Raw genomic sequence first — 72089 nt, forward strand, 5'->3', positions numbered from 1 at the left:
ATAGATTCAATGCAATCCCCATCAAGGTCCCAACAAAATTATTCACAGACCTTGAGAGGACAATATTCAACTTTATATGGAAAAACAAGAAACCCAGGATAGCCAAAGCAATCTTATACAATAAAGGAACTTCTGGAGGCATTACCATCCCTGACTTCAAACTCTATTACAGAGCTACAGTATTGAAAACAGCATGGTACTGGCATAAAAATAGAGAAGTCGACCAATGGAATCGAATAGAAGACCCAGATCTTAACCCACAAACCTATGAACACCTGATTTTTGATAAAGGAGCTAAAAGCACACAATGAAAGAAAGAAAGCATCTTCAACAGATGGTGCTGGCATAACTGGATGTCAACCTGTAGAAGAATGAAAGTAGATCCATATCTATCACCATGCACAAAACTCAAGTCCAAATGGATTAAAGACCTCAATATCAATCTGAACACACTGAACCTGTTAGAGGAGAAAGTGGGAAGTACTCTACAACATTTGAACACGGGAGACCGCTTCCTACGTATAGCCCCAGCAGCACAGACATTAAGGGCAACATTGAATAAATGGGACCTCCTGAAGCTGAGCAGCTTCTGTAAAGCAAAGGACACTGTCACTAAGACAAAAAGGCAGCCTACTGACTGGGAAAAGATCTTCACCAACCCCGTAACAGACAAAGGTCTGATCTCCAAAATATATAAAGAACTCAAGAGACTAGACTTTAAAATGCTAATGAACCCAATTAAAAAATGGGGCACTGAACTGAACAGAGAATTCTCAACAGAAGTTCGAATGGCCAAAAGACACTTAAGGGCATGTTCAACCTCCTTAGCAATCAGGGAAATGCAAATCAAAACAACATTGAGATACCATCTTACACCTGTCAGATTGGCTAAAATCAAAAACACCAATGATAGCCTTTGCTGGAGAGGATGTGGAGTCAGGGGTACATTCATCCATTGCTGGTGGGAATGCAAACTTGTGCAACCGCTTTGGAATGCAGTGTGGAGATTTCTCAGGAAATTTGGGATCAACCTACCCCAGGACCCAACAATCCCACTGTTGGGAGTTTACCCAAGAGATGCCCAATCATATTACAAAAACATTTGTTCAACTATTTTTATAGCAGCATTATTTGTAATAGCCAGAACCTGGAAACAACCTAGATGCCCTTCAGTGGAAGAATGGATGAAGAAAGTGTGGAATATATACATATTAGAGTACTACTTGGCGGTAAAAAAAAATGACATCTTGAATTTTGCATGCAAATGGATGGAAATAGAAAACACCATCCTGAGTGAGGTAACCCAGGCCCAAAAAGATGAACATGGGATGTACTCACTCATAATTGGTTTCTAGCCATAATTAAAGGACATCGAGCCTATAATTTGTAAAAAAAAAAAAAAAATCCTAGAGAAGATATATAAGAAGGTGAATCCAAAGAAAAACATATAATTATCCTCCTGGATATTGGAAGTAGACAAGATTGCCAGACAAAAAATGGGAACTTGGGGGTCGGGTGGGATGGGGGATGGGGGGATAGGGAGAGAAAAGTGTGAAGTGGAGGATGGGAAGAGCTTGGGGGAATAGGATGGTTGGGATATAGGAAGGGTGGATATGGGAACAAGGAAATATATATCTTAATTAAGGGAGCCATTCTAAGGTTGGCAGAGACTTGACTCTAGAGGGGTTCCCAGGTGTCCAGGAAGACGCCCCCAGCTAGTTCCTTGGGCAGCTGAGGAGAGGGTGCCAGAAATGTCCAGATCCTATTGCCATACTCATGAATATCTTACATATCACCATAGAACCTTCACCTGGCATTGGATGGAGAAAATGACAGAGCCCCACACAGAAGCACTGGATTGAGCTCCCAAGGTCCTGATGAGGAGCAAAAGGAGGGAGATCATGAGCAAGGAAGTCACGACCGTGAAGAGTGCGTTTACCCATTGAGACGGTGGGACAGATCTAACGGGAGACCACCAAGTCCAGTTGGAATGGGGCTGATGGAACAGGGGACCAAACCGGACTCTCTGAATGTGGCTGATGGTGGAGGAGGACTGAGAAACCAAGGACAACAGCGATAAGCATGAACTCTACAGCATGGACGGGCTCACAGTGAGCCTTGTCAGTTTGGTTGCTCACCTTCCTGGACTTAGGGGGAGCTGGGAGGACCTTGGACTTAACATAGTGAAGGGAACCCTGATGGCTCTTTGGCTTGGAGAGGGGCGGATTGGATGTATGGGTGGAAGGGAGGGGAGGGTAGGGGGAGGAGGAGGGGAGGAGATGGAAATTTTTAAAAAAAAATGAGGAAAAAAAAGAATAAATAAGCCAATTTTTTAAAACTATGGTACAGACCTAAATAGAGAACTCTCCACAGAGGAATCTCAAGTGGTGAAAAGACACTTAAGGAAATGCTCAACAATCTTAGCTATAAGAGAAAAGTAAATCAAATCAACTCTGAGATACCATGTTAAACCTGTCAGAATGACCAAGATCAAACACACTTATGACAACTGATGCTGGAAAGGATGTGGAGTAAGGGAAGACTCCCCCATTATTGGTGGAAATGCCAACTTGTATAGCCACTTTGGAACTCAGTATGACTATTTCTCAAAAAAATAGGAATCAATCTACCTCAAAACCCAGCAATACCACTCTAAGGCATATACCCAAAAGATGCTCAATCATACCACAAGGACATTTGCTCTACTATGTTCATAGCAGCATTTGTATTTGTAGTAGCCAGAACCTGGAACCAACTCCTCAACTGAAGAATGGATAAGAAAAATATGGTACATTTACACAATGGTGCACTACTCAGTGGTTAAAAAAAAAATGACATCTTAAAATTTGCAGATAAATGGATAGAATTAGGAAAAAACATGCTGAGTGAGATAACCCAGACTCATAAAAACAAATATAATATGTATTCACTCATATTTGGCTTTTAGACATAAAGCAAAGAATAACCAGCCTACAGTCCAAAAACCCAGAGAACCTAGACAACAAAGAAGACCCTAGGAGAAAAATACATAGATCCACCAAAGAAGAATAAAAATACAAGATCTCCTGAGTAAATTGGGAGTATGGAGGTAGGGGGAGGGTGTAATGGGAGAGGGAAGAAAGGAAGGAGAATGGGGGAAAATGTATAGCTTAATTAAAAACAGTAAGTTATTTTTAAAAAGAAAGAAAAACAATTTAGTTCCAGAAGCCCAGCTATCTTAAATTTTTTTAATCTTAGTGTTGGGAGATGTATTCATAGGTTTTGGTGTCCATTGTAGCTAAAACAAAGCTTTGAAAATAACTTAAGGATAGATTAAAATGTTTTTGTTAATAGTTTTGAGGTGTAAAAAAAAAACTCTAAAGTTTAGAAAAGCACTTAGATGGGTGAGGGACTCGTTGAGACCGGGAACAAGAACAAAGCAGCCCAATTATTACTAACTGATGTGCCTTTCTTGCTAGGATTGTTTGAGGAGCAAAGATGATGGCTAATTCCTTTCATCCATTTCTGCCCTCAACTTCCTGATATTAAAAAACTGTTAATGAGTGAGTATGCACCCTAAAGATTTAAGTAGAGCTGACTGACTCTTTTTCATATATAAAAGTTTAGGTTTGTGATTCTTTAAGACTCCCAGTGAGGCTACTTTTTGAGACAAGCAATGAAGTGAGTGGACATTTCTTTGTAACTGCAGAATGCAGCCTGCCCTGCCGGCAAAAGACCTGGCTGAGAAAAACAGCTTGCTTGCTGATACGCTGTTAATCTATAACAAGTTACCAGGGTATGAATGTATACAGGTTCTTGAAACAACTTGTTTTTTGCCTGGAGTATGTAAAATGTTTAATCCTGTAAGGGATATGGAAAACATGCTGCTTTTTAATTCTATCCATTGTAAACATTCACTTGAAAAATAGAATATAACCACAAGGTAATTTTTATACTGCTTGAAAGATTTTGCTGGGGTTATATAAGCTGTAAGGGAAAGAATAGTTAGAGGGAAGGTTCTGTCTGGTGTCCGGCATCTATCTCCTGTGGTGGCTACATGGCTTCTCCTTGACTCTGCCTACTCTTTCTTTTCCAGTCTGGCTTTACTCTGTTAAGCCATTGGACAAAAGCAACTTCTTTATTTAACCAATGGCAATAAAATATGTTCACAGCCTATGTAGAGGAATCCCACATCAGGAAGTCAACCATAAATAGATGATAGATAGATAGATAGATAGATAGATAGATAGATAGATAGATAGATAGATAGATAGATAGATAGATGATAGATAGATAGATAGATAGATGATAGATAGATAGATAGATAGATAGATAGACAGACAGCTAGATAGATGATAGATAGATAGATGATAGATAGATAGATGATAGATAGATAGATAGATAGATAGATAGATAGATAGATAGATAGACAGGCAGCTAGATAGATGATAGATAGATAGATAGATATATTAGATAGATAGATGATAGATAGATAGATAGATAGATGATAAATAGATAGATAGATGATAGATAGATAGATAGATAGATAGATAGATAGATAGGCAGCTAGATAGATGATAGATAGATAGATAGATAATGATAGATAGATAGATAGATGATAAATAGATAGATAGATAGATAGATAGATAGATAGATAGATAGATAGATAGATAGATAGACAGGCAGCTAGATAGATGATAGATAGATAGATAGATAGATGATAGATAGATAGATGATAGATAGATAGATAGATAGATAGATAGATAGATAGATAGATAGATAGATAGATAGATAGACAGGCAGCTAGATAGATGATAGATAGATGATAGATAGATAGATATATTAGATAGATAGATGATAAATAGATAGATAGATGATAGATAGATAGAGCTTTTGGATAGAGGTAAGAAAAGAAATCAAGACAAAAGTAAACCTCCTAAGTGAGCCCTGTTGTATACCAAGACTCTCTCGTAGCCAATTTTTAAATCATAACAGCACACACAAACCCACAGAAGCACAGAGAAAGAAAGATAAAGAGAGATAAAACAAACCCCCAAAACATAGAAAATATCAAAACAAAAACAGAAAAAAAAAAACCAAACCCAAATAAATGGACTGTCAGGTCCAGAAGAAACCAAGGATAAATGACAGACTTTCCTGCTACTACCATCCCACAATGCAAGCTGGCCTCCAGGCTCACTCAGGACCTGTGACTCTTCTCAGCTCCTCTTGCTGGCCCTTACTCTAAATGCAGCTCATTGGCTTCCCTTCCCCAGCCTCTCATTCCTACATAACCCTGCCATTTGCCTTGCTGTCTCTTTTATCTTCTTCTCTTGGTCTTCTTCTCTCATGTTCCTCCACTCTGTCTTCTCTCATGGTCAAGTTGAATCTGCTGGTCTTGTTTAGTCTACTACTTTCTCTCCCCACTCTGGACTCTTCCAATAAAACCTTCCCCTCAGATCTACCTGGAAATGGTCAAGTCCTCTCTTTATTCACAGATCCAACACAGGTCTTCTAATTAATTCATTGTTCATTTCTCTTGCCTGATTATATTTAAGTATGATATACTCCAATAGAAACTCCTCTCTGCCCTTTTAGTTTGATTCAGATTGCATTAAATACATACCTATTTATCCGTCCTGCAAGAAGTCTGGTGTAATGGTTCTCTCTTTAGAGACTTGGCAGTCTCTGAATCACTCTTTGCTGAGCTGAGTCTCAGCTACAGAAAGACAGAAATTGAAACTAAAGAGGAAAAATTTCAGTTCTCTATCCTATTACCACCTATTACCACCTTTTGACTCCCTGTTACCAGTGACTACCTCCTTATGCCTCCTTTACAGCCATGTCTTTCTTTCAGGAGCCTGTGTTGGACTATTGTGTAATTTATGTTCTGCTCCTGTAACCCTACCTCTTTCACCTGTCATGTTCACCATTTAGAAACTCCCTACCCTGAGCTTTATAAAAACCTTGTCTCCCTCACCTCCAATGCTGACCTCTCAAACTCCACCTTAGGGAGAGGCAGTTCATGTACATGAATAAAAAGGCATGTTTTAATTAATTTGATCATGAAGATTTGGGTCAGTGATCTTTCTCCTTCAGTCTTTGGGATTAACATGTGTTGTAAATAAAATAATTTAACTGATAAATGAAAATTAATTTCAATATGAGGAAAAATTTATCTATTTTAGAAATGACATTCAGTTTATCTGAAATAAAGTGGATTGGGAAAGGGGGGCACTAAATGAACTAAGAATAGAACACTGGAAATGTTATTTTTCTGAATGAGATAAGCTTGCATTTATCTAATATTAAAAACAGACTCAAGACAAACACAGTCTATTAGAACTTTACATTTTTATTTCACTTTATTATTTATTTATTTTGCCTGCATGCATTTCACAAGTTTGAAAATTAAAGGACAGCTTTTTGGGGCTACTTTTCTTCTTCTACCATGTGAATCCAGGGGTCAAACTCAGTTTATAGAGCTTAGGGGCAGGTGCTACCTTTACCTTCTGAGCCATGTCACTGGCCCTGAACATATATTTACTAAAGAGTAGCCATGTCCTCTGTGGTGATACATAGCTCTACCTCCAGCTATCAGGGGATTGCATGGAGACCTTGTTGTGAAACAAAATGTACAAAATGGAATGGGGTACAGATTAGTATGTGTGAGGTCCAGATGCTTCCAGGCATGTGTAAGGTTTAATCTATATATCAGTGTAGTAAGATGACAGAGTCAAGAAAAGAGATGCATGTGACCTGTTATTTTCTCCTTTGGGGGATTTGTCAGTACAGTGTAGTGAATAGTCAAACAAAAACAAAATTATTTTGTTCTTATAATTCAAAAATGTGTGAACTATTACAAGATTAAGCATCAAATGCTTAAAAAGGCTCAGTAATTAGTTCTATCCTGATCTTAAATAAATCTAATAAATATTAAAATTAACATAGCAAGATTACTCATGAAATTCTTAAAAAAATAAGTCAAGAAAGTAAAATGGCATTGCTTGTAACATGTTCTTAGTCCAGTTATGAAAAAAATGGAAACTGAGCTATAAATGGAGGCTGTCCCACCCCATCCCACAGCCATTTCCAAATAATCACTCAGAAGCTTATATTAATTATTAAAGTTTGACCAATGGCTCAGGCTTATTACTAGCTAGGTCTCACATTTAAATTAACCCATTTTTATTAATCTGTGTGTTTCCATATGGCCATGGAATTACCAATCTGCTGGCATCTTGCTTCTTGGACGACTGGTTGATGTCTTCCCTTGACTCCACCCTTCTTCACCTGTATCTCTGCTTGGATTTCCTGCCTGGCTGTATCCAGCCTTGACATAAGCCAAAGCAGCTTTATTTATCAACCAATTAAAGCAACACATATTTACAGCACACAGAAAGATCATCCCATAGCACTGAGAGGTAAATTAAGAATCATTTTGACGAACATTCCTTATGAAATACAAAGTGTGTAATATTGAACTTAATCCTGTCTATATCTCTCTTCAGGTTGGCCATTGAATTTTGTGAAATAATGTTGACTGTTTCTAAAAATATGTGGAAGCCACAGACACAGCAACCATCTTTTTTGTGGTTATTGGATTATTTCAAGGTTTCGTTTGTCCTTTGTTTCCTTTCCAACACATTTTTATGGAATTATTTGGAAATTTCATACAATGCATCCCAATTACACTTGCTTCCCATTCCTCCTAAGTCTACCCTCCTACCCTTCTACCCCCCACACACACAAACACTCCAAGGACTATTTGTGTTGCCCATATACTACTCATTGGAGAATGGTCAAAGTCTTAAAGATAACTGAGTCCTTTCCCATCCCTCACCTCGGCCAAAAGCTAACAGCTGTGAAAAGCTACACTTCAGCATTTTTATCATAATTTTTAAAGACTCTCCTCCACGGCTTCCTGTCTAGACATTTTTTTTCTTTTGTAGGGGAGGTTGTTACAGAAGACTTCAATGTTTCTCGTTCTGAATTATGAGTCTGGAGTCATTGATACCGCTTCAACAGATGATTCTTTGCCTATAACAGCCAGCAGCCACATGGACATTAATATGGTCCCAGCATGGATCATTGACATCAACATGGTTTACAGTGGCAGCATGGACCACAGAGATCCACATGGCCTCTGACTACATCATGGAAGATGGGCATTAACATGATCCCTGGGGGCAGCATAGACAATAGACTTCATCATACCTTCCTGGAGCAGTACAATGGACATCAACATACACCCCCTTGGCAGGGAAGACCACAGACATTGACATGGCCTTAACATTGCCTCAGACTACAATACAGGCCACACATAACGTGGCCTCTGGCAGCAGCAAGAACCACAGACACATACATGGTGCCCAGTGGCAAACTATACCACAGACAACAACATGGCCTCAGGCTGCAGCACAGACCACAGATGTCCACATAGCCTCTTGATGTAACATGGATCACAGGCATCAGCATGGCCTTCAACAGCAGCACGGACAACAAATAACATGACGTCAGGCAGCAGCCAAGGCTATGGAAAGCCACTTGTCTTCTGGAGGTAGTATGGACCAAGACCATCAACATGATCTAAGGCTGCAGCAATGATCAGGGAAGGGACACCAGCACGGCCTCTGGTGGCAACATGGGTCATGAACAACAATGTTTTTGCTGATAGTTCAGAGCAGGGCACCAACATGGGCTCCAATGGCAACATGGACCATGGACATCAACAAAGACAGTTGATATCAGCATGGCCCTATGGCACAGTGGACAAAGGATGTCAAAGTTTTCTTGAAGTGGCAACTGAGACCATGGCCCAAGCCATGAATATCAATCAACATGAAATCTAGAGGTAGCATAGACCACAAAGGCTAACAGGGCCCCTGGTGGTAGCAGGAACCATGGTATCAATTTGGTCCTGTAGCGGCAGGAGAGACCACTAACTTCAATGTAGCCCCAGAAGGGAACACGGACCAGAGACATCCATTTGGTTGCCAGTAACAACTTGGTCCACAGGTATCAATATAGCTTGTAGCAGTCACAAAAGGAGAAAACATGAGCTGCCAGCTGGAAACTTGCTAATACTGGACAAATGTCTAAGCATGTTTTCCCATACTTCAAAATTCCTGATTGCTTTCTTCAATACAGCTGCTTTCTAATCACCACTGCTACATAGACTGGACCACTAGCTACCACTGTTTTCCAACTAATGAGTTCATGACTAGTAGCTGGTCCGAACAAGGATACAGCGAAGGAAACTGCTCTTATCCCCTTTGAGGGAATTTGGGATAACCTAAGTCTGTATTCCCAGGCCATGATCACCCATACTTGGCTGGTGTAGGAGGCCCTTCTGTTTATGTGTTGCTTTCATTGGTTAATAAATAAAGAAACTGCTTGACCTGATAGGGCAGAACTTAGGTAAGCAGAGAAGACAGAACTGAATTCTGGGAAGAAGGGAGCAGAGTCAAAGAGCCACTATAGAGACACCAGATCAGACATGCTAAATCTTTCCTGGTAAGCCATGACCTCATGGTGAACACAGATTAATAGAAAAGGATTAAATCAAGATGTGAGAGTTAGCCAACAGGAGGCTAGAGCTAATGGCCAAGCAGTGCTTTAATTAATACAGTTTCTGTGTGATTGTTTCAGGTGTAAGCTAGCTGGGCAGCTGGGACTAACAAAAGACCCTCCCTCTCTCCATCAACACTTGGCTACAAAACAAACCATTTGTTATCACTCTTGAGATTTAATTGTCCAGTTGGTACAGTTCACATCACCTAGAAGAGCATGCCTGAGGCAGCGACTTCCATAGGAGTGGGTACAATGGAGCAACCACTGAGGGAGCAGGCCTGAACCAGAGACCTCTACAGGACCAGGTGTGAATCAGCGACCTCAGAGGGAGCAGGCTGTAGCCAGTGACCTCTGCCAGAGCAGGCTATAGCCAGCAATCTCTGCCCCAACCTCAGCAGGAGTAGCCCCAAGTCAGCAACCTCTGTGGGAGTGGGGCCGAATGACCCCCAGGTTTGCAGACCAACACCCAAGAGCACTGAGCAGCACCCAGGAACAACAAGTGATCTCTAGAACACCAAGTGACTTTCAGGGTGACTGGAACTGTGGCTCTGACTGCACCACAAGGAGCAACCAACTGAGCCTTGGATCCACTGGCACCTGGAAGATTGATCACCAGAGACACAGCCCCAACTATACCAGTAAGAGGAAAAGATGGTTAGACACAAAAAAAAGGAAATCTGGACATTGAAATACAAAGGAAGAATTCAAAGGATGACTGAAGTTGATATTGGAAGAATGGATTTATAAAACAAGGCAAAGCAAGGATAACTGGGAAGACTGGAACACCCTCTTCCACTGGTGATCTTGTACTCTGTAAAGATTTGTCACTTTTACACATCTAATAAAATGCTGATTGGCCAGTAGCCGGGCAGGAAATATAGGAGGGGTGACCAGACAGGAAATATATGCAATCAGAACAGGAGAACTCTTGAAAGAGGAAAGGCTGAGTCTGCAGTCATCACCCTGAAACAGAGGATACAAGATGAGATTGCCTCACTGGGAAAAGGTACCAAGCCACATTGTTAACACAGACAGGAATTATGAGTTACTATAAGATGTAAGAATTAGTTAATAAGAAAGCCTGAGCTAATAGGACAACCAGTTTATAGTTAATGTAGACCTCTGTGTGTTTATTTGGGAATGAATGGCTGAAAAACCTCTGGTAAGACAGAAACCTCTGTCAACAAATTGCTGTGCCAATGTGTTGGACTAAATTCATGTAAAACCTGAGAAAGCTTGAAAAGTAATTCTAGACACAAAATGACAGAGTTTAACACAGCTTCTTGCTATTTGCTGGTGGTGTGCCACAGCTCCCTTAAGAGAGGTTTTCCTGATTCAGCCACGGATGTTTTGAAATGCCAACTTTCTGGGCCATGCTGCCAGTGCCATCTCTGGATCTTTCAGGAGACCAAGCATTTGAATGGGGTTTGTGAGCAGACTGATACAGCTTGCTTAATGGTGACAAGAATTGGCTGTGTGCCTGAGAATTGGGCTGTGTCCATGGTTCTCAGGTGCCAGTGGCTCTACCATGCTGGACTGGGCAGGCAAGCAGAAAGTACCATGTGTAAGAAGCACTTAGCATTTTCAAAAGTGCTCCTGGACAGTAAAGAATTACAGATATGCAATAAAGACAAATCCAGATGAATCACAGTATTGGATAAATGTACATAAGATAGGAAGAGAGAAGAAAAAGAGTAAAAATAAGCCATGTAAAAAATGGAAAATTCACAGAGAGTCTGGATTATGCTTATTATTGTGATATATTTGAATTTTTTTGACTGTGAATGAGCTAAGTACAGAGAGACATTTCACTGTATGAGCTGCTAAGCTAAACCAGCATTTCTATTATAAAGGTATCATGACTTCCAAATTTGGGACTAAGGATATGTTGCTTTGGAAAAGAGGTTCTTCTCTTGTTTCCACAGTAGATGAGAACCTGTAGATTGCTTCCAGACCAATATGGTTTGATGGAACAAGACCCCCTGAAAGGGTGCTGTGAATGACCCCAAAGAGAAAGTACTTCACCCAATAAACAACAGGAAGGAGTTGGAGAAACTATGCCCACATTCCCAAACATTGTTTATAAATGTCTCTTTACATTTAAAGGGGGATATGCTATAGAAATGGGTACTTGGCATTGGTATGGATATTGGTTTATTAATATAAGTTTTAGATTAATTTTGTTACATGTATATTTCTGTTTTTGATTAAGGTATTGTGTTTTGCAGTTCACTTAAAAATGTAATGTATAATTAAGAAAAATAGTTTAATAGATAATCGTCTATAATAGTCAAGATTGTAGTAATGTTAGTTAGGTTTTCTAGATAGAGATATATTTCAGTTAGTTTGATATTCTTCAAATCTTTCTGAGACCTTCAGAATATGGCATTTAAATGTTTTAAGAACTTAAGACTTTTCATGACAAGACACATCTGCTCCTGGCAGACACCAGCATGGCTCCAGTTGCAGCACAGACCATATACAGCAATATGGCACCTGATGGCAGCATATACTATAGAGCTTTTTTGAGAAGGTTCAATCCAGAAAGTGAACCATTCTAAATCTTGGACATCCCACCCATTCTTCAAAATCAGGGTAGTCATGGAGCTTAGTGCATTAGGGGGCAGAGCCTGTGAGAGATCCAGGCTGCTGCTTACCACCCTGCCAGTACAATATATTTAAGGAGGTCCAATCCAGTAAATGAATTTTCTCCATCACAGACATCCTGTTATTGCTCAGAAACAAAGTGATCTTTTGGCTGGGCCGGGAATCTAGGGGCAGGATCCACTAGAGCTCCAGGCCTCTACACATCTGTGCCATCAGTGCCATCCTGCTGGTTCATTAGGTATTACCATCATACCTGTGTCTTGAGGGCAGCTGCACAGCTTGGTGTCTCCAGTTGAGACAAAATACCCACACTGATGGAGGAGAGTTATCTGTCTATGTTTCTTTCATTGGTTAATTAATAAAGAAAACTGCCTTGGCCCTTTAAGAACAGAAAATTAGGTAGGTGGAGTAGACAGAACAGAATTGTGGGAACAAGGAAGTAGAGTTGGGGAGACGCTTCAGGCAGTGACCATAGTGAGTCTCCACGCTGCTCCTCTCCGAGATGGACGCAGGTTAAGATCTCTCCTGGTAAGCCACACCTCGTGGTGCTACCCAGATTACTAAATATGGGTTAAAGGAAGATGTGAGAATTAGCCAATAAGAGGCTGAAACTATGGGCCAGGCAGTATTTAAAAGAATACAGTTTCCGTGTAATTATTTCGGGTGTAAAGCTAGCCGGGGGCCGGGTGGCGGGACACAGCCCCGCCGCTTCACACTACACCACACTGCAAGGAACCATCTTGAATCAATCTTCAAATATTTTTTTAAAGTCCTGACAACAGAAGTTACAGCTGTGCCAGGACACATTTACTTGAGATAGAGCCATTCTCTCTACCACTCTCTACTGATTTCTAACATCAGGGCCTCACTCCAGCTCTGGCTTGGGTTGCAGCAGCTGTGTCATCCATGTCTGAGACTCCTCCTTGGTGATTGCAGATCTGTAATGCAACCTGCTGCAAGATACCCAGGGCAGTGGGGAGAGAGTGTGGGAGAGACTTGACTCCTCTGCCTCCCCTTCTAGCCCTCTACAGAAGGCATGTGATTCACCCATCTTGGCTCAATCCAATCTTCCCTGGATTTTTTTTTTGAATGTATCAGTCATTCGAAAGAAATGAAAAAAAAAACTTTCATATCTGGTCATAAAATGAAGGTCACTAATACGGATATGATTGTAATTCAGGTTTATGGTATGAGTACAAACTCATACCAAACACTTATTTAATTTAGAATCACCCATAGTCTCCCAAGAACCCATAAGTATAGTCATCTATGATAATTTTCATCTTTGATGTGACCACAGATTATGAATTGATTTTGATAATTTTATTAGTGTAGGAGGTCCTTCTGTATTTGTGTTGCTTTCATTGGTTGAATAAAGAAACTACCTTGGCCTTTAGATAGGAAAGAACTTAGATAGGCAGGGGAAAGAGAGTTAATGCTGGGAGAAAGAAGGCAGGCAGAGAGAGCCGCCATGGAGTCACCGGAGTCAGACATGCTGAATCTTTCCCGGTAAGCCAGGGCCTCATGGTGACATACAGATTATTAGAAATGGGTTAAATCAAGGTGTGAGAGTTAGCCAATAAGAGGCTAGAGCTTATGGGCCAAACAGCAATTTAAATAATATAATTTCTGTGTGGTTATTTTGGGAATTAAGCTAGCTGGGTGGCAGGACACAGCCTGCTCCTCTCACAACAGAGTGGCTGCCCAATGTGGCCAACTAATGTCACATAAAACCTGAGAGGACTTGAAAAGAAATTCTAGACACACAGAATAAAAACAGAGTTTAACAGAACTTTTTGCTGTTTACTGGTAGGGTGCCGCAAAGAGAATTTCCTCACATAGTAGCCACAACAGTAAAAAAAAAAACTGCAGCAGTTTTAAATGCCAGATTTCTGGGCTATGCTCTTAACACAACCTCTGTCTCTTGCAGGAGACAGAGAATTTGGATGGGGTTTTGTGAGTAAAGTGTTATGGCTTGCTTGATAGCAATGTGGACTTCTGTGTGCCTGCACCAAATGGCTCTGAGGCAGGAGCTGCTCCGCCATGCTGAACTGTGCTGATCTCAGGAAGGAACTGGCATAATTATCATAATAACAGTGCAGTTAAGGTTTAGACTGGGCAGGAAACAGGTGGTACCTTATTACCACTACATGACGCAACTTAAGTTTTTAAGAAGGGCTTAACATTTTAAGAAGTGCTTCTGGATAGTAAAGAATTACAGATTCACAATAGGACAGATTCAGACATAAAAGACTTCTAAATAGATTATGGTGTTACATAAACCATGTAGGCTTGGGAGAGAAAAGATAAAGAGTATACAGAATCATAATATAAAGTTAATGCTTTAAAAAGGGGGGGGGGAAGTCTTTAAAGAGACAAAATAAAGTGATAGAGTAAAAATAAGCCATGTAAAAATGGAAAATTCAGAGAGTCTGGATTCTTTGTATTATTTTTTTTTAATTTTTTGACTGTGAAGGAGCTAAATGCAGAGAGACATTTCATTGTGTGGTCTGCTAAGCTAAACCAGCATGTATGTTCTAAAGGTATCATGACTTCCAAATTTGGCTCTAAGGATATGGTGCTTTGGAAAAGAGGTTTTTCTTTTGTTTTCACAGAAGATGAGACCCTGTGGATTGCTTCTAGACCAATATTGTATGATAGACCACACCCTCCTGAAAAGTTGCTGTGAACACCCTCAAAAACTTACTTTGCTCTACTGCCAACTGAGATGAACCTAGCACATAGGATACAACATGAAAGACCTGATTAACAGAGCCCCCATACAGCATGAAGCAATTTGGAGAGAAAAAATGCACCCATATTCCCAAATATTGTTTATAAATGTTATTTTACATTTAAAGGGGGATATGATATAGATATGAATAATTTGCACTGGTATGGATTTTGCTTTATTGATATAAATTTAAGGTCTATCTTGTTATATGTATATGAATTTCTGATTTGATTAAGGTATCATGATTGTGTAGTTCATTTAAAAATGTAATGTATAATTAAGAAATATAGGTTAATAAATAATCCTCTATAATAGTCAAGTTTGTAGTCATATTAGTTAGATTTTCTAGATGTGCATAGATAAATTTCAGATGGATAGGCATTCTTAATATCTTTCAAAGACTACAAAATATGGCATTTAAAATGTTTTAATAACTTAGGGATTTTCATGACAATGAGACACGTCTGCTCCTGGAAGCACCAATCTATATCGAAGAGGCTCCTTATGGAGTTTGTTAGCCATCTAGGCAAGAAACTGCTCTTGCCTGGACTGTTGCATAAACTGGACATGAAAAACCCACAGAGAAAGGACTGCTGAACTTGCCTAAAGTTGAGATGTTCCTTCGGGGTTCCTGATTCATAAAAGAGAAGAGTCTGCAAGACATTCTGCAGGACACAGAAGAAAGTAACTGAACTGTCTTTAAAATTTCCTGCTTCATGAAAAAGTCTGCTGGATACTATGGGCCTGTAGGCTAAAGATGGATGCCAATGGTACAAGATAACTTTGAGTGGCTGTCTAGGAATTGAGATGTCTCTGAAACTTCTAGAGTTTTGGAAATTGCTTACAATGTACTTCCTGTTTACTTAGATAATATTACATCTTTCTGGAGTCTTTGATGGAGTTGAAGAATAGATAGATAGTTATAGTTTTCCATAGTTATGATAAAAGATAAAATAGATATAAATATTGTGACTGTAATTCTTGCTTAATACCTGTTTTATTATATATAACTTTACTATGTTAAAGTGAAAGCCTTTTTTGTTTAAACAGAAAAGGGGAAATGGTGTAGGAGGTCCTTTTGTATTTTTGTTGCTTTCATTGGTTGAATAAAGAAACTGCCTTGGCCTTTAGATAGGGAAGAACTTAGATAGGTGGAGAAAAGAGAGTTCAGTGTTGGGAGAAAGAAGGCAGGCAGAGAGAGCTGCCATGGAGTCACCAGAGTGAGATATGCTGAATTTTTCCCAGTAAACCACGACCCCATGGCGACATACAGATTGTTAGAAATGGGTTGAATCAAGGTGTAAGAGTTAGCCAATAAGAAGCTACAGCTTATGAGCCAAGCAGTAATTTAATTAATACAATTTCTGTGTGGTTATTTCAGCGGTTAAGCTCACAGGGCAGCAGGACACAGCCTGTTCCTTTTACAACATTTTAAAAAATAAATAAATGAAGCTGTAACTGTAGATAACATAATACAGATTTCTTGTGATGACTCTGATACATTCTCTACACACGCTGTGAAATTTCTGGACACTGTAAAGTGTAGCTGTTGGGCATGCTACAAATCCACTTCCTATGTATGTTGTTCCTGCCACTGCTGATCCCTCTGTCACTCAGGTAGGCATGCTTTCCTTCTCCTCGGATGGGAATCCTAAAACAAAAAACAAACAAAATTTCTGCAGTTGACTGCATCCCCCCAGCAATGATCTCTCACTCGTGTCCACTGCTTGTTTATAGCACGAATCACAGAAAGGCAGAGGCCATGAGGAATCACCTGCACTAGTGTTACACCCAGTGACTTTTCCATTCTCGGCATTCCATTTGGTGAGCGCCTTGTCACTCATCCATGTTTAACCATGTACTGTGTGTAAAAAGCATTTGACAGGTACTTGCTACCATGTTCACAAGAACTTCAGCCATGAGTAGCATCCCAAGGGTGGTTTTCAATTCTACCTTGAAGTACTTTTCACATGTATGAAAGTGGAAGAAAATGGACTTAGTAAATTCTAAAGGTCTTTAATAATGGACATTTACCGTTGTAGTGAAATGGGTCTGTTCAAAATGGCTATGCTCACATCCAAGTGCTGTCTTGGGTGCTCTTTGATGATGAGACTTTAGAGAAGGTTCCCAATGCTCCTGGAGTCTGTTTCTGTGACAGGTGCAGCTGTGCACACAGCTGTCTGACAAGTCCTGTCCAATAGTTCTGCAGTGGCTTTCTGAGGTTTTAGAACCCTTAGTGGCCATCAGCTGTTTGTCTGCATCTCACAAGGGCTGTTAGCAGTAAGGAAAGATTTTAAAGTAGTGATAGCAGACAGCATCTAGCCTAGATGCCATCATCAGACTAAAGACTTGGAGTAAAGTAACATTAAGTAAAGCTAATAGATTAAAATTCATTGGGATGTGGAGTTTATTGGGGACTCTCTATTGCATGTAACACACAACAAACACCAAGGACACGTCCAACCCAAGGGCTTATTTTTCTTCCATACCAGTACAGTTCCCTTCACATGACTCAACCTTTCACCTTTCACAACCACGACTCACTCAATCACAACACTTGAACACAGTAGGAGAAAATGCATTCTGAAAACATACAAGTTGTTATATTCAGTGTTGTCTGTCCACATCCAAGGGTGATGTGATGACTCTCTGTGCAGGCCGATCCAGTGGTCAAATGGCCCTTTGTATCTCTTCAGGAAATTCTGCCATAAAACACAAAAACTAATATGTGTCTCTCAACTTCAGATACCATTGACTGTCTCCAACCTGCAGCTTCTTTTCAGGATGTCAACAGGTTTGGACTGAGAGTAATTGACTTTGGAGCCTAAATAATCCTCAGTTCTCAGTGAATATATTTTATAGCCATAACCCATAGTACACTGACAACCACCCCTCCTTCTGTGGCTGAGAAAGTCCCTTGTTAAATACATATTTACAGTTATTAACAGCTGTCACCTTAAGTTTGCAACACCTGCCAGTTTGGACAAAGACTTACATGACCATGTATACTTATGTTTGGTATGGGAGGTCCTTCTATCTGTGTGTTGCTTTTATTGATTAATGAATAAAGAAACTGCTTTGGACCTATAGTAAGGCAGAACTTAGGTAGGCAGGGAAAGCTAGGCTGAATGCTGGGAGAAAGAAGGGTGGAATCAAAAAGAAGCAATGGAGCTGCTGCCAGAGTCCGACATGCGGGAATTTTGCCGGTAAGCCACTGCCACGTGGCAATACACAGATTCATAAAAATAGGTAAAATTAATATGTAAGAGTTAGCCAGTAAGAAGTTAAAGCTAATGGGCCAAGCAGTAATTTAAATAATACAATTTCTGCATGATTGTTTTGGGTTTAAGCTGAACTGGCAGCCAGAAAGAATAAGCGCCCTCCTTATAAAAATCATGTTTCTCAGTCAAATGTATGTCTGGCCATGCAGGTTGACTATTAGCATACAGGAGAGAATGTCTTTGGAGTATCTCAGGGTAACAGCCAGATGGGTTACTATCACAAATGGTACATACTAATATGTGTCCCCCTGTCTCCTGTATGCCTGGGGTAGAATCCTTCCTCATGCTGCAGCCTTAAGGTCCCTATCTTAAGGCAGTAAATATTCAACAGAACAAATAACAAACCAATTTCGATCATTTCTTACCAGCTCCCTTTGGTTGTCAAATCGAGCTAGTTGGGCCTTTAGTGCCCTGCAGTAGTTCTGGCTGAATGTCCAGTTTTCCATGTCTTCAGAAAAATAAAAACATTTATTTCCAAATCCAATCCAGTTTCTTGGGCAAACAGCATAGGTATTGTTGCGTGAGATCTGTTCTGTCTTTCCTGCTTTTGTAATGACGAAATAAAGAGAACCCCTTCACTTCTCTGGATTTAACTATGAACAAATACCAGCATGCAAACATGGCATAGTCAAACAGGTTTTTGATACCAAAACTTTGCTTGAAGACTTTCTGTTATCATATACACATACATTAAATCCATATGAATATATGCTAGCTCTCGTTAGAGGCTGTCAGAATGGCATTTATCAAGACATCACACAGCATATATCAGAAGGGACACTTATTTATTGCTGGTGGGAATATAAACTGATGCATCCAGTATGGAGGCTCCTTTAAAAAGTTACAAATAAACTTTTTATGGCTCAGCTCTGCCACTCCTGGTCATATATGAGAGAACACGACATCATAACACAGAGACCTGAACATCCATGTCTACTGCTGCTCCATGTACAATAGGAGCAAAATGGACCTGACCTAGACATCCATCAACTGATGAACAGATAGTGAAATTGTAATATATGAATCAAAAAGAATGTTATTCAGACATAAAGAAAAATGAAGCTTGTAAAAAAGTGGTGGACCTAGAAAGTATAATATTAAACAAGGTCACACTAGCCCAGAAAGAAAGAGACCCCATGTACTTCCTCATATGCTTGTCTCAGCCCATAATGCACAGTGTGGACAGCTGTTGAGTGTGAGCATGGTGTAACATGTAGAAAAGAGAACATGGAAGAGTGTTGTAAGGTGATAAGCAAGAACAGGATTCAGCAAAGGGCCCATAAGCCATGAATAGGGTTATAAAGAGCATGTTTTTTCTAGTTTCAACTTTGCTGTGTTTTTTTTTTAATTTGTGACTAATAAGTATATAAAAATGTAGATACAACAAAAGTCTAAACCTTAACCAAAGCTCCATGGCTTCAGAATGGTTATTCTGTGTTCAATGAGATTCATAGGGTTTGGGACGTGTCAAGTGCTTAAGTGGCTATGCTAATAGAATTATAATATGTTCTTTTGTGAGTCCATCATAATAAAGTAATTGTGTATGTGTGTGTGTGTGTGTGTGTGTGTGTGTGTGTGTGTGTGAAACTCTTAAGGTAGCAAGGTTTCAGAGAACCACTTAGAAAAATAACAGGTATTTTTATTTCATAACTGTTCTTTTTTCTACTTTGACAGGAAAGAATGACTACATGACTCTGTGGAAGGGCTACTGAGGATAGAAATAAATGATTTGATAAAAAAAACATTAAATACTAGAAATGACAATCACACACTTATTTTTAGTGGAGAGCAATTTGTTGTAGCTATTCCCAGTTCTTATACACACTACCATGAGGCTTTAATGAAAGGAAAAAATGCAGCAGGCCCTGAGGGTGACTGTTATGTAGAGCCATGGGAAAGTTTAGATTATACACACTAAGTCTTGTAGGCAAGTGTTTGTCCATGTTTAGACTTGTATATTATTCACTGACATGGTTAAAGTTGATTTTATAAAACAATATCATGAATCTCTACTCCAGATGTGGCAGAAAAGCTGTACAAGATTTTATCATATTATTTAGAATAGTCTAAAACTAGAAGCTCAGCAACAGCATATTTCTGGAACATTCTATTTAATATTTTCAGACTATAGTTGAAGATGTTAACATAAACCATGGGTCATGGTGGTTCTTTACCATCCCCAGCCATATTATTCTTCACTGCCCTCATTGCCCCTAGCTGCAGCAGTTTCCTTGAGGCTGCTACTTGGGTATTTTTTCTCCTTGTCCTCTGCATTGAATAGTTTCCCCAGGTAGATATATGTCTCCCACATCTCTCTAGAGGTTGCTGAATGTCCTCTTCCTAGGGATGCTGAGCCTGGCCGCCTGTGCTGTTCCTTCAGTGCATCTTCCTGCTAGACCCTAAGTTCCCAGAGAACAGGAATTTCCCGTGTGTTTTCTCTCTGCCCTTCACACAGGGCCTGGCTCACAGGGGTCAGTGAGTGTAACTGACAGTGTGGATGTGGACAGAATGCTGCAGGATCTGGAGAATGTCACTCACCTGACAATGACAGAGCCACAGAAAGTGCAATCACAGCTCCAGTGAGGACGATGATCACTGCATAGCAGCAGTAAAGCCTAGCAGGAGACACGGGGGAGACGATTCTGAGACATTTTCCTTGGAGCTTTTTACCTGAAAAATATTAATATAAGAATGCCAACTTGGAGACTTTCTTAAGAAAAATTAAAGAAACTTAGATGAAACATCCACTTTACAATCCCCTACAAGTATCTGAACGAGTGCTGCAAACCCCTTTCAAAGAAGGCCCTGGTCCATAAAGGATGGCCATGGTGAAAAGAGGACTAGAGATGCTAGAAACAGAACTTCCAAGGGGTCTTCTGGTTACTGAACTGAGGGTGAATCATGAAAGGGCAGAAACCTAAATGAGTGAGGATCACAGTGAAATACAACAACAGTTGGCTGGGTTTCTCTTCAGAAAGTGCTCTGGTTAAAAGTAATGAAAACATTAGGGAAAACTCAGTGTAATTAGACCTATTAACACAATAAGGAAAGAGGAAAATAGAAATATCAATACACAGCAAAATTATGCCAAAATAGGAATTTGAGAAACTTCCTCAACCCTACAAAAGTAATCAATTAAAAACAAAACAATAAATCCAACTACACACTGCTTCACTCCCAAGGGTGCAGTTATTAATGCTTTCCCAGCAATCAGGAGCAGGAGTAGGATATCTGATCTCCGTTCCAGGATGACTTCACAGGAGGTCCACCAAGGGTAAAGAAATAGGCTCATGAAGCTGGAAAAATCCTCAGGACTTAAAATCACTCTTCCACAGGACACAGGTTCAATTCCCAGCGCTCACAGGGTAGCTTACAACTGTGCCAACTCCAGTTCCAGGGGACTCATCACCCTCTATAGGCACCAGGCACTCATGTGATGCACAAACGTGCAGGCAAAACAGCCATATACATAAAATTAGATTCTTAAAGAAATAAAAGAAGGTTTACACTTCTTGAAAACAGATGAAGTGTTTCTCATCACAGATGATGCAATTCTATCTGCATAAAAATTATGACAAATCTATAAAAGACTACTGGATATAATTAATGAATTTACAAAGCTGCAAGATACAGTGTCAGCATGGTAAAGTCAGTTGTTTTTTCTTGTCAAATGGAAATTAAAGTCTAAGACAGCACCATTTACAGTAATGACAAAAACCATAAAATTACAAAGCTAAAAAGGTTCACAGTCAGCACAATATTAACTACATTTAAAGTTATGAAGAAATCAGGACAGGGCTAGATTGTTGGGTCAGTTGTTAAGAGCACTTGTTGCTCTTGCAGAGGACCTAGGTTTGATTCCAGCACCTACATATATAATTCCAGTTTCTGGAATCTGACATCCTTTCCTGACCTTGGTGTGCACTGGAATGAATATGATGCACAGATATTTATGCAGGCAAAACACTCATATGCATAAAATTTTTAACATAAAAAGGAAAGAAATCAAGAGATATCTAAACACATAATTGTTCTGAGATATTTGTTCACATTCATACACCAAGACTGGCAATAAGGTTTAACATTGAATCAGGAGCAGAGCTAGTGACTAGCTGACCAGAATTAGCCATAGAGGTTTTGGAGGACCCAGATACAAATAGAGAGACATGGGAAGTGGTAGGAAGTGGTTGAGAAAGGTTTGCAAGCCCTTTTGTATCTGGAAAGGAGAAAACAAGGTCACTGGACACTTATCTACTGCTTCTCTGATCAATCAGGTGTTTGCCCCATTATCTGACTCCCAAGTTTCATTCAATAACAGAACAATATAAGTAAGGATTCACATGATAAACTGGAACTCAATATTGCTCATGTGTAAACAACTCCTGAGCAAGTTTATATATGCAACACAGTATCACTTCCTGGTGGAGGAAGGAGTGATTGCCTTCAGAAAAAAATCATAGCATCAAATTATTAAAAAGTACTAAGAATACTAAAGGAAACTAGAATATTCAAAAATGATTCTGAAGATGTATCAAATTCAGAAAGATCACGCTGCCTCATATCATGACTTATGAGAACAGAAATAAAGACAGCTTGGTGCTAGTAAACAAGTAGACAGAACAATACATCAGAAAAAAAAAGACTCCAGAAATGATATCAAGCACTCATGGTCAACAGATATTTAAAAGAGATGTACAGTTTTTAGACAGGGAGAGTGTGGCACCGCTCCAGTATGTGCTACTGAAACAACCTGGTATCTGTCTGCTAAAAACAAGACTCAAGATGGACTATAGACCCGAGCATGAAGCTCAATATTGTAAAGTCACTGGATTCTTTACAAAGTGGAGAGAATGCTTGTGAACATGTCTCGGGCAAAAAAATCACTAAATAACAGGAGGTTGATGAATTAGATGTTGATGTGAATCTAAAGTCTTTCTTTCAGAAAGGCAAAACTATGCAGCCAGTATGAAGCTGTTTGTCCAGGAAGTCTACAATATGGTGATGTGCCCCCATCCTACCCACATACCCAATGCTGGAAGGAAAGCCTGCATTTAAGGTTTAAGAAAAAGAAAGAGAAACCTTTATGTGCATATTTGTAGCAGCTTTAAGGATCACTGTAAAAAAAAAAAATGGAACATTTGCAATCACTCAAATGTCCCCAAGCGGATGACAAGGTAAACGCACCCTCTCTATACAAGAGACAAGTGGACCACAAGCCTGCACTTGCCTAGTTCTTATACCACTTTACCAGGGCAAATGTCCCCAAGGCTTCTGACTCAAAACATTCCTATACTAATCAGCAAGCTTAAGCAAGCTTAACGGCAGTGAGCCACAGAAAACAGTTTCCTTCTGACTAACTTTAAAAAATACACCAATCACCCCAACTGCTGCAACCCGCTTCCTCCTCTCACTTCTCCACAAGTTTCCTGCCAGCTTTTCGTAACTTCTTTGTATAACATTTGACTATGTGGTGCTTGCAAGCTTCTGAGTTCAGGTTACTGTTTCTGTATCAGCGGTGCTGTGGATACAGTCTCTTAGAATCTCACCAGCAGTGTATCTGACATGCTCTTGTCTGAAGAGCATTGTCTGAAGAGCAGAATGTAATGCTGAGACATGTGAAAGAAGACAAGTGTGAAGTCTCTGCTTCAGGGATCCATTTTATGGCCTTCTGGAAAAGTAAGTATGTAAGGGCTGGGGACAGAGGTACAAAAACTCTGCAACTGGGAATGGGGAAGTTTGGGTAGGGGTGGAGGGGGTCTATATGTCCTTTATAAGCTATTGTTTAAGATTTATTTTATGTGTGTTACTGTTTTGTTTGGACTTATGTATATATGTGTGCTACATGCATGCCTAGTGTTAGGGGGGGCCTCTGAAATATGTGTTGGATCCTGGAATAGGAGTCAGGGGTATGTATGTGAGTCACCATATGGGCTCTCTTAGAGGCAGGGCTGCAGTTGGCGGGCTTTCTGAGGGGACTGAGCCTGGAATTGGAAGTGCAGGATCTGAGTGTGGATGGGGCCCCCACCTGGAGATCCCCAACAGGAGTATGGGTCACAGCTTTCCCCATTTATTCACTGATAAATGTAGGTGGGTTCCAAGTACTGGTTTTTGTGAACGGTGTTTGTAGTCAGAGACTGCTCGTTCATTTCTGGGCCTCCCAGACCCAAAATAATCACACAGAAACTGTATTGATTGTAATACTGTGTTACTGTTGGGATTCAGTCATTATACTGGCCCCTGTCATCTGGCAGGATGAAGCCAGGCAGTACCCTGGCCAGCCCAGATTCCAATGGCTGTTATGTCACTGCATAGTCTATATTCAGTTGCTATTTCTTTAAGAGACAAGCTCTGTCAACTATCGATTTCTTTCCAGCTCGGCCTGCATGGAGTATTTGTCTCCCATGAGGCCTCTGGCTCTCACCTGCCTCCTGCCCCTTGGCCCACCATGGTCTCTCTCCCGCCATTTTACAACACTTACACTAATACACAATCAAGTACAAATATCTCTTGGGGAGGTAGAGAGGAAGTAGACAATATTTTCAATAAAGCGGTGTCAGATCTGGTGTTAAAAGGCTCAGTAGGATGAGTACAGCCCACAATAACACAGTGTTTCAAAAAATAGCTGAGGAGTTTAACATATTCACCTTTAAGAAATTTTCCTAATGTGATCTCTCTGCCAACGCAAAAATCCGAATAAGCCAAATCACAACGTTATTAAATAATATCCAGGTTTAATGGGATTTAATGGGATTCCTGTGCTCTGGGGTGGCCCCGAGGGGGAACCAGGAGGCCACAAATGTCATTACCAAGAGGAAGGAAAAGAGACCATGAGGGAACGTTCTGGAGAAGCAGTTTAAGTAGACTGGGGGAGTGGTCAAGATTTTGGCGGGCTGTCTTGACCCTCATTCGGGGAGGGGTAAAGCTTGGCGGGCACAGGGATGGGGCCTCCAAAGATGGAGACCAGAGACCGGGACTTACATTCACCATAATAAAGCAACATGTATGTCCATTTTAATGGGTCAATCAAAAAACACATCCTGTTCGACATTGAGCTGTGAGCTGCTCGATCCGGTTCACCAGCAGGGGGCCCCACGGGCAGGAGAAAGATCTTCCCAGGACTTTGTTTTAAGCAGCCCTAGGCTTTGTCTCAGGTCTGGAAGGTGAAGAAGAAGCCGCCATCTTGGAAGTTCTCCATCTTTAGTGCTTAGTCATGGGCTCTCTTAAGGCCTTCTCTTAAGGAATTTATCTAGCCCCTAATCCCTCAGAAATGCTTGGTTTACCTGAGAAACAGTAGTATTGTTCATGAGCTTTCTCTTTTAGTATTAGTCAGAGGAGGGGAAAGCGTCAGAGAGCTTGCGGTGAGTTCCAGAGAGCTGGGTCGGCAGACAGCAGATGAGAAAGTGAGACTCAGAGAAGCTGCAGAAAGTTCGAGAGAGCTGGGTCCCCAACTTTCACCTAAGTCAGCTGCTTTACGGACTGGTCACTGCCGTGAGAACTTGGCTGCCATTTCCAGCCCATAGACAATTCGAAAGAAGGAAGGAAAACTTTACTTTTTAATGTTCCCCAGCACATCAGGTGCTCTGGCTAACCATGAGGAATATGTGACTCGGTGGCCCCTAAGTGCCTAGCCGCAACAGAGGACATACCTGCTGCTCTACCACAAGGAGAGGCCTGGGTGGGTGCGGAGGGAGAGTCCTTTAGGTGCACACTGGATGGCACGGGATGGGGCCGAGGGATTCAAGGGAGGCCTAGTTAGAAGGCTTTCCTCTTCAGTTTGTCCCCCACCACCCAGACCAGTAGTTCCACCACCGCAGGGGCCTGTCCACCTAGAGGAACTTAGCCTGATCTCCTGAGGCTGCCACTAGACCTTTAAGCTAACAATAATTGTGAACTCTGTTTTTCAAGAAATATTCTATTCCTAAACAAAAATATTAATGTAGGGGTATAGTCACGTCTCAGCAGTGAAGAGCATTTGCTGCCCTTGTAGAGAGAGGACTTGGTTCATTTCCAGCACCCACAGGGGGGTTCACAATTGCCTAAGTCCAGGTCCCGGGGATTCAACTCCTTTTTCTGATATCTGTGGGCGGCAGGCATGCATGTGGTGCACAGACAAGCAGGGAAAACACACATAAAACACACACGTAAAATGAATTTTAAAAGTTTTAAATTAAAGGGAAAGGGATTTAAAGAATGAAATATAAACATTTTCCAAAATGAGAGGATACGGTTTTAAAATAGCAATCTCCGATGTCCTTTTCCCATCATTTACCATAAACTGAAACTGTAGATGGATTTAGAGGTGGGATCAATCTCCCATCCCTGACCTACTGAAAATCCTGGGATGAAGCACTAGGTAAAGTAGAACAGAGATTGTTCCCTGATGCCACAGAATCCTTTAAGACCTGAAGGAGTACACCTGTGTCCTAAGGAAAGGGGAGAATTTCTGACAGGCTGGAGGTTATGGATGAAAAAACACGCAGGGTGGGGGAGGGGGATCCATTGTGGGAGCCCAGAAAAGAAGGGGGAGGGGAGGTGTGAGCAGGGGCACTTTAGGGGCACTGGATAGCAGCGACTTGCCTGAGCATGCCCAGGTTCCTCCAACCAGTCCTGGAGGAATCCGGACACCTACTTTGCTTTACAAACTCAGAAGAGCTGTTTATCTCTCCCTGCGGCACCAAGTATCTACAATCAAGTATGAGTGGCTAGGCCGGGCGGTTGTAAAAGTCCGTCAGACTATGGGGAAATGTAATCTGATGGGCAGCTTGTTGAACCCCAACACCTACAACACAGGGCTACTGTTCCTTTAATCACAGTGAGTGAGGCAGCCTCATTGGCTACTTTCAGTCAACACAGGTACTCTGTGCCTCACTCAGGCGGGAGTTTAAAGAGCGCAGATTCAACAAGTTCGCTGTTGGTTGTTCTTCCCCAAACATGTTTAAGTAAATTTCGCCATAACAGAATAATACAGAATTGCACCGGTGTGTTCCTACCCACCCGCAGCCTCAATGGATCTGGAGAGACCCCTGTGGCAGGCTAAAGGGAGGAAGATTCCACTCCCCTAGTGAAGCTTCCCTTTCTCCCTTTAATTTAGTTAACGATTCATTAAATACGTACGGTTTTCTCCCACACGATCCAGGGAGGTGGACTCCGCAGTTGACATTTTTATGAAGGCTATGCACCACCTATCGTCTTGATGAAGCAAAGAGACTCGGATGAATGAGATGGACATCTGAAAACAGACCAAGAAAAGCCTGTGGGCGTGGTTTAAATAAGCTCTGCCCAGCTGGTCTGTGATTTGTTGCCTGATGAATCATCCTCAATATTCACCCCTTTGACATAAAAAAAAAAAAAGCATAAAATCTGATTATTGTAGGAACGGAATTACAAATTTGGAGAGGGACACGGCAGGAAATGTGTACCATAAATGAAATGTGTACTGCAAAAGGGAATTTAGATTTGTTGATGTTTTAGATTTTGATGGCACAAAACGCTTTTAAATTAGAGCAACTTCATACACTTTTCTCTCCTGCCAAGGTAGGACAACAGGGGGGGTTTCACTGTCCTGGGGAAATCAAACTAAAAACAAAACAACTGCAAAAGGGTGAGATGTAATTACCAGCCCCTTTTCGAGCCTTGTGAAAAGGGAAGTTTCTGGAAAGCAGCAGCACCTTCCACAGACCCTTCTACAAGGCTGATTGCCCTTCAGTGACCAGAGAGGGTGTGCAAGCCTGTGAGTTCAGAGCCACTTTTTGCCCTCTTTTATAAAAAATGTTTATTGGGGAGGGGAGAGGAGGGAAGAGAAGCAGAGAAAAATGTATAGCTCAATAAAATCAATTTTAAAAAAATTTACTCTATCATATTGGAAAATCTAAACAATAAATGTATATTACCTTATACATATTTGTGCTTTTTGAACATATGTATGTACATCTGTGAATGCCTGGTACTCCCGGAGGCCAAAGAGAGCATCAGGTCTCCTGAAACTGAGCCCTCCTTCCAGCCCTCTCAATACTTACTTATTGCTCTTCTCTGTCTCTCAGGTTTATGACCATCAGTGTACTCAGAAGACTAGCTTTCCTCGCAATATATTAACAGACAGTTCCCACAAAACCAAAGGCTAAGAGCATCATCGGGTACCATCTGACCCCTGTAACAAACGCCACCTCCCCCCAACTTTGCTATAACTGCCTCTCTGGTACTTCCACCAATGTGCTTGAAAAGTGTCTTCACGAGTGGCTTCCACTGTTGTGTGACTGTAAAGACTCCATTGCCACCTCAGAAAATGGAATTTGGAGAAATCTAAATCTGTGTTCACTCATTTTGTCTCCAGAGTAAACCCGTACCTCCTCTGGGGTGAGAGCTGTGTTTCCGCACACAATGGGCAGTGACTCTCTGGGAATCAGCAGGCTGAGAGGGGACCACTCTTTCCATGGTATGAAGGTTAAGCACATTTAGAGGGGCTGGGGTGTGTGTGTGTGTGCGTGTGTGTGTGTGTGTGTGTGTGGCTACCAGAAAGTTACAGCTGTGTTTATGGATTGATCGGGAACAGATGAGTTATTTTCATTGCCAGACATTCTGTTTCTGCAGATGGAACTGAACAGTCACTCTGGGGCTAAGGAATTCTTTATGGATTGGGGCTACACAGCCCACTGCATCCTGACTCAATTGCTCATGACCTGAGGCTCTTACTCAAAATATCCCAACTCTGGAAGGGTAAAAAAGAAAATGGTGGAAAGGAGTTGACATTTGAGGAGGCTGCTGGTGGATCCCAAAGGTGGAATGAGCATGTTGAGATGCTTTCAGGATAGATGAAAGCTGTTAGTCTGGGGCATAGAGAGTCCAGTGTTGCTTTGGGCCAGGAAAGCAAGGAGTCTTTGTTGGAGGAAGTTGATGAGAAGCTAAAAAGTCAAGGACCACACAAGAAAGTTAGTACAATTATAACAATTAGGCCTGCCAAGGGGACTACTGACAGTCCCCAAGCAGAGAGGGGGCCTTCCAGAAAGTATTGCCTATTCTTTCTCTTGTGTTTCTTCCTAGTAATTGTCTAGCATTTCCCCTTACTAGGCCAGATTCATTCACATCAAAACAGCATTCCTTGCCTAGGAAGAACAGATGCCCCCTCTTTCTGCAGTTCTTAAGTCCAACCTCTGTGGTTTTGGAGGACCACCACAGTCAGGGAATCTCTGAGTTTGTAGCATGGCTGTGCTTTGTTGTACCAGGGTCATGACTTCCTTTATATGGTTGCTCAGTTGGCTGTGCTGTACCTCTTAGAGTCCTGTTGCTGCGCCAATGGTAGTTGCCCCTCTATGGCCTTCTCCAGCAGTACGGAAGTAGAATGAGGCTTCTGTTTTCCATGAAATGATGAACAAGATATTAATAGGTTTCCCATGCCCAGAGAACACTGGAGTCTGGAGTAAGGAAGACTGTGACATGTTTCCCCCCACCCCAGGGTACCTAGTGTAAGTGCAATCCTGGCAGGCAAAGTAAGTCCCATTTGATGCCGAGTGGACATAATTTGTTTCTGGTCCTAAACAGTCAGCTTCTCTGATTATCTGAACCAGGGGTCTGGCTAAGTGGCGCAATTTGTTGACTAGTCGGTTTGTGTTAAGTTAGATATGCCTACTCTGTATATTCGTTTGGCTCTGCTAGTCTTTCTAGAAATCGACAGTCAGTGGAGGAGGTGGGGGGGTGGACAACTTCAGAGATAGTAGAGCAAAGCCTGATTAGAATAGGGAATGTAGATAAATTAGGATATCAGCTTGGAGGGCGGTGGTTGTGGGAAGGAGTGTGTTGGCTTACTAAGGGCAGATTAAAGGAGTCAAAAAAGGAAGCAAAAGAGAAGCAAGCCTGACCTTCACAGAGGACCGTGTTTATATTGGTGGAAACGACGTGGGAAAGGAGTCTTCTTATGAAAAGCCAACAGAGTCCTGATCTGCTGACTTCCTCCCAGGGTTCAGTTAGGTTGCCTCAGCATAGGGAAAGGGATCTTTGGTTATCTCTGATCTCAGGGGAAAAAATTCACATGTTTACAGTTCCAGACAGGTCTCTTTATTGTTTTGCTTTAATTTTATTTTCTTGCTCTAATTGTCTATAATTTCTTAGGTCTAATTCTGCCTCAATTCTAATTCCAATTCCAATTCTCTGTTACAAATCTCTGTTCCAATTCATTCTTGTTCTAAATACTCTACCTTCTTCTTCCTTTTCTTTTTCGTCTTCATCTTCATTTTTCCTAAATTCTTTGCTCTTCCAATCTTATTTCTTCCCAATCTTATTTCTTATACTGTTAAAAATTCCCAATCATGTGTGTGTGTGTGTGTGTAAGTATGACCATCCAATAGCAACTTGGTAGAAAAAAAAACAAACTACAAGGAAAATTAACAGGGAAACAGGCATTTTTAGAAAATATACAGCAAATCTTATCAGCCAGTTTGTAGCTAATCACAGCTTCTGTTGTGTGTATGTTTCCACTGTCTCTTAAAGGGCTCCCTAGAGGTTACAGAAGGAGGAAACTAAACCATGGAAAGATCTAAGGAAAAGGCAAAGAATACAAGCATTATTTTACATTTCTTAAGTGTGATTAATAATATCTGGACATGGTTAGTCAGTTAGGTGCTATTGATCTCTTGAAGGGCTTTGACACCTGTAATACCACCCTAATTTGTCATAAATCTTTAAAGCACTTAGATTTAGCAAGGCCAAGACACCTGCAGTTCCGCTCTGTGATAGTCCTCCTGTGATCACTCCCCAAGTTCTTATATCTGGCCAAATCATACTATGAGGGAGTTAGAGAATGGGCTTCTACATTTTATTTTATTGTAGTGTGGGACAAAAGGTTTGACTTAATTTTATTTGTTAGAACACACAGTTTAGAGAAAAAGTCATCGTTGTTGTTAGGCTGCAACTGCTGTTGTGAGAAATAAACCACAGAGCTCAACAACAACCCCCCCCCCCCCGCGCGCACCCCTGTCTAAGTTTATTACTAAAGGGCAGGGGCAAGGGGAAGGAAGTATGGCTACCCAGAAAGAGGACCGAGAGAGGGCAAACAGGCAGGTAGAGCTTGCTTAAAAGGAAAAGCTTGCACGTGCGTACAGGGACTTAATTAAGCAGCAGAACAACGGATAACGTAGCCACGCAATGCATAATGTGGCCATACAATGTATTACATAGCCACGCAACACATGACGTTTCATGCTACCCATGACTTGGTGACCTATGGTCACAGGGCCCCTGGGCTGGCTGAGTGATCCCCTGAATGCCTGTGGGCTGGGAGGAGGGGGTACCGGAGGTGAGAGGGAGTGTCAGTATATGCTGAAATCCTACTAACTGCACACAGGAAAACTGTGCCCAGCATATGAGGAATACACTTCAGGGGAGCATGTTATCACACAAGAGAATCTGCAGTTAGAGACAGCCAGTTATTCAAAAGGCAGTATTTTTAACAAGCCGTGCCTACGTGGGATTAACCTCGATCAACTTAACCTCTTCTTATGGGCTGGACTTCTAAATGTCAGCAGATCCACTGACATGAGGATCCCATGAACCCCACTCACTCACATGGAATCATATCTCACTCGCATGGAAGGATGGACCGTACATCCCATGCCATGTGGGTAGATGAGCTAATGTGGATGAGACAAAATTCCCACTGGAAGAAACTGGCTGCAACCTTTCTAGGGGCAGAAATGACGTCCATAGTCCAGAAGCCGAGACTGACTGTCCAGTGCCTTGTGTGTGGTGACAGCTGTGGGAAGCAGTGTCCTGAGTGAACATGATTGGCTCTGGAGATGGAGTTTTTGTTGTTGGAACAGAGGTAGGATATGACAGGGTAGTCTTTTGGGACATTGATCAGCCTGATTTGGGGGAAAGAATCATTTGTCTTTTTTGCTGTCGCCTGCCGTGGGCAATGGTTGCTTGGGAAGGAGGACTGCTTCGTTTCTGTAGGAAAAGGGAGTTCATTATTGATGTTTCCTTTTGCTTAGGAAACCCCTTTCTCTCCAGAGTAAGGTGTTGCATGTGCTATGCTGCAGATGTATTTGAAACCAGTGTATATGTTGACCCTAGGACTGGAAGCAAGTGTGAGAGCCCAGGTAGGAACAATTAGTTCTGCATTGGGAAGCTGTGTGAAGGGTAGGGATTCGCTTCTACTAAGTGTGGGCTTATGGGATTAGTGGGGTTCTGCCAGTGCCCATGTCAGAGGAGCTACAGTCAGCAAGGGAGCTTAGGGAGTTCAACTGACCGAACAGCAAAGCTAAAGCCAAGAGAGGCTCTGCTCTCATCAACTCGCAGCAGGCATTCCCACACCTAGCCAAAACCCCCAACCAGTGAGTGGCACAGCCTTGGGGTGCAAGACGCCGAGGAGCGCGGGTCAAGCGCGGCCCCAAGGCGCTCATCTCCGGCCGACCTCGCCTCCTGCGGCGTCCAGTAGCCCCTAGCTCAGTCCCACGAACCGGCCTCAGCCTCCTCTGCTACATCCCTTCTTCCCACCGCAAGCACTGCCCAAACTTCCCCTTCTCCCGGCACAAGCGGGCACGCTACGTGCTGACGTCATCACGCCGGGAACGTCTGCCACACCCGCAGCCTCCAGCCCCCATCTTTGGTGTGGCTAGACAAGCGGAAAGCGAGGGAGGAGCAGAAGTGGAAGTCGTTATTCAGAGGTGAGAAATGCTGGGGAAGGAATTCACTGAGGGCGAATGAAAGCCAATAGAGAGCAAACTGCCACAGAATAGGGGTCCACAGTAAGCATAGCGGCTACCGTGTGCCTAGCGGAGGGGGCGGAGCTGCCTGTAGAATCTGCGGAGCTTTCCGGTCGTCACTTCTCATTTATTGGTTGCCTTGAGGGAGCATAAGAGGGGCAATTGGTGGGAGTGGACATCAGTCATACATTAGTCCCACCTCCAGGAGCTTCTCTTGTTCTGTCGCGCTAAAATCTTTTAAGGACGCTTGTCTCTGCGGTGACGTCACAGCGCCACCGTCGCACGCTACAAACGTCTTCACCACTCCAGAGGTGTAGGGAAGCCAAGGGAGAGGATGAGAGTACCGTTGCCAGGGGCTGTGGCGGATCTTCCACCGGAACAACAGCCTTGACTGTTAAGTGAGATTTTTGTCACGCGTTGGGGTCAATTCAAAGGCCCTGTTATTTATCATCCTCACAGTTCAGTTTTCTCGGCCTTAGAAGATCGCTTTTTGGTAAAAATGGGCGGAGAAAAAACATAAAAATATGAACCTGGATAGAGTCACTGCAGTCGAGCTCCTCAGCTGAACACCTCGGTGCAGGCCCTGCCCAGCTCTCCAGAAGGAAGTCCCCTGAGCACACCCGGTTGGTAGGACTTGTAGAACAGTCAGGAAGAGTGGCATGTGGCCAGCCCCGGCACGACTAAGGTGATTTCAACAAACAAAATAGGACGAAAGAATATTCCTGTCCCAACAAATTTGCAAGGTCTGGCTTAGAATTTGTTTCGGCCATTACGGGTGGCACGTTTACTACATGTGATAACTTTTTCTTACTTGGAGAAAAGTGAAAGTACCATAAGGAAGAAGTGGAGAAGATTAGAATTCTCAAGGTCTGTGCCAATAGAAAGATCCGCAAACCAAAAATAATTGTGGGGCCGTGTGGACCACGGACAGACTTTACATCTTTCTTCCATTACCTTGAAATGAAATAGAGTTAATTCAGGGCTGCCTTCTCTTTCTTTTTTCCCTTATACCAAGAAAGGGATCTAACAATCTCGTGGTGAGATTTTAGGATGCTGGCTCTAAATTATCGTCAGATGTCATCGCTGTACATTATTCATGTATTCTTGTTTACCTCATGCATGCGCCTTAGTGGCTTAGTGGAGCCAGAACCTGCTCTATAGATCGGGACATTTATTTCCCCTGCCCCTGGCTTTCTCTCTGTGGCCTGATAGAGGTTACAATACCGTGATTTTAATGAGCAAGGAATTGCATACTTGAGATCTCAAGCCCAAGCTTCAGTCTCTTTTTCAGCTTCTAGAGCATCTTCCATGTGAGTACTGTCATAATTAACAGTGACCAGAGACCATAGTGTGCTTACGTTTTTTGTTTGTTTGTTTGGTATAGTATGAAATTTTTGTAGTGAACAGTAGACAGCTTAAGTGAATTCATAATAAGCAATTATAAATCATAAAGTGTCATAAAGGAAAGGTGGACTGTGATAGCAAATAGGTAGACCAGCTATATAAAGATGGCTTTAAGTAAGGGAGTTTTAAGTGTTTTTGAAACTATTAATAAAATTATGGTTTTATTCCACTAAAAAAAAATAATGGCTTTGGGGTGAAGATGCTATGTAACCCATTCTTGGCTTCTAATAAAAACACATATGTTGTGATCTTTTTTGGTTTAGTTTGTTTGTTTGGTTGGTTTTTCAATATAGGGTTTCTCTGTGTAACAGTTCTAGCTCTTATAGATTGCTGGGCACATGGGCAACAAAGATGGCCCTGAGAGGAAGTTGGACAGGCAGGTCCCAAGCTGTTTACCCTAAGATCCTATTCGACACAGAAGTCAGGCGAGATGACATCAGCACATGAACAGCTCGTGGACAATAGGGTAAATGTAGGACACCTGAGTGCATGATAGGGTGACCATTAAGATGATTGTTTGGCTACTCTTCCACACACACACACACACACACGATTTTGCGGGGTTTTTTGCTTTAAATGATGCTTGTTGCTCGATAATAAATGAGTTCCTGCTTGATTTGACTCTGCTTCATCTGACTGTCTCCAGGATTAAGGGAGGATGGGGAAAGGGCCAGCAAGCAGTGCACTTACCTTTCCTAGGACCCAGTCCATCCTCATTTGGGTGGACTAAGACCCTGCAGTAGATCAGGCTGGTCTCAAACTCAAAGGGATCTGCCTGCTTCTGCTTCCCAAGTGTTGGGATTAACCATGTGCACCACCACCACATGGCTATAACTTGTGATCTTAATGTGATTTCTTCTTATAAAATGATTTAAATTTGTTTTTGGAAAGTATGTAATTTTTGATTATGAGGTAATCTCTTCTTTCATAGAAAGTTTTAGGGGAGCTAGAGGCATGACTCAGAGGTTAAGAGCACAGGCTGTACTTCCAGAAGTCCTGAATTCAATTCCCAGCAACCACATGGTGGCTCACAACCATCTATAATAGGAACTGATGTCCTCTTCTGGCATACATGCAGACAGAGCATGCATCTGAAGTGGAAAAAAAAAGCATGTGTACAGATTATCAACCACAGGGAAGGTGTGAACATTTGCCTGGATATTTTTCTGGAAGTCCTGGACGAGGTGATGAGCACACTTGGGCTTACTAACACCTGGTTGGGTCATTATGGAGAGAGCTAGTGAGAGTGTAAAAGGGCTGCTTGCAGAGACCAGGGAAGCAGTCAAGCTCAGCCATGGAAATCTGCAAGCATGGGGTGGGAAGTCTTCAGGAGATGGAGATTGCTAAGTGAGTCAAAGGAAGCAGGTTTAGGATTTATGTCAGCATCCAAGGAAAGATATAAGAGAGACCCTGTGTTTAAAAAAAATGAAAGAAAATAAGGAAAGGTGAGGCCCCTGCAGGTGTCAAACAGGGAAGGGAATCTCATGAAGAGTCAAGAATGAAAACCCATGCAGATTGTCTTCAACCTGGGTCAGACTTCATTTCCGTGAGTCTAATAACAGGTGGTTTATTCCCAATGCATTTAAGCCCAAAATAGTTTAGAAAAGAGCTTCCTGATGTGATACAATCCCCATTGCACAAGGAAGCATAATTACATTGAGATTCAACTCAGGGTACATGTCATTTTTTCCAAGGAGAAGGGTTCTAGAGATAGGCTACCTGTAGTAGCTTAAGGGCCTAAGGGGCTGCCCTGGTCTAACTTATAAAGGTGGTGTAGAAATCATTTGGGCTATTAGCCACCTATGGTCTTGGTTGTAGGAGCTTGGTGGAGCCTCTGGCTATCAGTGTCATTTAGATTGCTAGCCAACTCCAGTCTTGGTGGTAAGAGCTTATAACACAGATCACCGGGCTGTTAATCACTTCCAATTCTCAGCTTTCTGAATGGAAGAACAAGATTTTCATTTTTCTCATTGGAAAGACAATCCTGTATGCTTAATATTCCTGGTTTCTCTGGAGGTCTGTGGGCTCAAGGACCTTCGTGTTATGCTCCCAAAAGAAAGAGAGAGAGGGGTGGGGGAAGAGAAAGGAAGGGAGGGAGAAAATATATAAGAGGAGGGAGGAAAAAGCTATACTTTCTGACTTAGAAAATTGTTTCTTAGGAGGTAGGATAGAAAAACAGAAACAACTATGGGGACATGTAGTAAGGAGACTGCTTGTTTGTTCCCGGCTACTTAGCCCTGAAATAATCACACAGAAACCATATTATTAGCAATACTGTTTGGTCAATAGCTTAAGCATATTTTTGGCTAACTCATATATTAAATTGACCCATTTCCATTAATCTGTGTATCACCACAGGCTGTGACATACTGGGTACAGTTCCAGCATCTGTCTCTGGCAGGGCTATATGACTTCTTTTTACTAGCCTTGTTTCTCCCAGCATTCAGTTTAGTTTTCCCTGCCTACCTCTATTTTGCCCTGCACAGGTCTAAGACAGTTCTTTGTTAACTAATGCTGTTCATAGCATGCAGAGGGGAATCCCACATTTCCTCCCCTTTTCTGTTTAAATAAAAAGGAAGATTTTAACCTTAACATAGAGAAATTACATATAATAAAGCAGGTATCAAGCAAGAATTACAGTTACAATATTTATATCTACTTTATCTTTTATCATAACTAAAGAAAACTATAACTATTCTTCAACTCCATCAAAGACTCCAAAAGGATAAAATATTACAAATTATAAAATATTAAAAAATAAACAGGAAGTAGATTATAAGAAACTTCCAAAACTCTAGAATTGACAGAGACATTTCACTGCCTGTACAGTTACCCAAAGCTCTTCTGTAAGAGAAGAAAAAGGAACTGCTCGCTCTTTTAGACAAGAGCAACCAGGCCCACTTCAATGCAGCTGCTGACAGACTTCCACTGCCAAGCCAGACTGCTTCCCTGTCAGAAGGGAGGGCCAATATCTCCAGGTACTAACAAGAAGGAAATTCATGGTATACCTGAAAGAGGCAATCCTACATTAACTATGCATTAAAAGTTAAAACTAAAGATATAAAGCCTGGTAACTTCCAATGAAAGTAACTCCAGAGTCGTGTAAAGCAGGTCATACCAGAGTCAGTGCATTTGTGTTTGGGAGAAAAAAAAATGTGTAGTCCAGGCTGACTTCGAACTCAGACACTCCTGCCTCTGCCTCTACAGCATATCCTACCGGACTGGGTCACTAGAACCAGCATGAGCTTTCTTAGCGAGTTTAGTAGTTGAAGCTTCCTCTTTATGAAGTAGACTGCTCAAGAATTTCCCACTGTTCTTGCTGAGGTTGAAGAAAAGACCTGAGTGCCCCTAGTTCTACCAGGAAACACACTCCCCATGGCCTGCAGGCTCCAAGGCCAGGACCACTCCTCTCTCTCTGCCCCACAACCCATGCCTGCAGCACTGTGGACTTCCTCTTCCTCTGCCCTGGCACCCAGCATTCACAGCAGGAGATCAGTGCTCAGACGAAGGCTGCACACTGGGGTGACCTTCCACAGGGGTGAATCACAAGTCTCAAAACTCAATCCTCAGGAAACTGCAGGGGCCATGACACTGGGACACATCACTGACTCCTAAGTGCTGGACTCCAGGAGAGGCCAGCTCAGGTTGGGAAGAGATCTCAATAGGAACACTAATGTATGAACACTTGTGGTCCTTGCCCAGTGGAGTGACAGCAGTGGAACCGAGGATAAGACAGACACAACTCCAGAATCTTCCAACAACTAAGTCTCATCTGAGAAAGTTGCCCTCACCTCACAGCAAGGCTATCAAATTATGAAGCCATGTGTGGATTAATCCATTGGTGGAGGCTAAAGCCCTCATGATCCAATCCCCTCACGGAATGCATCATGACACCGAGTCTTTTTATTAATTATAAATACTTGGCCCAGCTTAGGTTCCTTCACAGCTAGCTCTTTTAGCATAAATTCACATGCTTTCTTATAAACCTTTTGCCCTGAGGCTTTTTAACCTTTTCTTTCTTTATAACTATCTTTCACTACTTCTAACTGGATGGAGGATGCTTGGGTTCTTGCTCTGGGATTGTATCTCATTCTCTCATCTTCTCATTTTTCACAACTGTCAGCAGATCCTGGCAGAAACACATGGGACAAGGCCCAATCTGACTGACCAGCCTCTGGCCGATGCAGTGATCACTTGGTACATGGATGGAAGCAGCTACTTGCTGGACAGCAGTCGGAAAGCGGGGCAGCGGTGGTGGATGGCAAACAGGTCATATGGGCCAGCGCTCTACCCCCAGGTGCCTCTGCTCAAAGGGCAGAATTAATTGCCCTGACATAAGCTCTCCAACTGGCAGAAGGTAAGAAACTTAATGTCTATACTGACAGCAGATATGCATTTGCTACAGCCCACATCCATGGGGAAATATATAGGAGGTGAGGCCTCCTAATCTCGGAAGGAAAGGAAGTCAAAAACAAATCAGAGATTTTGGCCCTACTCAAGGCCCTGTTTCTCCCTAAAAAGCTAAGTATTATCCATTGCTCAGGACATCAGAAGCAAGACACTCCTACTGCAATAGGAAACCGGATGGCAGATGAGAGAGCTAAATGAGCCACCTTAGGACCCCAGCTATTAACTGTAACAATCCTAGCGGAATCTGAATCTGCTAGCCAAAATCTTGATCAGGACTCTGAATATGAGGACAATGATTTGGACATAGTCCAAAAGCTTGGCGCTGACTATGACCATGACCGCCACCACTGGGTATATCAAGGAAAGACTGTGATGCCTCAAAAGGTAGCAAAAGAACTCTTAAAGCCGGGCGGTGGTGGCACACGCCTTTAATCCCAGCACTCAGGAGGCAGAGGCAGGTGGATCTCTGAGTTCGAGGCCAGCCTGGTCTACAAGAGCTAGATCCAGGACAGGCTCTAGAAACTACAGGGAAACCCTGTCTCGAAAAACCAAAAAAAAAAAAAAAAAAAAGAACTCTTAACCCATTTTCACAAATTGACTCATTTGAGTGCGAGAAAGATGTCCACCCTTCTAAATAGAGAAGAGATGAACTGCTATATACCTAGAAAACAGACTTTAATTCAGCAGATCATAGATAAATATACAGTCTGTGCTCAAGTTAATGCTGGAAGAAACGTTGGACAAAGAAGAATTCGGCTAAAAGGGCATAATCCCAGAGTCCATTGGAAAATGGACTTCACTGAAATTAAGCCAGGAATGTACAGTTACAGATATCTCCTAGTTTTTGTAGATACCTTTTCAGGATGGGTGGGAGCATTTCCAACCAAAAAGGAGACTGCACATGTTGTGGTCAAGAAACTTCTGGAGGATATTTTTCCCCAGTACGGATTGCCTAAGTTACTTGGGTCAGATAATGGCCCAGCCTTTGTCTCCCAGGTAAGTCGGTTGGTGGCCAAGATTTGGGGGATTGATTGGAAATTACATTGTGCATACAGACCCCAAAATTCAGGACAGGTAGAAAAAATGAATAGAACAATTAAAGAGATCTTAACCAAATTAATGCTAGAGATTGGCACTAGAGACTGGGTTCAACTCCTACCACTGGCCCTATACAGAGCCAGAAATACACCAAATCCTTACAGACTCACCCCCTTTGAAATCATTTATCTGCCAGCCATATCATTCTTTGATTCTGATATTTCTGATTATGCTGCCTCCCGTTCTATGCAGGCCCATCTGAAAGCTTTGCAGTTGGTGCAACAAGAAATCTGGAAGCCCCTGGCTGCTGCTTATAAAGACGCTGGCCCGGCTCCTATTTGTCCACATCCCTTTAAGATTGGAGACTCTGTTTGGGTCCAGAGACATCAGACTAAGAACCTGGAACCTCGCTGGAAAGGACCCTACACCGTACTCCTGACCACCCCCACCGCTCTCAAGGTAGACGGCATTGCGGCCTGGATTCACGCATCCCACGTAAAGGCGGCCGCACCAGGACAACAGTCAACCACTGACCCAGAATGGACGCTCCAACGTTCTCAAAACCCACTAAAGATAAGACTTGTCAGGGCTTAGCGTTGCTCATAACCCTAACTCTCCCAGTCCTACATGCCAGGGTCACGGGGAGCCCTCATAGCCCCAAACAACTTACCTGGCAGGTGTTCTCCCAAACAGGAGATATGGTTTGGTCTATCACTGGCTTTTACCCTCCTGGGACCTGGTGGCCTAACCTTAGCCCCGACTTTTGCCAACTAGCTGCGGCACTTAATACATGGGACATAGCTGCTTATAAACACAATCAACTGACACTTAAAATGGAACCAACTTCTGGAGGCGATGGGGTGGAGGGCTGTTCCAATCTTATTAGGCGATGTCTTCTGGCTGCAACTGATTTTTATGTCTGCCCCCGGGATGGGAGAAATCAGGCTACTGCCTACCAATGTGGAGGCCCTGGGGAATACTTTTGCGCCGCCTGGGGATGCGAAACCACAGGTGATGCATATTGGAAGCCATCTTCCTCCTGGGATAAAATTATAGTCCACCGCGGCTGGGAAAAGCCCCCCGATGGAAAAATACTTAAGGGAGACTGTAGGCATGGAACAGGTAACTGGAGATGCACTACGGGATATTGTCTACCCCTTAACATTTCTTTTACCTCTCAAGGAAAACACGATTATCAAAGCTGGTTAAAAGGACATACTTGGGGCCTGCGATGGTATATGCTAGGGCACGATAGGGGGGTAACCTTTAAGATACAGCTAAAAATAGGCCAACCTGATTTTCCCCTAGGACCTAACTCCATTCTTCCAGATCAGAGGAGACTCAACCAGACTAGACCTGAGAAACCTGAGGTATCCATGCCTCCCTCAGTTACCACGATATCCCCTGTCTCCATCACAACTGACACGGAAGGGCCCTCCTTGCCTCCCGGAGCAGGGGATAGATTATAACCTGATAAAAAGGAGCCTGCATGGCCCTTAATTTCACTCAGCCAGCATTGACACAGGCTTGCTGGCTCTGTCTGCCCTCCAGTCCCCCTTAATATGAAGGAATAGCTGTAACTGGAAATATAACTTATGCCAGCAGCATGCCTGAAGTCTGCAAACATCAGATCTTACACAAGCTAACCCTCCATCAGGTAGAAGGTCAAGGAACATGCTTAGGAACTGTGCTTCAAACCCATCAGTCATTATGTAACCAGACATCAAAACTTCCCAAGGGAAGTTTATTATTATTATTATTATTATTATTTGATTCCTTCCCCCAGAACATGGTGGGCTTGTAACACAGGACTAACCCCTTGTGTATCAACATAGGTTTTAAACCAAGCCACAGATTATTGTGTGATGATACAAGTACTGCCCCACATCACCTATCATGCCCCTGAGACTGTCCTAGATTTTTATGAGGGCAGATCCCGCTTCAAGAGAAAGCCAATCGCTATGACATTGGCCTTGCTGTTGGGGATAGGAGGAGTTGCCACAGGAATAGGAACAGGAACTGCTGCACTGATAAATGGGAACCAGTTGGCCCACCTCCAGTCAGCCATAAACGCAGATCTGGAGGCCCTTGAAAACTCCATTTCCCTGTTAGAAAAATCCCTCACCTCCCTATCCGAGGTGGTTCTGCAGAACAGGAGAGGGTTGGATCTGCTGTTTCTCAAAGAAGGGAGCTTATGTGCCGTCCTAAAGGAAGAATGTTGTTTCTATGCTGATCATTTTGGGGTTATTCAAGACTCCATGGCTAAACTTAGGGAGCGCCTCAAACAGAGACACAAAGAATATGAGGCACAGAAGGGATGGTTTGAGGGATAGTTCAACAGATCCTCTTGGCTGACGACCCTTATATCTACCATGATGGGACCATTAATCATTTTACTGCTTCTGCTCACTTTTGGACCCTGCATACTAAACTGACTCCAATTCATCAAAGATAAGTTATCAGTAGTTCAAGCCCTAGTGCTCACACAACAATACCAAACGCTAAGGCAACATGATACAGAATTGTAGGACCATATGGTTTTAAGATTAAAACCATGTATAAGGAAAAAGGAAGAATGTAAGACCCCCAACTCAAAAAGCCTGCTTGCAACTGCTTTAAAGCATATGCCCTAGGTGGATGACAATCAGCACCACAAAAACAAAACAGCCCTAACTGCCACTTGCACCCTGACCACAGTACCCTGCCCCAGCTGCCTGCCAGGAAATAACCTGGTGCCCAAGATGGGGCTTGGGAACTTTCCAGGACAGGGTTTGGGGTTTTTGTGGGATTTCTGGGAAATAGAAGGAACAAACAGCTATGGCCAAAACTGACCCAATATGCTAATATGGCGTAAAATGTTGTATCCATTCATTTTGTACCTCATACCCATTATGCTAACGTTGTGGTTTTTGCCTTTAAAAAGTTGCTGGAATTGCTGTTCGGGGTGTTCTGCCTCTTCGGAGACTAGAGACACCGGTTACGTGATTGTTAATAAACCCTCTTACTTCTTGCATCTGCTGGACTGGTTAATTGAGTCACGGGGCTTCTCCCTCTTGGGCCTGCACCCAGTGGTGGTCTTTCACCTCATTCAGCAGAAACAACCACCCATTTGTCTTCTATTAACTATCTTTTCTTTTCTTCAACTTAGTTTCTTTGTACATAGATTGGGCTCTAGAACAATTAAAGTGCAGGCAGGAAGCCAGGCCATGGTGGTGCTTGCCTTTAATCCCAGAACTAGGGAGGCAGAGACAGGCAGATCTTTGTGAGTTCAAGGACAGCCTGGTCTAAAATAGCTGGTTCCAGGATGGCCAGGGCTGTTACACAAAGAAACCCTGTCTTGAAAAACAAAATAAAAAATAAAGTGCAAGGCAGGGTAACTAAGTACTAAAGAGACCTCTCTGCTCCTAGAACCAATTTCAAAGCAGCCATATTTGCTGCTTTGTTTCCTGAACCTTTGTGGATTCCCTTTTGAGGCCTTCTACACTACACAATGGCTACCTCTCTTGGCAGACTTAAGACATCTTACATGGCCAGGATATTTTTGTTGTTGTTGTTGTTGTTTCATGGATTTATTTATGCCCAGTGTGAGATGAGGAGCCCCCTCTCTCTATAGAAGGTCGATGGACTTGAGCTATGGCAAGTGAATAGCAACTGTCTGTCCACAGGGAGGGCTTTGCCCTTCTCACAGGGAAGTGCTGGTTAAGGCCAGAAGCACAGCCCTTTATGCAGTAGCCCCTTGGGCGAGGGATTGGACACACACCTTTGTGTCCAAGGTGAAATCTGTGACCCCAGTACGGCTTTTCTGACCTTGAACAAAACATCTCCCATTCAATATCTCCTAGGTCTGGTGTTGGACTGCACTGACCACTTTCAGAAGTTGGAGGTCAGAGACCCGTCATCCTGTTGTAAACGGGGTACTCTCACCCAAGACAAGGAGGTGAGGATGAGCACTTTAGAAACTTGAAGTGCTTATTGAGCCACACAGATTTGGCCAGGGTCACACACTCTTGGGAATGTAATTCTAGAAGTATCTACGAGCTGAGTGAGCAGGGACTTTTAAAGATAAAACCTGCAAATTTGGCATATTCTACTAGCCTCAAACACTTAACCAAAACCTAGGTATCTCATTGCACTTCCACAGTGTTGGAACAGCCATTCTGAAGTCACGGGGTTTTGGTTATGGTTTTAGAATTTCACTGTCAATTGCATGTTTATGAATTTATTCACCACTAAATAAAAAAAAAACTTATGACAGAGATGACACCAGAAAAACCATTTTCTTCATAACCTTTTTCATGATTCACAGGTCGTTTACTTGCATCCTGTCCTTCCTTGTCACCATATGTCACTGTATTTGTCAGGGTTCTCTAGAGCAGAGAATTAGAGAATGAATCTTCTCTGACTATTGGAAGGGTATTTATTAGAATGACTTGCAGGCTGTGATCTAGCTAGTCCAACAATGGCTGCCTATGAACACAAAATCCAAGAATCCAGAAGTTTCTCAGTCTATGAGACTGGATGTCTCAGATGGTCTTCTGTAGATGCTGGAATCCCGAAGAAGTAGACTCTAATGCAGTGGTTCTCGACCTTTCTAAGGCTGTGAGCCTTTAATACAGTTTCTTGTGGTGTTTTGACCCCCAACCATAAAATGAATTGCATTGCTACTTTGTAACTGTATTTTGCTACTGTTATGAATCATAATGTAAATATCTGATAATCAGGATATCTGATATGTGACCCCCAAAAGAGTAGAGACCTGCTGTGGGAGCACATTCTGCTCCTTCAGCCAATAACCTTTAAGATACCCGCCCACTTGGGCATGGTCTCTTATACTGTAAAACAGCCTTAAAGGTGCACCAGCTCTCTTGCTTCCAGCTCCAGCAGCTGCTAGACTCTGTTCCTGTTCGCACAGAGGACTGTTGTCTAGTACAGTAATCTGTAAGTTTTCCCCTTAAATAAATGACCCTTTTTTTATTCACAATTCTGAACTGGTGTGGGATTGTTTTGTGACTTGCGTCATCAGAGATCCACGGGTTGAGAAACATTGCTCTAATGCCAGTGTAGGAATGGACCTGCTAGCATGAGGAAAGCAAGCAGGCAAAGAGCACGTCATGCTGGGCCTGTCACTCACCTGGCCAAGAGCACACCACTCAGCAAGGCTGATCCACCTAAAGCCATGGTAAAGAGGCTGCAGGAGATAATGTGCTTCTCCTTCCCTGGAACTCCACTCTGGTCACCTGTGGAGCTGCACCAAGCAGTCTGTGAAGCTCGCTGGCTTTTCTGAGTCCTAAACCAGAAGACCTGGGCTTCTTCATGCTCTTATTCTCTACTTTAGGGTAGTGGCCAAAGCCAGACTTTTTCACTTTTTCTCTGGACCCACCTTGCTGCTTGCTGTCATGTGACTCCTCTTTAATCTTCATGGTTGAATGGATGTGGTTGACTTAACAGACTGTTTTTCCCTGTCATCTCCATGTTTCTCTCCCCGACAACACACCCACAGTGGCTGCCCAGATTTGTCTCCCTTGTCATTTTCTACAAAAATTCAAATAATATTGTACTTCAAGGTTTTTGTTTTGTTTTGTTTTAGTTTTGGGGAGAGTTTTTTGTATTTTTTCATTGATTTCCATTTTTAAATTTTAATAGTTTGTTTATATTTTCAAAGATAACCTCTTTTCTAACATACAATTGATAAATATATAAGATAAATATCCATACTGCTATTTTCTTTTTAAAAGTAAATTACTGATGGAGGACTCCCATTGGCTAATAAAGAAACTGCCTGGCCCATTTGGTTGGCCAGCCCTTAGGTGGGCGGAGTAGACAGAACAGGAAGAAGGAAGTGAGGTAGATGGCTCAGTCAGATGCTACGCCTCTCCTAAGTTAGACAGACTGCCATGCCTCTCCTGAGAGAGACAGATGCAATGGAGCCAGCCGCCAGTTCAGACATGCTGAATCTTTCCCGTAAGACACCATTCGTGGTGTTACACAGATTATTCGATATGGGTTAGTCAAGATGTGAGTAAGAGGCTGAAACTAATGGGCCAGACAGTGTTTAAAAGAAAACAATTTGTGTGTTGTTATTTTGGGGCACAAGCTAGCTGGCAGCCAGGAGCAGGGCAGGGTGAAAAGCAGGCCTGCCCAAAGCCCTCACTACAAATTACAAACATCATAGTCCTCAAGAATGAAAATACATTGTGTTTTATTCCTGATAAGAAAGCATGATTACATATCTATGTTGTTGTTTTTAGATTGAAAACTTGTCTAAAATTTCCCAAATTATGTTAATATAAAATTTTTATTTTATTTGAAACAATGTTTTAAATTTTGCTTTAAAAAGTAGCATAAGAATTTGAACATAGCATTTTCTATAGAGCTATTTCTGGCATTTCCTTCAGGAATTTTTTTGTTATATAAGGACTTTTCTAAAGAAGTATGTGCTCTAATTTTTGGATCATCTCACTGGTTCTTAAACAGATATCTTTTGAGGACTAGAGAAAACTGGGGTTCTTATGCTGTATTAAATAATATATCTGTAAGGTCCTATTAGCTCATGTCTATGACATGTTTGAATTTTTTATTATTAAGGAGACTAATAACAAAAACATTTATTTAATAAATGAATACAAGGAGAAATCATAAAATATACTTGCTTTATGTCTCTTACTAGTTTCCTACAATCTGTGGGTACTTCATTTTAAAGACACAAATCTAAATATTCAAAACTAGCATTCATAAATGAGAAGGAGTATGAAACCTTTGTCATTTTAGGTCGAGGTACTATCACTTGCTGGAGTTGGGGTCCAGCTTCCACTGCATCTCCCCTCCCCACCTTCCCTTTGAACCACACTGGATCTGAAAACCCAGGCCCCAGCTCCACAGGAAACTTCCTTAGCTGTGTACATTGAGAGCTGTGTTGTTCGAGTTTCCTTTGTTCTGGGACATAAGGAGCATGGTCCACAGCAACTTCCTGTAACTCACAAGAGTGCAAATTACCAGACAGAGTGGACTAGAAAGCTAAACACACACACACAGAGAGAGACACACACACACACACTAAAAACAAAAAAAAAAACAGGAAAAAAAAATATATATATATACATACATATATATATATATATATATATATATATATATATATATATATATATATGTCTTCCATGCTATAACCGTCCCACAATGCATGCTGGTCTCCAGGCTCACTCAGGACCTGTGACTCCTCTCAGCTCCTCTCTCCCTGGCCCCTACTCTAAACTTCAGCTCATCGGTTTCCCTTTCCCAGGCTCTCATTCCTACATAACCCTGCCATTTTGGCCATACTCTCTCTTTATCTTCCTCTCTTGGTCCTCCTCTCTCACTCTCCTCCACTCTCTATTCTCTCAAGGCCAAGTTGAATCTGCTGGCCAGGTTTAGTCTACTCTCTCTCCCCCACTGTGGACTCTTCCAGATGCCTCTGGCTGCTCCTCCTCATATCTACAATAAAATCTTCCCCTCAACCCTACCTGGAAGTGGTCATGTCCTCACTTTATTCCCTGACCAAATAAAAGCTATGACTCAGGACTTGTCATTTATTCACTGTCCATTTCCTCTTCTTCAGTTATACTTAAGTGTAACATACTCCAATAGAGTTACTAACATAACAGAGGCTCCAAGCATCTCCTCTTCTACAGAGAGCGAGCCACTGGGCAAACTAACAATAATGAGGTTCAACTTCTCTGTGATTCCTCTGTGAATCTCCTCTCTGCTCTTTCAGTTTGGTTGCATTGAATACATACCTATGTATCCCTCCTGCAGGAGCTCTATGATGGCTTTGTCTTCAGCAAGCACACAGAAGACTTGGCAGTCTCTGCAGCACTAATCTCTGAGCAGAGTCTCAGCTACAGGAAGAGAGAAGTTGACACTAAAGAATTTCTGCTCTCGATTCTAGGCTGTTCCCAATAAGCCCACTTATAACTGGTTCCCACTTGTCAGGTGGCTTGTTAACTTCACCCACTGGAGTAGAACAACCACTCAGGAAGCACATGAAGCTCGTTGTCTCTCAGAGAAATAGAATCACAGATTGGAGGGGGAATTGAGACATGGGAGAAAGTGTAGGAAGAACAAGCCGGCCTCCATCTTAGGCTTAAAAGCCATCTTATAGTAAAGACAAAATAGATCCATTTCTGTTTATGATTATGCCCACCTGTACCCTGAAGTACAAATGGTTCTGTACTGTCTGTTCCAGGAATGAGAATCATGTCTTAATTTCTAAACATTGTTTATAACCATCCTGCAACCCTACCTTTGTTTTAAAAAGGTTACATGGCTGTAGTTATATGTTATTTGTATTTTAATAAATAATGCTTGTCTGAAGATCAGAGAGTAAAGCAGCACACTGTTCAGCCATACAGACCAGGCAGTGGGGGCACACACCTTCAATCCCAGTAGCCGCACTAGTCAGCCATAGAGGCCAGGCGGTGGTGGTACAAACCTTTAATGCCAGCACTAGAAAGGAATATAAAACAGGAGAAGACAGGTCTCAGCTCTGTCTCATTCTGAGGATTCCCAGAAGCAGGATTGCCATTTCAGTCTGAGGTAGAGGAAAGTTGCTTCAGGTTGAACCACAACGTCTGTCTCTCAGTTTTTATTAGTCTTGCTACATATTATTACTACCTTTTGACTCCCTGTTGCTCATGACTACCTCAATATGCCTACTTTGCAACCATGTTTTTGTTTAAGGAACCTGTGTAGCACTAATGTGTAAGCTTTATGTTCTGCTCCTATAACCCCACCTCTTTTGTCTGTCAAGTTCACCATTTTGTAACTCCCTTGATGTGGGAAACTCCCTTGTATGCTGTGATACCATTGGTTAATAAAGAAGCTGCTTTGGACCTATTGCAGTGCTGAATAGGACAAGGCAGAAATTCCAAGCAGATAGAGGAGAGAGTACATGGAGACAGATGCTGCATACTGGACAGAACCTTACTGGTAGGCCATAGCCACAAGGCAGTACACAGATTAATAAAAATGGGTTAATTTTTTTGGTTTTTTAAGAAAGAGTTTCTATTCAGCTTTGGAAGCTGTCCTGGAACTAGCTCTTGTAGACAGGCTGGCCTTGAACTTGCAGAGTTTCACCTGCCTCTGTCTCCTGAGTACTGGGATTAAAGATGTGTGCCACCACTGCCCAGCTAGAAATGGGTTCATTTAAGATATAAGAGCTAGCCAATAAGAAGCATGAACTAATAGGCCAAGCAGTGCTGTAATAATAGTTTCTGTGTGATTATTTCAGGTCTGGGCAGTCAGGAAACAAACAAGTGGCCTCCAACTACACCCCCTACCATTGAGCTTCATAAAAATCTTGTCTCCCTCACCACCTATACTTACCACTTAATCCTCACCTTAGGGGGAGACGCCCCATGTACACAAATAAAAAAGCATGATTTGATTAATTTGGTCATGAAGATTTGGGTTAATGATCTTTCTTCTACAATCTCTGGGATTAACATATACTATAAATAAGATAATTAAAAATGCTAAATGCAAACTAATTTCAATATGAGGAAGTAATCATTTATTTTAGAAAGTGTTATGCTGTTTATCTGAAATAAAGTGGATTGAAAAAAAAGAGGGGATGCTAAATGAACTAAGAACAGAACACTGAAAAATGCTATTTTCCTGAAGGAGATAACCTTGCATGGCTTCTGGTGGCATCATGGGCAAGGGATGTCAACATAGCTGGAAGTGGCAGTACAGACCATGGCCCAAGCCATGAACATCAGCATGACCTCCAGTGGGAACACAGACCACAGAAGCCCATAGGGCCCCTGGTGGTAACAGGAGCCATGGTATCCACATGGCCCCCAGCAGCTTCTCAGACTACAGACACTAACATGGCTTCAGGGGACAGCACAGACCACTAACATCAACATAGCTCTGCACAGACCATGAACATCCATATGGTCTCCAGAAACAGCATGGTCCATGGGTATCAACACACACATGTCATGGTCCAGCCTCTACAAAAAGGAGTTTTAGAAATATAAGAATATGAAGACGCATGAAAAATAATAATACAGAAGCCATAGAAAAGTACCAGGAGGGTATTTCAGTGAATACTGAAATAACCCACGTTTATTTTTTTCCCAAAGTTTTTATACCCAATACAAATGGGGGTAAAGAGGTGGAGAGAGAATGTAACAAAAAATTTTGTATACTTGATAGAAAGGACAAACTCAAACAGTTAATTCCTTTAACACTTTGAGACATCAAATCATTAGCATTTTGTTGTTTAAGCAGTGAAGCTGCCTTAGACCATGAATCCTGAAGACAGTGACTGCCCAGGTGACCGCATAGTTATAAAAAAAGGAGCAGAAATAGATTTGCATATCCTGACCACCTGTCAGGATTGAATGGACCTACTTGTATGGGCTATCTTAATGTCAAAACAATTAAGTAATCACATGCTGAGTTGGAACATGCAAATATGCTTGTCAGCTACTTTGAGCAACCTACAACTCTCTAACCATCAGACAAGGTGGAAACAGGCTCACATTTTTGGGTCTCCACAGGTAGGCAGAACCATGGACACCAGCACAGCCCCAGCTGTAGCACGCACCACATACAGCAACATGGCATGTGGTGGCAACACACACCATGGAGGTTTTTTGAGATGGACCGAACCAGAAAATACACCATTCTCCTTAAGCATCCCACCATTCCTCAGAGCCAGGGTGGTTTTGGGGATGAACTAGGGGACAGAGCCTGTGAGAGATCCAGGCTGCTGTTTACCATGCTTCCAGTGCTAGGTTTTTTGAGGCCCAATCCGAAAAATGAACAGGTCTCCATCACGGACATACGGATGTTCAGAGCCAGGGTGATCGTACACTACCACTAACACCAGTCTGGGATATGCTCTTGTTGCCCAGAGACAAGGAGATGTTTCGAATGGGCAAGGTATCTGGGGGCAGAATCCACTGGAGTTCCAGGTCTCTGCACATCTCTGGTCCCTCAGTGAAGGCACTGTAGGTATGACCATCACACCTGCGGGCTGAGGACAGGTGCACAGCAGTGGTGGCTCCAGGTAGAGAACAAAAACAACAACAACAACAAAATCCCACCCTACAAACCACCCTAGGTCTTGATTCCGTCTTCAAATATTTTTTAAAAGGTTCTGATAACAGAAGTTACATACATGCCAGGGCATATTTACTGGAGATAGAGCCATTCTCTCTGCCACTCTTCCCTGACTTTCTAACAGCAGGGCCTCACTCCAGCTCTGACTTGGGTTGCAGCAGCTGGGGCATCCATGTCTGAGGCTCCTCCTTGTTTATTGCAGACCTGCAGTAGGATTCCCAGAGAAAGAAAGGGTACGGGAGAGACTCCACTCCTCTGTCTCTCCTTCTAGCCCCCTGCAGGAGCCCTGTGTTTCATCCATCTTAAATCAATCCTGTTTCCCCTTCATTTTTTGTTTATTTGTTTGTTTGTTTATTTGCAGGGAGGGTGAGGCAAGGTTTCTCTGTAGAGCTTTGGAGCCTGTCCTGGTCCTTGGTCTGTAGATCACGCTAGCCTCAAACTCACAGAGATCCGCATGCCTCTGCCTCCCATGTGCTCGGATTAAAAGCACCTGCCACCACTGCCTGGCTCCTCCCTTCATTTTTTAATGTACCAGCCATTCAAAGGAAGAGCTAATGAAAACATTTTCATGTCTGGTTATAAAAGTGGAGGCCATTAATACTGATATGATTGTAATTCAGGTTTAGGATGTGAGTGTCAACCCATATGAAAACACTTAACTTAGAATCACCCATAGTCTCCCAAGAACACATAAGTATAGTGGTCTATGATAATTTTCATCTTTGCTGTAATCATAAATTGGGAATTGATTTTGATAATTTAATAAGTTAAAGAAATGAAGCTGTAACTGTAGATAACATGTTACAGATCTCTCATGATGACTTTGACACAGTTTTACACAAGCTGTGAGACTCCTGGACACTGTAAAGTATAGCTGGTGGGTTTGCTACAAATCCACCTTCTACGTATGTAGTCCCTGCCACTGCTGATCCCTCTGTCACTCAGGTAGGCATGATCTCCTTCTCCACGGATAGGAAACCTAAAACAAAAAACGAACAAAATTTCTGCAGAGTCGGCCAATGCATTCCCCCAGCAATAATATCTCAGTCACGTCCACTGCTTGTTTATAGCACAAATCACAGAAAGGCAGAGGCCATGAGGAATCACCAGCACTAGTGTTACATCCAGTGACTTTTCCATTCTCAGGGTTCCATTTGGTGACCACACCTTTGTCACTCATCCATGTTGGACCCTGTACAGTGTGTACAAAGCATGTGACTGCTGCTCTCTGCCATGTTCACATGAACTTCATTCAGCCATGGGTAGCATCCCAAGGGTGGTATTCAATTCTATCTTGAAGTATTTCTTCACATGTATGAAAATGGGAGAAAATGTACCACTTAGTAAATTCTAAAGGTCTTTACTGATGGACATTCACAGTCCAGTGAAATTGGTCTGTTCAAAATGGCTATGCTCTCATCCAAGTGCTGTCCTGGGTGCTCTTTGATGATAAGATTTAGAAAAGATTCCCAATGCCTCTGGAGTCTGTTTCTGTGACAGGTTCAGCTGTGCACACAGCTGTCTGACAAGTCCTGTCCAACAGTTTTGCAGTGGCTTCCTGAGGTTTCAAAGCCCTTAGTGGCCATCAGCAGTTCTGACTGCATCCCACATGCCACAGGAGAGATTTCCAAGTGCCCATAGCAGACAGCATCTGCCCCAGATGCCATCATAAGGCTAAAGATTTGGAGTGAAGGGGGCTGGCGAGATGGCTCAGTGGTTAAGAGCATTGCCTGCTCTTCCAAAGGTCCTGAGTTCAATTCCTAGCAACCACATGGTAGCTTACAACCATCTGTAATGAGATCTGGTGCCCTCTTATGGCCTGCAGGTATATATGCAGGCAGAATATTGTATACTTAATAAATAAATATTTCTAAAAAAGATTTGGAGTGAAACAACACTAGGTGACTCTAACAGATGTAAATTTGCTGGGATGTGGAGTTTCTGGGGACTGGCTTTTGCATGTAACACACAACCAGCACTAAGGCACACCTGCAGCCCAAGGGTTTCTCCATTTCCAGTTCAGTTCTCTTCACAAGACTCAGCCTTTCACCTTTCATAACCACAACTCACACAATCACAACACTTGAACACAGTAGGCAGAACACAGTAGGCAGAAAAGCATTCTGAAAACATACAAGTTGTTATAGTCAGTGCTGTCTGTCCACATCCAAGGATGCTCTGATGACTCTCTGTGCAGGCCGATCCAGGTGGCAGAATCCCCCTTGAATCTATTCAAAACGTTCTGTCATAAAACACAGAAAACAAATATATGTCTCTCAACTTCAGATATCACTGAGTATCTCCAACCTATAGCCTCCTCTCGGCATGGCAGCAGGTTTGAACTGAGGTTCATCAGCTTTGGAGCCTAAATAACCCTCAGTTCTCAGTGGATGTATTTTACAGGCATAACCCATAGTACACAGATAACTACCCATCCTTCTGTGGATAAGAAAGTCCTTTGTTACGCCTGTATTTACAGTTATTAACAGTTGTCTCCTTAAGTTTGCAATACCTGCCAGTTTGGACAAAGACATTAACACCATGTTCTCAATATATTTCTTGCCATGTAGTGATGTAGGTGGGTCACCTGTCTATGTGTTACTTTCATTGGTTAATAAAGAAACTGCCTTGGTCCTTTAATAGGACAGAAAATTAGGTAGGAGGATTAGACAGAACAGAATTGTGTGAGAAAGAAAGGGAGTCAGGCAGACGCTTCAGGCAGATGCCATAGCTCTCCTCTCCAAGATGGACGCAGGTTAAGAATCTTCCTGATAAGCCACCCCTCGTGGTGCTACACAGATTACTAAATATGGATTAAAGCAAGATGTGAGAATTAGCCAATAAGAGGCTGAAACTAATGGGCCAGGCAGTGTTTAAAAGAATACAGTTTCCGTGTAGTTATTTTGGGTAAAGCTAGCCGGGTGGTGGGACACAGCCCGCCGTTCCATCTACAGTGTAGGTTGAGCATTAGCACTACAGGAGAGAATGTCTTTGGAGTATCTCAGAGTGACAGACAGATAGGTTACTATCACAAATGGCACATACTAATATGTGCTCCCCAAGTCCTATGTATGCCTGGGGTGGAATCCTTCCTCATGCTGCAGCCTTAAGGTCCCTATCTCAAGGCAGTAAATATTCAGCAGAACAAAGAACAAACCAATTTTGAACATGTCTTACCAGCTCCTCTTGGTTGTCAATTTGAGCTAATTGGCTACCTTGTGCCCTGCAGTAGCTCTCGCTGACTGTCCAGTTTCCCAAGTCTTCAGAAAAATAAAAACATTTATTTCCAAATCCAATCCACATTCTTGGGCACGCAGCATATGTATTTTTGATTGAGGTCTGTTCTTTCTTTCCTGCTTTTGTAATGATTAAATAAAAAAAAAATTAGTCACTTCTGTGAATTTAACTATGGACAAATACCAACATACAAACATGACATAGTCAAATAGGTTTTTTGATACTAAAACTTTGATTGAAGACTTTCTATTATCATGTACAATACATTAAATCCATATAAATGCATGCTGGCTCTCGTTAGAGGCTGTTAGAAAGGAAATTATCAAGAAATCTCACAGCAGATGTCAAAACTCTGCAGAAATAGGGACACTTAATTTGTCAGGATCTGCGGGTAAGTCCCACATTGCAGGCTTTTTTTTCTATAATTTGTGGCTGATAGGCATGTAAAAAGGTAAATACAGTGAAAATCTAAAAGCATAACCAAAGCTCCATGGTTTCAGAGTGGCTTTTCTAACTGGCTGGAAGTTCAGTGAGATGAACAGGGTTTGAGACTTCGCCAGTGTTTGAGTGGGTATGCTAATGGAGCAGTGTGATGTGTTCATTTGTGAGTCTATCACAATAGAGTGGTTGTGTGTGTGTGTGTGTGATGCAAGACTGCCTAGAAAATAGCATTTTTGTTTCATAACTTTTTCTTTTTCTTCCTTTAACACATAAAAACAGACTACATGGCTCTTATGAAGAGCTACTGAGCCTATAAATAAATGATTTGAGGGCTGGAGAGATGGCTCAGCAGTTAAGAGCATAGCTTGCTCTTCCAAAGGTCCTGAGTTCAATTCCTAGCAACCACCTGGTGGTTCACAACCATCTGTAATGAGGTCTGGTGCCCTCATCTGGCCTGCAGGCATACATGCAGAAAGAAATTGTGTATACATAATAAATAAAAAATATTAAAAAAAATAAATGATTTGATAAGAAATATTAAATACTAGAAAACACACACACACACACTCACCCACTCACTAATTTTTGGTGGAGGTAAATTTGCTGTAGCTGTTCCCTGTTCCAATACTCAGTACCACAAGGTTTTAATGACAGGGACAAACGAGCAGGCACTGATGGCGACAGCCACGTCTTTCATCTGAGTCTTTTCAGAGTTACATAATAGTTTAGGTTACACTGACTAAGTCTTACTGGCAAATTTTGTGCATGTTTAGACTTGTGTATTAATCATTGATGTGGTTAAAGGTGATTGTATTTTGTTTTTTTGAGACAGGGTTTCTCTGTAGCTTTGGAGCCTGTCCTGGAACTAGCTCTTGGAGACCAGGCTGGCCTGGAACTCGCAGAGATCTGCCTGTCTCTGTCTCCCGAGTGTTGGGACTAAAGCTTGCGCAACCACTGCCCAAGTTGATTTTATACAGCAATATCATGGAACATTTATTCCAGCTATGGCAGGAAAGCTGTACAAGATTTCATCACATTATTTCAAACAGTCTAAAAGGTTGGAATCACATATTTCTGGAATATTCTATATAGTAGTTTCAGATAATGGTAGAAGACATTAACGGAAACCATGAGTCATGGTTGGGATGAGATGTGTTGTACCTTCCCCAACCATATTACTTCACTGCGCTCACTGCCCCTAGCTGCAGCAGCTTCCTTGAGGCTCTTCCTTTGGGTTTTCCTTTCCTTGTCCTCTGCATTAAATTGTTCCTCCAGGTACAATTTAATGTCTCTTGCATCTCTGTCTAGAGGTTGCTAAATGTCCTCTTCCCAGGGATGCAGAGCCTGGCCTCCCGTGATCATCACAGCCTGTGCTGTTCCTTCACTACATCTTCGTGCTAGACCCTAAGTTCCCAAGAACAGGAATTTCCCGTGTGTTCTCTCTCCTGCCCTTCACACAGTGCCTGGCTCACAGTGCTCAGTAAGTGTAACTGACAGTGTGGATGTGGACGGAATGCTGTAGGATCTGGAGAATGTCACTCACCTGACAATGACAGAACCACAGAAAGTCCAACCACAGCTACAGTGAGGACGATGATCACTGCATAGCAGCAGTAAAGCCTAGCAGGAGACACGGGGAAGACAATTCTGAGACACTGACCCTGGAGCTCTTTATCTGTAAAATATGAATATAAGAATGTCAACTTCTAGACTTTCTTAAGGAAAATAAAAGAAACTTAGATGAAACATCCACTTTACAACCCCCTACAAGTATCTGAACGAGTGCTGCAAACCCCTTTCAAAGAAGGCCCTGGTCCATAAAGGATGGCCATGGTGAAAAGAGGACCAGAGATGCCAGAAACAGAACTTCCAAGGGGTCTTCTGGTTACTGAACTGAGGGTGAATCATGAAAGAGCAGGAACCTAAATGAGTGAGGATCTCAATGAAAAACAAAAACAATAGTCTGCTGAGTTTCTCTCCAGAAAGTGCTCTGGCCCCAAGGAGAAATAGAAACATTAGGGGAAACTCGATGTAATTTGACCTATTAACACACTAAGAAAAAAGGAAAATAGAAATATCAATATACAGCAAAATTATGCAAAAATAGGAATTAGAGGAACTTCCTCAACCCTACAAAAGTAATCAATTAAAAACAAAACAATAAATCTAACTACACACTGCTTCACTCCCAAGGTTGTAGTTACTAATGCTTTCCTAGCAATCAGGAGCAGGAGTAGGATGTCTGATCTCCAGGATGACTTCACAGGAGGTCCACCAGGGTAAAGAAACAGGGTCATGAGGCTGGAGAATTCCTCAGGAGTTAAGATGACATGTTGCTCTTCCACAGGACACAGGCTCAATTCCCAGCGCTCACAAGGTAGCTTACAATTGTGCCAATTCCAGTTCCAGAGGACGCATTGCCCTCTGTAGGTACCAGGTACTCATGTGATGAACAAACGTGCAGGCAAAACAGCCATATATATAAAATAAGATTCTTAAAGGAATAAAGGTTTACACTTCCTGAAAACAGATGAAGTGTTTTTCATCACAGATGACATGGTTCTATCTGAATAAAAATTCTAACAAATCTATAAAAGACTATGGGATGTAAAAAAATGAGTTTATAAAACTGTAGGACGTAATGTCAGCATGGTGAATTTAGCTGCATTTTCCTGTCCAATGGGAATTAATGTCTAAGACAACACCATTTACAGTACTACCAAAACCCATAACATATAAATCTTTAAAAAGTTCATTATCAAAACTAAATTTAAAATTATGAATAAATCATGGCAAGGCTGGATGGAGAGTTTGCTCAGAGGTTAAGAACACTTGTTGCTCTTGCAGAAGACCTGGGTTTGATTCCAGAGCCCACATAGTAGCTTACAACCATCTAGAATTCCAGTTTCAGGAATCTGACACCCTTTCCTAACTTTGGTGGAGCACTAGGAATGCACGTGATGCAGATATTTATGCAGAAAAAACACTCATGTATATAATTTTTTAAATAAAAAAAGGGAAATAATCAAGGCAGACCTAAACATGTAATTGTTATGGGATATTTGTTCACACTGACATTCCAAGACTGCCAATAAGGTTTAACATTGAATCAGGGGTACAACAGGCAACTGCATGACCAGGATTAGTAGTTAAAGTCTTGAAGGAGCAAGGATATAAAGAGACACTGGAAGTAGTAGGAAGGGGCCAAGAAAGATTCATGAGCCCATTTGGATCAGAAGAGAAGAGAGACAAATTACCAGTGGCTTCTCCATTGCTTTTCTGATCAACCAGGTTTTTTGATAAGTAAAAATATCCTGGTAGTGAATAACACTGCTGATACAATAACACAGATCAGGCCAAAGTACTAAATCCAGGTTTATTCTGAGCAAAATATACCCAAGTAGTTCAGGAAAGAGGACAAGCCACATGGGGAAGTCTATGGGTCAGACCTAAAATATCCTCAGGGGTGGGGCTGCTGCTTGGCAGGCTTTCTTTGGGCAGGGTATGGAGAGGGCCGGTCCAGGGAAGATCCCCAACAGTTTTTACTTCATTATCTGACTCCCAAGTTTTATTCAAAACAGAACAATAAATGTAAATGCTACATAATAAAATAAAACACTCAATATTGCTCTTATGTCAACAAATCCTGAACAAGTTTATATATGCAGCACAGTTTCACTTACATGGTTGGGGGGTGAGATTGCCTTCAGAAAAAATAATCATAGCATCAAACATATGAAAATTAAAAAGAAACTAGAATAGTCAAAAATGAATCTGAAGAAAGGTTGAATTCAGGGAGATCGCACTGCCTAATCTCATAAGTTATGAGAACAGGAACAAAGCCAGCCTGGTATTAGCAAAAGAATAGACACTAGGACAATACTGCAGGGGAAAAAAGGCTCCAGAAATGATACGAAACACTCATGTCAACAGATATTTAACAGAGATGAGTGGCTTTAGACAGGAAAGGGTGGATTGCGCCATCCAGCATGTGCTACTGAAACAACCTGGTGTCTCTCTGCTAAAAACAAGATTGTAGACCTGAGCACAAAGCTCAATGTTGTAAAGTCACTGAATTCTTTATGAAGTAGGGAGAATGTTTGTGAACTTGTCTTGGGCAAAATCATCTTAGATTCAAGAGTAAAATCACTCTCTAAATAACAGGAGGTTGATTAATTAGATGTTGACGTGAATTTAATGCCTTTCTTTTAGAAAGGCAAACTTGTGTGGTCACCGTGAAGCTGTTTGTCAAGGAAGTGTACAATACGGTGATGTGCCCCCATCCGACCCACATACCCCATGCTAGAAGGAAGGCCTGCATTTAAGCTTCAAGAAAAAAGAAAATGAAACCTTTATGTGAATATTTGTAGCAGTTTTAAGGATCACTATAAAAAAAAAAAAAAAAACATTGCAATCTTTCAAATGTCCCCAAGCTGATGCCAAGGTAAGCAAACCCTCTCAACACAAGAAAAAGTTGGACACATGGTGTAGGAGGGTTTTCCTTCTATGTGTTGCTTTCGTTGGTTAGATAAAGAAAACTGCCTTGGCCTTTTGATAGGGCAGCCCTTAGGTGGGCAGAGTAGACAGAACAGAATGCTGGGAAGAAGGGAAGTGTGGCAGATGCCATGATTCTCCTGCCGAAGATGGATACTGGTTAGACTCATGCTGGTAAGCCACAGTCAAATGGCAGTACACATTAATAGAAATGGATTAATCAAGATGTGAGAGTTAGCCAATAAGAAGCTAGAACTAATGGGCTGGCAGTGTTTAATTAATACAATTTCCATATGGTTATTTCGGGTAAGCTAGCCGGGCGGGACGAAACGAAGGACCCGCTCCTCTTTACTACAGATACAAGCCTTCACTTGCCTAGTTAACTTTTCTACTGATTATATACAATTTATTAAATAAATTAATGTCATTCAAAATACAGTGCCAGAGTACTTGAACATGCCAGCAATGTTTGTCACAAGGCACCTGTGCTCAAGTTGCATTGATGGCGTCCCACAGCTGCTAATGGTTCCTGGGATTAATGCCAGAGCAATGCTAGTGTCTGTTCTCCTGCACACTCAGTGCACACAATTCCTTCACTGCTCACCTTCCTACCCCCACCCATCAAACATATACACATCAGGTTAAAAAAAAACACCTAAAAGATACCTATACACAATCCCTGTACAGTAATGCTTGCTATTAAATTAAGTGCAATGACCTGGTTAACTTAGTCTAAACCTTTTTAAGATGGAGAACTACATTGGCAGCAGGTGGTTATATGCATGAGACAATGTTAATGTAATATAGAAAGTGGAGATATTTACTAATTAAAGATCCACAATGACCCGCACAATGAGGGACTAGCAATTCATTTGCAAGCCCAGCAACTTAAGTCCACACCTGGTGAGTGGCCAGCTGACTGTACAACCTGTATTCTGGATGGACAAGTACAGTCAGTGGGAAGGGAATGCATTCACCTAGTAGAAGAGTGAGACTGGTCCTGCAGTCACAGCTTCCCTGTGTGATACCATAGACACAGAGGAGATCTTCCTCCTCAGCAACAGTATAGCATTTGAAAGACATCTCTAGACTGACATGAACATTAGTGTTGAGTGCAGCTGAATTATGCTAGAAAAACTGTATTCTAGGACTTTAAAAGTATAGGAATTCAATATATATACTAAAATAATCTTAGCACAATTTTGGTATACCACACTAGCAACAGGAAATTCCTTTTAAAAGTGAAGTTCAGAACTGTACATACACAGGGCTAACACATTAGATAATCCACATTCTTATGCTCACATGATACACATCAAATTCTCTCAATTATTAAATAACCTATTTCATATTACAGAAGCATATCTTTCTGTATAACACACAGATATATATTAATTGGTGCAAATATTAAGTAGGCCATAAAATTAAAATGTATCAAAGATAGATTTTTATGTATTCATACTTAGTCCTTTTATATCCTCTGGTTTAGCAAAGGCTATCACTAATCTGGCATGTTCACCCCTCAACTCCCCTATACAGGGAGAAGTACAACCATTTCTCCATCCAGTTCAAACTTCTCAGTTCCATCTGCTGAAAAAAAAATAAGCTAGTGGCTTCCATGGAGATTCTTCAAGACAGGATGGATTTTTCCCCACAGTGCATCAAAAATCTCTCCCTAGGTCTCACAGTACACAGTCAGATATATGCTGCTGCAGAGACCTTCCAAATCATACTGGCAGGTGACATATTTAGCTCATTCATTTAAATGGGTTTCTCACATAAACACAGAAAGTGAATTTGAAATCACAACAGCTCTAACACAGGGATCAGAGTAGCTTTTAGCAGGGATGTTGGCTGCCATTTATTTCTATTCACATCATATATTTCCAGTTACTGAAGAACATCTACAGAGGGGAGTCTTATGCCAGAACTGATAGCAATATGCAACCCTCCAATGGAGAAAATTTTATCGCCAAAAGCTGCAGCTGAAGCAAAAGATCTGCTAGTCTGCCCCACGGCCATCTCTACCCACGAGTCAGACCCTGGAAAGTAACAGTACCTGAGGTTCAATGTCATCACATAAATGCAGTCATGAACCACAACAGCTGCTCTCCACTGCCAAGCACAGGGTAAGGGGCTCCCCACTGCCCACTCATCCTTCTCAGTGTCGTATCTTTCTACAGTCCTCTGATTAAGTTCTCCACCAACACTGTCTCCTCCAATCGCATAGATATAGCCTTCACAGCAAACCAAGGGTGGCTTCGCGCAGACAAAGAGCATCAGTGTCTTTGGAAACCAGGTATTTTGTTGTGCCTCACAGCAGTAAATGAATACAGTTTCCATGTAATTATTTTGGGTAAATCTAGCTGGGTGGTGGAACGCGGCCTGCTTGTCTCATCACTACAGAATGGCTACCCAATGTGGATAACTGAATCCACTGAGAGCCTGAGAAATCTTGGGAAAAAATAGAGTAAAGCATGTTTTCTTGGTAGCAGCAATTTCTTGGATCTGCTCTGCTTGCTAGAGGCAAGCAAGCACTCTCATCTAAGAGAGGCTTCCTGACTCAGCTTTAGCTGCAAAACCCTACAGCTCTTTTACGAGGTCCTGCCACCTAACTCTTAAATGATGTTGATGAAAAGCTGAATGCATGCTTTTCGGTTTTCAGCAGTATCAGGGAAAAGGCTGTGCCATTTTAAAATGCCAGTTTTCTGGGCCGTCCTGCCAGGGCAAACTCTGACTCTTTCAGGCAGGCAGTCGGACTGGGTGTGGTCTGTGAGCAGAATGCTGCAGCTTGCTTTCTGGCAGGGACCTTGAAATGCCAGAGTTGTGGCAATAAAAATGGCTATAGCCAGTATCTCTGCCATGAGGCTGGAAAGCTAAGAAATGGGCTGGATTCAGCCACCAAAGCCACAGCTTTAGTCCTACCAATATTGCTTGGTAAATTAAAGACTCATGTGGTCAAAAAAGAGACATATACAGTAAAAGAAAGATTCAAAGTTAAAGAAAACATCTAAATGGTTTACAGTGTGTTAAAAATTCATGAAGGCTAAAGGTTAAAGTTCTTAAAAGTAAAAAAGAAAAAAGGGAGTAGTTGGGTATGATAGTGCACACCTTTAATCCCAACACTTGGGAGGCAGAGGTAGATTGACCTCTGTGACTTCAAGGTGTGGTAGCACACGCCTTTAATCCCAATGCCTGGGAGGCAGAGACAGAAGGATCTCTGTGAGTTCAAGGACAGCCTGGTCAACAGAGTTATTCCAGGACAAAGATATACAGAGAACCTATCTCTAAAAGTAAAAGTAAAAATAAACGAAATAGAGGTTAAAATAAAGCCACATAAAGATGGAAAATACACAGAGAATCTTGATACTGTATGCTATTATGCTCTCTTTGAATTGTTTGAATGCTGAGGAAGGAGCAACAGATGCTAAAAGATATTTGTTTATAAATGCTGCTGAACTAATTCAAGATAGATATTTTGAAAATACCTTGACTTCAAAATTTGGATCTAAGGATATGATGCTTTGGAAAAGTTCTTCTTTTGTTTTCACAGAGGATGAGACCCTGTGGATTGCTTCTATCCCAATATGGTATAATAGACCATGCCTTCCTGAAAGGTTGCCTGTGAACACCCTCAAAAAATTACTTCACTCAACTGCCAACTGAGATGAACTTAGCAGATAGGTTATACCATGAAAGACCTGATTAACAGCAAGCCTATACATCAGGAAGAAGGTTGGAGAGAAATAACTACTTCCATATTCTCAAATATTGTTTATAAATGTTCTTTTACATTTAAAGGGGGATATGATATAGATATGAATAATTTGCATTGTGTTGGATCTTTAGGTCTATTTTGTTATATGTATATGTATTTCTGATCTTGATTAAGGTATTATGATTGTGTAGTTCATTTAAAAATGTAATGTATAATTAGGAAATATAGGTTGTTAATGGATAATCATCAGTAATAGTCATTTGTAGTCATGTTAGTTAGACTTTCTAGATGTGCATAGATATATTTCAGATAGGCATTCTTCATATCTTTCAAAGACTGTAGAATATGGCATTTAATGTTTTAATAACTTAGGGCTTTTCATGACAATGAGACATGTCTGCTCCTGACAGCACCAGCTACTTCAAGAGGAAGATGGGCATCAAAGAGGCTCCTTATGGAGTTTGATAGCCATTTGGGCAAAAAACTGTTCTTGCCTGGACTGTTGCATAAACTGGACACAAAGAACCCATAGAGAGAGGATTGCTGAACTTGCCTAAAGGTGAGATGATCTTTCAGGGCTCCTGATTTATGAAAGAGTCTACGAGACATTCTGCAGGACACAGAAAAAAGTGACTGAACTGTCTTTGAATTTTGCTGCTTCATGGAAATGTCTGCTGGATACTATGGGCCTGTAGGCTGAAGATGGAAGCCCCAATGGTACAAAAAAAAACTTTGGGTGACTGTCTAGACAGTGAGATGTCTCTGTCATTTATAGAGTTTTGAAAGTTGTTTATTTCTTGTTTACTTAGGAAACATTATATCCTTCTGGAGTCTTTGATGGAGTTGAAGAACAGTTACTTATAGTTATAGTTTTCCTTTGTTATGGTAAAAGGTAAAATAGATATAAATATTGTAACTGTAATTCGTGCTTGATAACTGTTTTGTTATATGTAATTTTACTATGTTAAAGTGAAAGCCTTTCTTTTTTGTTTAAACAGAAAAAGGGGAAATGACGGAGAAGGGTCATCTGTCTATGTGTTACTCTCATTGGTTAATAAAGAAACTGCTTGGCCTGATAGGTCAGAACATAGGAGGGTGGAGTAGACAGAACAGAATGCTGGGAAGAAGAGAAGTAAGGCAGACGCCATAGCTCTCCTCTCCAAGACGGATGCAGGCTAAGATCCTTCCTGGTAAGCCACCACCTCATGGTGCTACATACATTACTAAATATGGGTTAAAGCAAGATGTGAGAATTAGCCAACAAGAGACTAGAGCTAATGAGCCAAGCAGTGTTTAAAAGAATACAGTTTCCGTGTAATTATTTTGGGTAAAGCTAGCCGGTGGCAGGGAACTGGGAGGTGGGAAGCGGCCCACAGCTCCATCTACACCCATCCTTCTCATCCTTCTCAGTGTCGTATCTTTCTACAGTCCTCTGATTAAGTTCTCCACCAACACCATCTCCTCCAACGGCATAGACATAGTCTTCACAGCAAACCAAGGGTGGCTTCGCACAGACAAAGAGCATCGGTGTCTTTGGAAACCAGGTATTTTGTTGTGCTTCATAGCAGTAAAAACGATTCACAGTTCTGAAGGCTGTCTGCAGTTTGCCTGTCTTACTGTGATTTGTTTTTTTGTGTTTTTCAGGGGCACCTGGCCCCCTGCTATATAAATATCATTATCATGGGTTACAATTGTCCCAGCCTTATGCAAAGCAGCTGGCGAGCTGCATAACTTGTAAACCTTTTCTACCCAGGGGCTATAAAAGACAGAAGAGTAAAGACTACAAGGGTTTTCTGATGATGCTTCAATGAAACTCATCATCTCCTCCTTAGTCATCCAAAGTCGGTTTGAAAAACTTGGCCATGGACTTATAAAGACCTTGAGCCACAGCAGGCTTATCGTTGGGTGGGAACCCTTGGAACCAAGCTCTCTGGGTGACTTCTGAGAGTGCATCAATCCTGATTTGGCTAAAACCGAAGACGAATACTGGGACCATGAATCTGTGTTGTACTCCAGTCACAGCATCGCAGCTTCTCAAGCTGTTTCCTCCTTTTCTGCATTTAGATTGCCACTGCTGAGAATGTCTATCAGGAGATCGTGGGGCAGTGGCCACTGCTGAGAATGCCTATCAGCAGGTCATGGCGCAGCTGCATGAAGGCTCCTGGTGGACACAGCAGTGAACTCGTGCTCCTCCGTTCTTTCAGCACTCTGCTTTTTAGCTCTTCACAGCCGAAGAGATCAACAAACCCCAACAACCGAACACAGCTCTCTGCATTCGTTTTTTAATTAAATATTCCCAACAACACTATAATACATCTTCTACCTGTAGGAAGCAAGCTGTTTGCTAGAGCTGCTCTACAGTGCTGTCATTTTCTGCCAAGTTCCCCGTGTGTGCCTTAGTCGCCGCACCCAGATTCCTCAGGCAGACAAGCCTCTGCCTGCTTTCACTTAGTCTACTCATGAACACGGCCCTTAAACAGAAGCCATGTGTCACAAGAACCATCTTATGACGAGGGAACTCAGTGCCCTCAACAATTAACACTATGTCACTAAACATTTGCTGTTGGTAAAACAGGTTCGACTGTTCCAACAAGGAAACAGCATACTCAGTTCACAGTAAAACTATTTTTAGTTTCTAAAAATAGCTGAGGTGATTTGTAATATATTCATCATAATGAAACAATGAATGTGTTAATTTTAATGTGTTAATCAAAACACACATCTTACTCTGACCATGAGCTGTTGTTCACTCTTTCATTAGCAGGGGCCCCACTGACAGGAGAAGAAGCTTGCCAGGCCTTTGTTTTAAGCAACCCTAGGCTTGGTCTCAGGTCTGGAAGGTGATGAAGAAGCTACCATCTTGGAAGTTCTCCATCTTTATTGCTTAGTCATGGGCTCTTCTACAGCCTTCATGCTATTTATCTAGCCCCTCAACCCTCAGAAGTACTTGGTTTAGCTGAGAAACAGTAGTATTGTTCATGAGCTTTCTCTTTTGGTATTAGTCAGAGGAGGGGAAAGCGTCAGAGAGGCTGCAGTGAGTTTGAGAGAGCTGGGTCCCCAACTTTCACCTAAGTCAGTTGCTTTATGGATTTCTGCCCATTGCCATGAGAACTTGGCTGCAGTTTTCAGCCCATAGAAATGTCCTAAGAAGGAAGGAAATCTTTACTTTTGTAATTTCTCCCAGCATAGTAGGTGCTTTGCCTACTTTGAGGAATAAGTGACTTGGTGGTACCTGAGGGCCTAGCCACAACTCAAAGTCGGGACAGCAAAGCAGATCGAGACCTGCTGCTCTACCATAAGGAGGGTGGGTTCTTCAGTCTGTTTGAGAATCCTGGGTAGGTGGTGGGGGCACTTTAGGTGTGCACTGGATGGCACCGGCTAGGGCTCAGAGATTCAAAGGAGGCCTGGTTAGAAAGCTTTCCTCTTCAGTTTGTCCCGCACCAGTATTTCCACCACCGCAGGGGCCTGTCCACTTAGAGGAACTTAGCCTGATCTCCTGAGGCTGCCATTAGACTGTTGATCTAACAAAAACTGTGAACTCTGTTTTTCAAGAAATATTCTATTTCTAAACAAAAATATTAAAGTAGGGATATAGTCATGTCTCACCAATGAAGAGCATTTGCTACCCTTTTAGAGAGAGGACTTGGTTCATTTCCAGCACCCACACAGTGGCTCACAATTGCCTAAGTCCAGGTCCCGGGGATTCAACACCTTCTTCTGATATCTGTGGGCGGCAGGCATGCATGTGGTGCAAAGACAAGCAGGCAAAACACACATACACATAAAATTAATTTTAAAAGTTTTAAAGGGAAGCCGGGCAGAGGTGGCGCACGCCTTTAATCCCAGCACTCGGGAGGCAGAGGCAGGCGGATCTCTGTGAGTTCGAGGCCAGCCTGGTCTACAAGAGCTAGTTCCAGGACAGGCTCTAAAAAAGCTGCAGAGAAACCCTGTCTCGAAAAAACCAAAAGTTTTAAAGGGAAAGTGATTTAAAGAATGAAATAGAAAGATTCTAAAATGAGAGGATACTGTTTTAAAATAGCAATCTCCGATGTCCTTTTCCCATCATTTACCATAAACTGAAACTGTAGATGGATTTAGAGGTGGGATCAATCTCCCATCCCTGACCTACTGAAAATTCTGGGATGAAGCACTAGGTAAAGTAGAACAGAGATTGTTCCCTGATGTCACAGAATCCTTTAAGACCTGAAGGAGTACATCTGTGTCCTAAGGAAAGGGGAGAATTTCTGACAGGCTGGAGGTTATGGATGAAAAAACACGCAGGGTGGGGAAGGGGGATCCATTGTGGGAGCCCAGAAAAGAAGGTGGAGGGGAGGTGTGAGCAGGGGCACTTTAGGGGCACTGGATAGCAGCGACTTGCCTGAGCATGCTCAGGTTCCTCCAACCAGTCCTGGAGGAATCCGGACACCTACTTTGCTTTACAAACTCAGAAGGGGATGGGGGTGGGGGACTGACAATTGTCTCCAGAATGCCTGCTTCTGCAGTGCTTCCTCCTGCTTGCTGTGGCCTTGTTCCGTGGATCTGGCCTTGGTGGCATTAAATTCCACTCCTCACTGATCAATTTACTTGATGATCTTTATGAAATCACCGATGATTTGATTTTATGAACGCAATGATGATTAGTTAGGTCAATGATTTAATTGTCCTAACCCTCTCGGTTAGGACAATGAAGATGGTTAGGTTATTTGGCCAAGTGTTCCAATAAGAGATACAAAAAAGGCAAAAATAGACTAAAAGTCACCTTCCCCTTTGTTAGAGGTGAGATTTGCCAAGGATGGAAACTAAGAAGGAAGTTTAAGGCACTATCGACCCATGAATTCTGCCTCTGGAAAAACAGGCTGATGATCAAGAAAACTTTGTCCCTGCACCCAAGGTAGGCCAGAGTTCCTTGGTCATGTAGCTTACAGAATTAATCACAGGCCCCAGTATCCACCTTGAAGAAACAAACTTGTGAAAAGAAATTAAATGACGCTATTGTGTGTAAAGGGAAACTGATGGTTAGCTGAGCACTCCTTTAAAGTTTCTCTAGAGTCCTTGCGGTGCACTGTGTGGATGCAGGAATGGACTAAAGTGCCCATGGTCCACAATCCCAGGGACACACTGCTCTGCCCACGAACCCCACAGCCACCTTAACCAGGCCTGCCGCCCATCCACAAGCCCTTCTGCCCAGGACAAGTCTGTCTCAGGTAAGTCTTTCCCGGAAGGAGCCCCACCCCAGGTGCACGCCCTGAACCTGAGGGTTGGGCCCAGAGTTCTGCGCATAGCCCCACGGATCTTACCTTCTACCAAATGCTGCTCTTCCTCGTCCCCATTGATGGACACGGGCAGGTTCTCACCTATCACCTCCTGAAGCTCTTCGTCGTCCCCGTTGAAGGACGCGGGCAGGTTCTCACCTATCTTCTCCGGCTGCTCGTAGTCGTTGCTGTTGGACAGGCTGCCAGAGTCCTCAGACATGAACGCCACAGCGCCTGGCTCCGCACTCCAGAGTGGGGCTCTCGGGATCAACTCGCCCACTTCTGAGTCACCACCTCTCTGACGTGTTGCATCCTTAAAGCCAGGACGGTCCCGGGGCGGGGACTCGATTCAGTGGACCAAACCTAGAGCATTTCTCATCCTCCGCTGCAACCCTGACTCCAGCTTCACGGCGGGCCACGCCCCTCGGCCCCAGCCTCATCTGGAACCCCAAGGGAGGATTGAAATTTCTCTACCCCCAACAACAAGCAGGCAAGCAATATGCAAATAGCTCCCGGAGAGCGGTTGTGTAAGTGAATTCCAGGGGCTGAGGTGGAGCTTCCACCGGAATAACCACCTTGACTGTTAAGTGAGATTGTTGTCAGGAGCCTTGGCATCATTTCAAGCGCCCTGTCGTTTGTCATCCTCACAGTTCAGCTTTCTCGGCCCAAGAAGATCGCTTTTTAGTAAAATAGGAAGAGAGACAATGTAAATATATAAACCTAGATAACTCCATGCAGAGAGTTCCTCAGCTGAACACCTCAGTGCAGGTCCTGCCAAGCTCTCCAGAAGGAAGTCCCCTGAGCACACCTGGGTGATAGGTCTTGTAGAACACTCAGGGATGTGGCATGTGGGCCAGCTCCTGCACGACTAAGGTGATTTCAACAAACAAAACTGGATGACAATATTCCAGTGCCAACAAAGTTGTAGGGTCTGGCTGTAGAATTTGTTTCAGGCATTACGGGTGGCACCTTTACTACAGGTGATAACTTTCTCTCTCTCCCTCTCTCCCTCTCCTCCTCTCTCCCTCTCTCTTTCCTCTCTGTTTTGTTTTTCCAGACAGGTTTTCTCTGTTTAACAGCCCTGGCTGTCCCGGAACTCACTCCATACATGAGGCTGGTCTCGAATTCACAGAAGTCCACCTACCTCTGCCCCCCAAGTGCTGAGATTAAAGGATTGATTGCACAACCACCTCTTGGCCTAAATTTTTTTCATAATCTTTTAATCTTTTCTTACTCGTGTTATGCCCAAATCCGTAAAGTTCCCCAAAAGTCAAAAAGAAGATGGAGTTCCTTATGTAAAAGCAAAGAGCCTTTATTTTATGCAAGCTGGAAACTTGTTCTCACCGCATGTCCAACGTATTGGAATAAACAGAGAGTTCTGAGCTCAGTTAGAGTTGGGTTTTTATAATAGTAAAGGTGGGGGTGAGGGGTTTCTGAGGCTCAGGACCCATGATTGGCTGACATTTGTGGAGGGTTGTCCTGGTGAGTGTAGGCGATCCTATCTGTAGTACAGGGGTTAGAAAGTTAGGCATTTCCTTTGGATGGTCTGTTCTTGGATTGTGCTCTGGTAATCTCAGTTTGTGGTCCTTCCTGCAGCCGGGTATTGCTTCAGTGTAAACTACTGAGACTCATGCCTCTATTAAATTCATTGATGGCTGAGTCTTATTCTGGCAGGTGATAATGGTTGGAAGTAAAGAACTTCCTTTGGGTGATCGGCTCATATTTAGCTTATCATGGCTGGCTCATTCAACTCGAAGGAGAAAAGTGAAAGTAGCTTAAGGAGGAAGTGGAGAGGATTAGAATTCTCAAGGTTTGTACCAATAGAAAGATCAGCAAACCAAAAATAATTGTAGGGCCGTGTGGACCACGGACAGAATTTACATCTTTCTTCCATTACCTTCAAATGAAATAGAGTTAATTCAGGGCTGGCTGCCTCCTCTCTTTTTACCTTCCACCAAGAAAGGGAACTAAAAATCTCGTGGTGAGATTTTAGGATGCTGGCTCTAAATTATTGTCAGATGTCATCGCTGTACATTATTCATGTGTTGTCGTTTACCTCCTCATACATGTGCCTTAGTGGCTTAGTAGAGCCAGAACCTGCTCTATAGAGCTGGACATTTTATTTCCCTTGACCCATGAGTGCTGGGATGCAGGCTGCAGACTGGGGTGGTCTTCCTCAAGGATGAATCGCAGGTCTCAAAACTCAATCCTCAGGAAGCCGCAGAGGCCACGACACTGGTACATTTCACACTGACTTCTAAGTGCAGGACTCTGAAAAAGGCCAGCTCAGGCTGGGAAGAGATCTCAACACAAACACTAGTGTGTGAACACTTGTGGTCCTTGCCCAGTGGAGTGACAGCAGTGGAACCAAGGATAAGACAGACACGGCTCCAGAATCTTCCAACAGCTAAGTCTCATCTCAGAAGGCTGCCCTCACCTCACAGCAGGGCTATCAAATTAGGAAACCATGTGTGAACTAATTCATTGGTAGAGGCTACACCCTCATGATCCAATCCCCCTCACTGACTGCATCTACCAGCTGAGACCTAGCCTCCCCAGTTTGGTTTCTGCCTGGGCACTAGATATCTGAACACAGCAGAGGCCATATCGCACTATTCCCTTTTGCCCATGAGTTCAGGTTATGTGATTCCTGCAGTCAACTGTAGGAATGTCTCGCTGCTGGGTGTTTTAAAAACCATGGTGTAATTTCCTTGATTTTCATACCAAAGCAGACAATGCTGTAGGTCCTGCCATCTTCCTGTGAGGCAAACAGAGCCTCCAAGCAACCTCAATGGGCACAGTGTGTGGTTCCTATATATTTGAAAGGAAATCTCCAGTCTCCCCATCTTCTCCTTTCCCTCCCCCCCAGCCTCCCTTCCTACCTCCCCCCACCACTCTGTCTATCTCCATTTCCTGTTTGAGCAGTGTGTGTGGGCAAACATGCATGCTCGCTGTATCAACCTCAGAACCTCACCAGCAGGAGCTGTATTTGCTTATTTATCTTGGACATTCTCACTTGTATGCAATGAAATCTCAATGTAGTTTTTATTTGCATCGCCCTGATAACTAAGGATATTGACCATTTCTTTATGTGTTTTTCAACCATTTGTGTTCATCTTTTGAAAAATCTCTGGTGAGATGTATACAACACTTTTTAAAATTTCAGTTATTGTTTATTTGATGTCCTGTTTTTTAAATCCAATACATACTTTAAATATTGGCAATATATCAGATGTGTGGTTGGTAAAACATTTCCATAAACGGGCTGTTCGGGACCCTGGTACAGCAATAAGTATTCCTCGGGATGAGGTATTGAGCCCCCCCCCCCAAAATAAAACCTCACCAACTGGGTTCACATAACCCACTTAGCCACTTAGTAAGAACAGGTAGCCAGAAGCAAACTACAAAAGTCAAAACTAAGATGGTATATTTAGAGACCTTCCCAGAACTACGGACTTTGATGGATTATACATTCTCATTTTATCAGGAATTGCTGCCTACATGTTGGGTTTCAGGACATGAACAGTACTGCCATCATGGTGTCAGTTGAGTTACGGCTTGGTGACACACTAAGTTCTGGGAACCCTATACTTTCCTCAAAGATGCCGTGGAACTTTGGGCATTCATCAAATGGATTCACCTGTGCACAGAGGGTTTTTTTGGTCTTCTTAGAACCATGTGTCAACAGAATTTATTCTGTTTTCCATAGTGGAGTAGAGAGTTGAGCAAGCAAGGTTCTGTAGTGTTCATGTGTTCGATCATTGTCGGACTCATGTACAATGGTTTATCAATGTCAGACATTTGGCGTGCTCAAAAAGATCATGAACTTTAACTGTGAGGTCCAACTCTCTGATTCCTTGTTCCAGGAGAAATTGTTTATGTCCATGAGGTTACAGGTTCTAGCCACAAGCCTCCGTGGAGACTGTTCACTTGTGAATGAAAGCTTCAGGTTGGCCTTCCACCGAGCCCGGGCGGTGTCCGGGTGGCTCACCGGGGGCGGCGACGCGTCTGCGGCGCGGCAGCGAGGCTCGGGGGCTATGAGGTGAGGACACCCGGGGACCGGAGGCGGCACCCGGCGCTGCGCGAGAACGCAGGACGCGAAGCCCCGAAGCCGGCGGA

At 42.5% G+C, this 72089-nt stretch overlaps 3 protein-coding genes and 1 pseudogene across 3 annotated transcripts in view; 1 reads left to right on the top strand and 3 right to left on the bottom strand.

The window, feature by feature from the left end:
* Window positions 1–16389: 16389 nt before the first annotated feature.
* Window positions 16390–27372, bottom strand: LOC119806553 (C-type lectin domain family 2 member D11-like). The gene is made up of 5 exons (XM_038318332.1): window positions 27289–27372; window positions 20713–20844; window positions 18540–18715; window positions 17489–17595; window positions 16390–16544 (listed from the first exon to the last, which is right to left on the bottom strand). The coding sequence occupies exons 1-5, from the start codon at window positions 27332–27334 to the stop codon at window positions 16400–16402; spliced, it is 606 nt and encodes a 201-aa protein (XP_038174260.1). The 5' UTR covers window positions 27335–27372; the 3' UTR covers window positions 16390–16399.
* A 23185-nt stretch (window positions 27373–50557) lies between these two features.
* On the bottom strand, window positions 50558–56338 carry LOC119807103 (C-type lectin domain family 2 member F-like). Its single transcript, XM_038319252.2, has 6 exons — window positions 56275–56338; window positions 56050–56181; window positions 54006–54181; window positions 52964–53070; window positions 51667–51807; window positions 50558–50735 (listed from the first exon to the last, which is right to left on the bottom strand). Exons 1-6 carry the CDS (start codon window positions 56336–56338, stop codon window positions 50558–50560), a joined length of 798 nt encoding a protein of 265 aa, XP_038175180.2.
* Window positions 56339–60531: 4193 nt separating this feature from the next.
* Window positions 60532–65454, bottom strand: LOC119807104 (annotated as a pseudogene).
* Window positions 65455–71941: 6487 nt separating this feature from the next.
* The window catches only part of LOC119806543 (histone-lysine N-methyltransferase KMT5B-like), a 1435-nt gene continuing 1287 nt past the window's right edge, over window positions 71942–72089 (top strand). The window contains 1 exon segment of the mRNA XM_038318320.1: window positions 71942–72089. This exon segment is cut by the window's right edge and continues 202 nt beyond it. The gene's annotated coding sequence lies outside the window, so the exon portion shown is untranslated.

The sequence above is a fragment of the Arvicola amphibius genome, chromosome 2 (genome assembly GCF_903992535.2).
Source record: "Arvicola amphibius chromosome 2, mArvAmp1.2, whole genome shotgun sequence".
Classification (NCBI taxonomy): domain Eukaryota; kingdom Metazoa; phylum Chordata; class Mammalia; order Rodentia; family Cricetidae; genus Arvicola; species Arvicola amphibius.

Excerpts from the sequence above, each read along its gene's own strand:
- LOC119806553 (XM_038318332.1), bottom strand. The coding sequence starts at position 27,334 with ATGTCAACTGCGGAGTCCACCTCCCTGGATCGTGTGGGAGAAAACC. Across the intron at positions 18,716-20,712 it reads TGTGGCTCTGTCATTGTCAG|GAAAGACAGAACAGATCTCA; the intron begins GTGAGTGACATT and ends TTACAAAAGCAG. Across the intron at positions 16,545-17,488 it reads AACACTGAATATAACAACTT|GATTCCCATCCGAGGAGAAG; the intron begins GTATGTTTTCAG and ends TTTTTGTTTTAG.
- LOC119807103 (XM_038319252.2), bottom strand. The coding sequence starts at position 56,338 with ATGGCCATCCTTTATGGACCAGGGCCTTCTTTGAAAGGGGTTTGCAGC. Across the intron at positions 51,808-52,963 it reads AGCACTGACTATAACAACTT|GTTTCCTATCCGTGGAGAAG; the intron begins GTATGTTTTCAG and ends TTTTTGTTTTAG. Across the intron at positions 50,736-51,666 it reads CCAGGAGTCTCACAGCTTGT|GTGTGATGGTCATACCTACA; the intron begins GTAAAACTGTGT and ends CTCAGCCCGCAG.